Raw genomic sequence first — 72,089 nt, 5'->3', positions numbered from 1 at the left:
GTGCTGGAGCTCCTCCTTCAGCTTGGGATTAGATATGGTGGGAGATAGTTACAGTATGTAGTTTGTCTTTGTCAGTTTTAATTGTCTTCATGTGTTCCAGGTGTCCTAAATTTTCTAAGCTATGTGTCCAGTTTTCTTTCTAACTATCATCCTTGTTGAACTGAAATGACTTAAGGCCCACCATCAGATGCCCTCCACTTTTTTTTTTTTCAACCAGGAAATGGGTCTACTAGCATAGTAAAAATGATCTCAGGGTGGGATATCCCAAAGTAGTTTGGAAAATACTGCTATTTTTATAACAGATATGTAGTTTGTGAATATATAATGGGTTTATTATGGTTATTATAAGTAAAGTAATAAACACATTTAAAAAAAGAAATTTAAATAAAATTAAAAATTCAGTTACTTATCCAAAAGTCACATTTCAAGTGTGCCATAGCCACAAATGCCCACTGACTACCATATTGTACAGTGTAAGTAGACCATACAGTAGGCTCTCAAAAGTGTTTTGCATTGATATCGAGGACTCTATCTATGCTGTTGATTACATTTCTCATGACACACAGTCTCACAAACATGTGCACTAACTGCACTAACAGTTCACTAACTCCTCTTATCTAAAAGTAATTTTCTTCCTTTCAGTTCTCCCACATCCAACCTGAGAAATAATTATTTATTTTTCAAGTATCATCTATCAATGAAATATTTTGACTCTTTCTTCTGAAAAGAATCAATTATTTCATCCTCTTTGTTCCACTGTACATCTATGGATTTTCCTTCTAGGATAATTTTTCATACTTTATTGAATTTCATACTTTATTGGAGGCCTCTGGATGGCAGGAACTGGGGCTTATTTGTCTTTGTATTTTCCATATCTGGCACAATTCTGGCATACAGAAGTCACTCAGCAGATGATGGTTTAAGTGAAAGAAGCAAAAGGATCTCTCTATTTTTATTTTTCATTTTCTTATGACATCTATTACTTCTACCCCTTGAATTTTGAATCTCAATTTCTCTTCTTTTGCATGTAAACATGCTAAAGTCTTTTCTGTTTGTTAAAAAATGACATTTATGAAGCTTTCTCAGGTCATATTTAGAGGTTACATGATTGGATAGACCAATTTCCAGACATGTAGATATCTTGTTTGACAGTAATCATAAACACAACTCTTTATTTATAATTCCAAAACCTGACATGTTCTAAAAATCAAAAGATTCCTTAAAATTCATCTGGTACTACATGGTAATAAACCCTGATTTGGTATGCATAGACATGAGACTATTCGTAGTCTACTGACGTTAGTTAATGTGAATTTTCAAATGGTACTTGAGTATCTGTGCCATACTACTTTTTTTTTAAATTGGAAAACTTCTGAGTTCTGAAACACGTGTAGCCTCAAAGGCTTGGCATTGTCTGTGAACTTGTCCATCACTCTGGCTATTTATGTACAGCAAATACATTTTTTTACAGAAACATAAAAACAATTCATCAAAAACAGTTCACTTTTTATATATAAAAGGAATTCTAAGGCTAGTTATTGAAGTTGCAAAACCAGAACAAAATTCTGTTCGATACTTAATAAAATAAACTTTTCTCAAGATTTTGAGGGCATGCCTTATTTTTTAGTCGGATAATGACCAGATGGCTATAAGATTTAGTTTCATCATTTTAAAAAGAGAACACACTTTTATAGAGCCAAAAATAGTTATATAGCCAACAATTACAGAATCGTTCTGGAATTTTCTGTACTTACACTGTCTATATTCAAAGTTGCAGGATACTCTGTCTTTTTGATAGACATAATTCTACCAGACAGAATAAAATCATCTTGAAATGATATGGCAGATACTTGACTATTCAGTCACACACAGAGGTTCACACTCTAGAAGCAATCATGGAAACTTAAAACATGATTCATGCTCAAAGACTGTGAATCTTCCCCAAATTTTGACTGCATTTCCAGTAAATAACTCTGCATTTCTTCAGTAACCGTGGTTCCATTGACTACAGGGAAGTTTAGCAGTAGAAGTGAATGGAGTCTCCAGTGGACATTGGCCCAATCCACATGAACAATTTGAGTGTGAATGCACTCACTTCCTGGAACAAATCAGCAATGTTCTTACATTTTCCCCTGCAGTTTCAAGTTCAGTGTTGAATTACTCTATCATATCAGTAAAAAATACAAGCTGTGAACCTCTGGCAGGCGAACAAGTTAGAGATCTAAGACATGTCTGTTTTCAAAAAAGTACCTTATTTGGGGAAGCAGTTCAGCGAATCTCTATCAAGTTACAGTGACCAGGTCAGTTACTAAGCTATGGTCTGGCAGCGTTAGGCCCACATGGCCACTGGGAGCTTTGGGAAGCTGGGGTTGGTATTCTGTAAACTGCATTCTTGTAAACTGCATTTAACTCCTGCACTTGGCCTGTAGGAGGCACTAGAGAGAGACCAGGAGCCTGGGTGGAGCAGAAGGGACAGGCTCCTTCCCATATATCCCCCCCCCATATATTTTCTATTCCTGATTTTATGTTTTGCACCTGTCATTGTTATCCTAACAATGCTTCCTCACTCTAGAAGCAATGTATTTTTTTTTCCTAATAGCAACAGGTGTTTCAGTCTGCTATTTTTCTGACACTTCCCCAAACCAGCCTCACTGAACCTTGTCAGAGATACCATCACCAGCTGACAGGTTCCTCCTTCCCAAAGTCTAGGTTCTGGCTGCAGAGTCTCTTCTTTGACCTGATACCAGCTGGCCAGAGACCCAGCATCCCCAGGGACTCAGCAAGCCCACCCTCTCTGGTGCCTCTCAGTCTCCAAGTTTCTTTCTTTCTTTAATTTTAATTTAAATTAAAAAAAAATTTTTTTATAAACATATAATGCATTTTTATCCCCAGGGGCATAGGTCTGTGAATCACCAAGTTTACACACTTCACAGCACTCACCATAGCACATACCCTCCCCAATGTCCATAACCCCATCCCCCTCTCCCAACACCCCTCCCCCGAGCAACCCTCACTTTGTTTTGTGAGATTAAGAGTCACTTATGGTTTGTCTCCCTCCCGAACCCATCTTGTTTCATTTATTCTTCTCCTACCCCCTTAACCCCTCATGTTGCATCACACTTCCTCATATTAGGGAGATCATATGATAGTTGTCTTTCTCCCTCAATCTCCAAGTTTCTAACTTTTAACACAAATTTTAGCCCCATTTCTTCCCTCCCTAGCCTAGGGGTAGTAGCTGCTCCTGCTGTTACTATCTCCTTGATGCCTTCATATTCCCTCTTTGACTTTGGAGTTTTCGAATACCTGAACTAAACATTCTTTTTTTTTTTTTTTTAAGATTTTATTGATTTCTTTGACAGAGATCACAAGTAGGCAGAGAGGCAGGCAGAGAGAGAGAGAGAGAGAGAGGAGGAAGCAGGCTCAGTGCCGAGCAGAGAGCCCGATGTGGGACTCGATCTAGGACCCTGGAATCATGACCTGAGCTGAAGGCAGAGGCTTTAACCCACTGAGCCACCCAGGCGCCCTGAGCTAAACATTCTTTATGGTAAATCTCGCAGTTCAAATAACAAGTCTGACTTTTGTCTTCTGAGTGGATGTTGGCTCATAAAGCTGATAGCCACAGGATTGCATCAAAAGAAACTCAGACATAAGATTTCAATCCATCTTCTCCTAAATACTCTTTATTTGTTAAGACCTCAAACTGAAGGCACCTCCCTGATTACTTTTCCATCAAAGCGAGTAGTGAGTCTCATGTGCTGGCCCAGAATACTAATTCTTGTGGTGAAGTTCTTCTTGTAATTGTTAATTATCTGTTAAGTCATCTCAACCCTTCATTTGTAAATGCTTGGTGTAGCAAGTAAACTCATTTTTCTCATATTTAGGCTAAACTCAAATTTGTTACTGAAAAAACACTATTCCTTATTAGCTAATGTTATGCTGATATGATTAAGAACAATTTCCCCTAAAATCCCAGGTGATTCTCCTCCCCCACCCTACCATGAGGTCACATGCTGGGAACTCCTTATATAGGAAAATACCCAAAGCAAAAGTTTGCATTGTGATGTTTTTGTTTGTTGTTTTGTTTTACTGTTTCAAAATCAGATTGCACCCGGACCTTTGCTCTCAAATAGGTTAACTGGGAGCTTGCTTTAGCGTTTCCAGTTTTCCTGAGGCCTAAGTTCAAATTAATACCAATATCTGTTTCTGTATATCACAATTACACTTTTAAAGATTTTATTTATTTATTTGACAGACAGAGATCACAAGTAGGCAGAGAGGCAGGCAGAGAGAGAGGGAGAGGGGGAGAATCAGGCTCCTCGCTGAGCAGAGAGCCTGATGCTGGACTCTGGGATCATGACCTGAGCTGAAGGCAGTGGCTTAACCCGCTGAGCCACCTAGGCGCCCCACAATTATACTTTTAAATCAGTTCTTAGAATTGCTTAGTGAAGATTTAAGTGTGTGGAGAAGAACAGAGATAGCAAAGAAAACAACTCCAAAGTCTTTTGGCTTTGTGGAAGTCACGTTCTGTAAAGCTTTTTGTTTTTAATTTTTATCTATTTATTTAATTTATTTTATTTTTCTTATTTTTTATTCATTTTTACTTTAGTTTTACTTTATATAAGCTATTCCTAAATTCCCTGAATTGAGAAGTAAATCAAAACAAATCTCTTGGATAATTCTTACTTGTATCACATTGTATATGTAAACACTGTTTTCCACTTGGTAAGCACAAGTAAGACCGATCCTGCCCACACAGTTTACTGGTTTACAGGGATGCTACATAGGAGGAAAACAGAGAAGAGGCTGTTTTGCTTTTGTTTGAGATTCACAACAGCTGTTATATTCTTCTTGACTGCTTCCAAATTTAATAAGGCCCAATAAATCTCTAAGAAAACAGCCCTGAGACACTGCTATTGGTTTTATTTTGCTGTTGAGCTCATAGTACAAGTCTCTCTCTCTGCAGCACTCTTTCTGGCTCATTTAAGAGTGACTCATGCCAGTTATAACCCCCAAAATACGAGCCCGGAAAAGCACACAGGAAAAGCACATCTCTGGCAATGGATGTCCACTAACAGAAATCTTCACTTAAATCCCAATTCAGACTAGTAACTTGTGCAAGTCAGGTGTCTGAGATTGCTAGTCTGCCTGTCCTCAGAGCCTTAAATGCCCTTTCCAAACCATTGCTTCAAATTCCTGGCTATTCTCTTATAAACCATTTGCAGGAAAAATATCATCAGAAGCTCATGTAATTTCCTGGTCGGCAAAATGCACCCTAGCCTCCTTCTTTGGGATCACTGTCATGGAGATTACACACCCAGTGTAGGAAGCCGAAAGGAGCATACTACTGATGTGAGTAATATATTTTCAATTTTTAATGAAGTGTTACTTGTCTGCAACATTATCTGTTTTAGGTTCCAGGCTGTGTGCCAGTGATAAACTGCATAGCTCAACATCTTATCTATTTTTAAGAGACCAGTCTTTAAAGGTAAATTCCCTGTTTTCCTCAGTGAACCGATCCAGTGTTTGGCTACCATTATACGCTTTAAAAGTGTACGCGAGGGGCGCCTGGGTGGCTCAGTGGGTTAAGCCACTGCCTTCGGGTCAGGTCATGATCTCGGGGTCCTGGGATCGAGTCCCGCATTGGGCTCTCTGCTCCACAGGGAGCCTGCTTCCTCCTCTCTCTCTCTGCCTGCCTCTCTGCCTACTTGTGATCTCTCTCTGTCAAATGGAAAAATAAAAAAAAATCTTTAAAAAATAAAAAAAATAATAATAAAAAATAAAAAATAATATAAAAAAAATTAAAAAAAAGTGTACGCGATGTGATTTTCTTGATATGTGTGACGATGGGGGACTTAAATATATTTCTGTTCCATCTTTCATGCAAAAATTGAAGTGATATGCACAACTGATTGTACACAACTGAGGCCAGTCTTCTAATGAGCTAGAGGCTCGTGGGATTTCTGCCTCAGGTGGGCGACAATTAAACACGTTATAAAGGTAAGTCTGGCTGCTGGGTAAGCGGGTTGAAGGAAGGAGAGTCATCTTCTTTGCTGTAAGTTACTTGTGAGTAAGCACTAGCTACCTTCAGATAAGCCAGAGTAAGTCATCCAACTAAAGCTAGGCCTAAAAGAAACCCACATCCTCTGCTAGGGTGGTAGAGAATGAAGACCAGTGTCTTCACTGGCTTTTGGATGGAAGAATAAGGCTGAGGGGAAGGAGGAAGACTCTGAGCCAGTCTGTTCTTAAGAATCAGACTAATAAGGAACTTTCACAGGCGCCTGCAAATGTAACGAACAGGGACAGACCTCAGCAGATCTCTTTCCTGCGGAGGCACACAAGGTTGCTGCATCCAGTTTTGAAACGACTTGTTGAAAGGTGAGTGGGGTATTTCTTGAGTAGATATCGGAGATTTGCTGGAGAGCCCAGTGAAATTTATAAAACTCATGGGCTACTGGCCAGTTTGACTGACTAAATGATACTGTGAGAACTTTTCTCATTGATTCCTTTGGCAAGTCAGAAGTCCTGTTACAAAGCTAAAGGTTAGGAGGAGGCAGGCTGTACCATAATTTCTCTTTTTGTTGATTTTTATGCTGTGACTTTGGAAAATAAACAAGAGGGTTTAAGACGTGAGAATGTGGTAGATCTGCCCGCTCACGTAGGGTACCAAACAATAGAATTAGAAATAGATTTAGTTCTAAGTGAAGTAATTTTATAAACTGGAATTTGAGGGGATGGCATTAATAAAGAAAGAGAAGTAGGTAAATTTGTGAAACTTGCTGTGTGGTCGACATTGGTTATATCATGAATTAATAAAGGACTGAGTAGTGTTTCACAGAAGAATAAAAAAAAAAAGAATGAAAAAAGAGCTGCACCAAGAGGTTCAAATAGGTGTTATGTCAATATACAATAGAAGATACAAGATGTGCTTTATTTTTTTAATTTTAAGATTTTAATTATTTATTTGACAGAGAGAGACACAGCTAGAGAGGGAACAGAAGGAGGTAGAGTGGGAGAGAGAGAAGCAGGCTTCCCTCAGAAGAGGGAGCCTGATGCGGGGCTCAATTCCAGGACACTGAGATCATGACCCGAGCTGAAGGCAGATGGCAATGACTGAGCCACCCAGGCGCCCTTCAAAGTTTGCTTTAAGTTTGACAGGTAAATATTCTCATAAAGGGGGTACCACTGATTCTTGAAGTTGGGACAGATAACCTATAAGCATTTAAATAAGACTTTGCCTAAGAAGTAAATGAAATAAACAGGAAAAGGAGATGTAAAAAAAGAAAATACAAAATTTTCTAGAATAAATCTGAAGATAGAGCCCTCCTAGACATATTTGAATAATAATAAAAATAGAGAAAGCCATAAGGTTGAAAAAAATCCTATACATTTTAGGTGTAATGTGATTCTGTTCTAATGTAAAATCTCAACTGTATTATCAGTGGAAAGATGCCAACATTCAGACATGTGCTGAAGCCCCATTCTGCCTCAAACAAAATATCTGATAAATTATTGCCTTGCTTAGTTGGTGATTTGTTTTTTACTCAGAGATGAAAACAACCAGTACAGCTGATGTTCTAGATCAGTGGTGGGAGAGGATTTGCCTTTGCAAAATCCCCACCACCACCACCAATGTCCCCCACCAAACACTCCCTGTTGAGGGAGGGGAGCGGATTCAGATACATTTTTCACATCTGCCTTAGATCATTAAAGCATTGCTAACAGTTGTTAAAGAACATGTAGTTACAGAATTAAACCTAGTTTTAGGTGAAGTAGTACTAGATATTAGGAAAATAGATTTTGAAAAGTTAAGAAGAAGGGTGGATACTCAATGATTGTTGAGCAATTGTTTTGGTCTTGGCACTGGGCTAGACAAATGATTAAACAAAAACTGTCTACTATTAAGTCACAAGGATTACATTGCAACATATTACTATCAAGTTACAAAGTGGGGGTAGGGGATGAAAATTCAGAGATTAGATCACTTGCTCCAGCTCCTACAGGCAGCCAAAGCAGCGCTATAATCTGAACTCATCAGTCTAGCTCCAAAGCCCAGGCTTTATGGGTGTGACCTGTTGACCTGAAAACCTTGCAAGTCTAACCACCTTTTGAAAAGCCTCTACAATAAATAAATCCTTGTAGTGGTACAGGACTTCTCAGAGGAGTTCAGATTTAAAAGGTCCACCTGCAAAAGATGCAAGGTGGGCATTCGCAAGGGTGGAATAATCCAAAGATTTTCCAAATTAAGAGGACTTTATTGACCATGTTTTAAACATGAGAGAGAGAATGAAAGAGCAATTCATTACTGTTGAGGAAAGATAATATCAAATCACAAGGCAGCAACAGCCTTCTCCTCCTCTGCCTTCTGTATTCTTCCCATATTTCCAGGTATAAACAATAGGAATCTAGTATGCAAATATCCAAGAACTGTAAAAAGTTTGCATTCCATTACCCCCTCCTACTGCTCAATCTTTAATAGCATTTGTAATCTCTTCTGTCATCAGAGGTTTTTTCAATCTTAATTTACTTTTTCACGTTTCCATTGTGCTCAGTCAGACACCGTCTCTAATTAACTACCTAAGAAAAGTCACTGTGCACCCACAAAGAGATCCACAATTGGTTAGAACCCCAAAAAGCCCCCACTATTAAAATTAAAGTTTCATCCTGTGCCTCTGTGCATATATAAGCCTTTTATGTATGGAAAATGCTTGCATTTCGTCCTTTTACACACTGGCGGTAAATTATGAGTTTTATTCTCAGCACGAGGTCAGTTGAAATGTTCAGTGTATTATTTCTACTAATTACCTTGGCTGTTCCTTATTTCTGTCAGTCTTAGCATCCAGTAACCAGTGGTTGTTGACAAGTAAAAACTAGAAGTTCTCGTTAGCAGTGTTAGAATTGTAGCTGAGATCAGTACTGCTATGATCGAGGGAGAATGTCTCTTCTTGGTATAGCTCTTTCTACTTGTTTATTTGTTTAAATAATTTCCTATTTCCAATGTCTGGAATTAGAAAATGATGGAAAAGCTGTAAGATTACCCCTCAGCTTGAGCCTAAACCCATTCTTCAACTGTTATTGAGTGTGCCCGAATGCAGTGTCTTTCCCAAGCCAAGCCTTAGTGTGTTTCCCTGGATAACTCTATGGACTCCCAAGAGTCTTGTCTCACCTGCTACATTACAGAGCTGAATCCCTCCACTGGCCATCTGTACCCTTTCCAGTGGAGCTTTACTTCTCTAGGCATCTTTCTGGACCAAGCCTGCGCTGACTGGTGAGAATCGAGTGTTAAATTTTCAGGAATTTTGTGCACTGTTGATGTCCTGCGGGAGCTTGAAATGGACTATGGTTAGAATATTTACACCACTGAAATCAGTGAATGCTAGAAATCAGCAAACGTTACAAATCAGGGCTCCAAGAGCCTGTTGTTAAAACACTGACCAGCACTCAGGGCTAATTGGAAGGATCATTTGACAACCCAGAGAACAAATTTTCTTGTTCCTTATTTCTGAAAATAGCAAGTAGCTGCACTAATGCAGCTGAAAATCTTTTAGGAAAAAGTTTCCTTTCCCCCACTATTAATCTCTCTCTGTTCCCAACCCTCATTTCCAGTCTTTTTTTGTATTTGCATCAGGTCAGAAATGCTCCAAGTTGGATTTTGTGTGTGTGTGTGATATCTTACTAGATGGTCTTTGTGCTCTCTGTGTGGTTTCTATCACATGCCAAATGTGGAGCTTTGTATATAATAAGTCTTTAAAAACTTCACTGCTACACTAACATAAGAGCCAAACAGTCACCATTCAAATCTAGAGAGACCTCTGAAGTCAGGTTGACTCTTTTTCTCAAATCTGCGGAATCATTTTACGAAGGCAAATATATTAAGAGAAGTCTTGGTGTTAGAAGAGGAGTCTGAGCACCGTACATTCCGTGCTGGTTGGTAAGGTGCCGGCTGGGCAACACTTGTTCCTTGCATTTCCTTCCCTGTAGAGGGAGCTCCACTAGGGCAACTCTTCTGATTTTTCTTAACTCCCAGGCATACTACTGTCTAGGAGAATGCAGTGGCTTATTTTGTTCTTGAGTGTCAAAATGCCAGCTATTTCTTCCTCTGTGTACAATCCAGTTGCCAAGGAATAAGTCATTTTGGTTTCTCTTCCCTGCTCTATATTTTACATGATGTGCACTCCAATTCCGTTGTCTGAGAATGATAGGAACATCTACTTTTAGAGTTCTATATTAGGAAGCCCTTGGTTCTTACAAACCTAGACCATGTTCTTTAACTCAATCTTAATAATAAAGATAACATTCTGGCTTCTATTTTTAGACTCCTTTGTCTTCATTAATGGTTCAGAACTAAGGAAACGAGGAGTGTGATTTGTTGGGTCCCTTCAAAAACAAAACTGATGTGATTTTGGAAAAGTCACTTAAGTTTTGTTTCTCAATTAGTTAAAAAAAAAAAAAGAGGAAAGTTAATGATGTGGTAGGGTTCCCTGATTCGGCAAACATTGAATACCTGTTACATTTAGTAAATGCCTGATGCGTGTCAAGCATTACCTAAGGTACTAGGAATATCCTGTCCCAGGCAATATAAGGGCAGTTATAGACATGCAAAAAATCTACTTGCAGAGTTCATAATCTAGGAATGAGCTATAATATACTCTAAGTGCCATAGGAAGAGCATGAAGAGAGAGGGCCTAACTCAAATTTGAATTCAAGAAGAGGAAAGAGATGTTTTTTCTTAAGTAAACTCCCAGCAACAAATGTTTTACCAAATTGATTTTTCTTTTAATTCCTATTCAGTTTATGGGAAATATGTTAATGAACTAGAAAGGGAGGAAAATTAGCTGGAGAACCTATGTACTGATTATTGAAAAAAAAATCGAGTTGACCATAGTAACATTTTCCAAACTATTAGTTTGGAAGGCCTGCCATTTAGCAGAATATCTCAGTCTTACAAGTAGCTGAAACAACAGAAATGTGTTTCTCATGATTTTGTAGGCTGGAAGTTCAAGATCAAGGTACTGGCAGGTGGGTTTCTTCTGAAGTCTCTCTCCTTGTTTGTAGATGGTCATCATCTCCCTGTATCTTCACATGGTCTCCCCTCTGGATGATTGTGTCCTAATCTTCTCTTATCTTCTTATAAGGATGCCAGTCATACTGAATTAGAACTTTCCCTAATGACCTTATTTACTTGTTTTATTCTTCAGAGACCCTATCTCCAAGAGTCACATTCTGGGTTCTTGGGGGTAAGGACTTCAATGTAAGAATACCAGGGGGAGACAGTTTAGTCTGTAACAGCAACCTTGCATGAAAACTTCTCTAGCAGTAGCAAGAAACTTAGTCATAATCTTGAGAATCAAACATTCTCTAGCACCCTTTTCCAGATGCTAGTGATTTGCCCAATTGTCCTTAGTAAGTACATCTTTTTCCTCACCTAAAATTCTGTCTTTTCTGTATGACCTACTGGTTATACTGGCCTCTTTCAGATGATTATTATGTGTGGAACTGTATAATTAAGAAATGGTTAAAATTTGCTGACTTATTAAAATTCTCCTGTTACTTTTTATTGGAAGAATTATGTCTAAGAGACCTTAGTATAGCACGTATTTCTTTATCTCTTGTTTAATTTTTCTTTTTCTTTTTTTTTTTTCCATTCTAATACTTAGAACTACCTTGGGGACAAAATGAGGGAATTGGAGATCAGTCAAGAAGAGTTGAATTCATGCAGCTGTTTGCATCCAGCTGAGTTCTCTGTTTATGTATTTTTCAGGAAATTATAGAAACTGTTAAAAGAGAGTGCTGCAAAAATGGAAAGTTTTTAGCAGATAATTTGCTTTGGGTATGAGACCTTGTTGGAAAGCTCTCTTGAATCTGATATTACCCTAACTTGAGCACAGAGCTTAAAGCATGTTAGAAATCCACTGATGAGAAATCTGCCATATCCTTTGCCATCTGTGCTATGCCCACAGATGAGATTGGAATTTTACCATCAGCCCTTGCAATATGTATTGAGTATAGAACAAATTCCTACCCCTCCCCCACACCTTGTGCTTTGTCATTCTGACTCTTTAACACATTTTATTTTTCTGTCTTTATTTTTGTTGTTGTTGTTGTTAATTCTGCGGGGGGGGGGGACCCAACAACAACAACAAAAAAACCAGCATGACTTCTGATTTTAATCACACATTTCTTCTGGAATCTCATGTGGATTAAGGATGCCAGGGACAGACATTTGAAGTTTATGTTTCTCTTCCTGAGCCTGTCGAAGGGCTGTTTCTCTTTCTTCCAAAAACAGATCAGAAGTATCTTCACCTGCAAACTCCTTTATTTGTACTAGGAAATCCCTAAGATGTTCCTTGAAAGCAGGAATATCCTGATTTAAGCTGAAAAGCCTCTTGTAGATGAGGGAATGCAGATTTAAGGAGATTTGCCACATATTCCTGAATGAACATCTGGTTGTTAACTGGATTTCCAGGATTTAATGGTGTACTTATTTTTCCTTCTTCAACCAAATTAAACATATATGCAAGTATTGACGCATGCATTGTCAAACCAGCAGTATGTGAGGTGTCTGTCACAACAGAAAAGATATGCTGAAGAATATCACAAAAATAAGTCTGATAGAAACTCTGAGCTGCAGCTTCTTCTTGTGCAACATTTTGTAAGAGTGTAAAAAGTATCTGTAAGCCTGTATCTGCAACGTTCCTCATAGTATGCTTAAAAGCCCAAATAATGGAATCCAAAACAAGTTTAAATTGTGCAGGTGGTATAGCCAGGAATGCTGGGAAACAATGAGAATTGACAGCCTGAAGTAGTAAGAAAAAGTTCGTTCTGTGTTCAGGATATTCTTAAAAGTCCTTATTTATCATATTCAATGTGCATTCAAAAACAGCATCAAATATTTGAGGTATTTCAGCTGTTATATGTCCTCCTAACTTGTTGACAATAATAGCCATAGTACTAAGCACTTCTGGTTCTCTAGCAGCTGGGACATTTCTCTGATAATCAATGAGAACTGCCTCCAATAGAGGAGGAACAAAATTTTCAGCTACCATCTGTGGATCATTGGATTGGCTCACCCAACCAGATATTAACTTTAAAGTTTCCCTTTTTACTGTTCGCATACTTCTAATCAGCGGTTGCTTTGTAACCATCTCACCATTAGCTTGGATAGCTGCTGAAATATTTTCACTGAGGCACTTGTATACATTAAGCATATCTAAATAAATTCTCCCAAGCTGAATTACAAAGGGATGTCCGACAGCTTTGCAGGCTCTAACATTTGTTTTCAATATGCTACCGAGCTGCTTAACTGTTTCAGGATCTTTAAGTATATCCACATTTTTGGTTGCCTGCTGGATTATGCTATCCCAAACCTGATTAGGGAGTAGCATATATTTTTCTATCAAATGTTCTTGTACTGTTTGGTCTGTTTGTGCACCAATCATGTACCCGACAGCTTCATAAAATGTACGGACCTGTTGAGGCTGAAGATCACAAATTATAGTGTTGATATTGTTCAAAATTTCATCAATAAATGGCATTACTTCTCCAACCTGAACCTGAACAAAATGCCTGCGGCATTTCTGAGCTATTTTAATGAAAGTATCACAAGCCATGTCTTGGACTCCGTCATGGGTCTCGTGCATGAATTCAAACAACTTGTTAACTACAGTCTTCAAAAACTTCCAGTGAGCTCTTAAAAACCTTGGATATTGACCTACTATGTACATGATATTTGATGCAATAATAGCTTTATTATCTGTGCCTCTTTTCTGTTCACATAATCCTAATAGATCCTTTATAACAGCAACAAGAGAGCGTTTTTCATCCTCTTCATGCATTGCTCCACTAATGGAGCCTATTGCCCAACACAATGTATTCAAATTTTTCCATGACCACTCTGTACCATTCACTTGATTGTGAAGTTTCTCAGTCATTATTCTTTCTGTATCTACATAATCCAGATGAGTAAGATAAATTAATGTTTCTCTCATATTCTTATACAAATTAATGGAATCTGTATCCTTCATGAATTCTCTTACAACTTCTCCCTGATCATTTTCTACAACCAATACTTCCTCTGGTTTAGCCATACGACTAACCATCAATAAACGGACCTTGGATAACACGGGCAAATACAGCTGTCTCCTGGGAGGAACATCAAAATGTTGACTTCCAGATAGCAATGGAGAAGCAGATGTAGAGAATGGGCTCTCTCTATAGAGTTCAGCTGCCAAATGATTCCAGTACTCAAGACAAATCTTAAAGATTTCAGTTTCCTCCACTTCTGATACCAACAACATGTAATGAAGGGCCTCCATGAGTGTTTCCCTGAGATTTAACCTTTTCTCTATAAGTTGACCATGTTCCTTAAGAAAGGTGCAGAGAAACAAACTGAGATTTTGAATAAAGTTCTGTTCATCATCTTTTCCATTTGAGTATGCAAGTTGAATATTGGTATTTAAAGGAAGCATCTGTTTTAGCTGCATCATTGTCAGTGTAAATAGCGTTACAAATTGTTCCTCATACTGGCTTACACTTACACCAGCAATCTCAGTGAGGCACTTCAGAGAGACATTTCGAAACATTGGAACATTCAGGAACTTATAAATTAATGTGCTGATTAACTTGGTCTCAAAAATATATCCCAGTGGAATCCAATTAAGAAATCTGAGCAATGTTTCCAAAGTTGCATGTACAAGTGGAGCATTCTGGGAATTTTCCATCACAAACTGACACAGCTGAAAAATTTGTGAGAATTCATTGCACATGCTGTCTTTTAAATGCTTAGCTTTCACTTGAGTTATCTGTCCACTAGAGAAATCAAATACTTCTTCACTCAAGAGTTTGAGAATCACCATATTATTCTGACAGAGACTTTCACTGGTTCTACTTGCTCCAACAATGTCACTGATAAAAGTTGGCCAGTGTTTTGGCCATTCTTGTTTTAGTATCTGAACAAGAATCATATTTAATTTCCCAATATACACCTTTTCCTTCTCTACACAAGTTGGGTCAGATGACGTCTTGATAATGAGGCCAACAACATATTTTTTAATTCCATCACACTGGTTCCTTGGAAGAATCTTCCACCTTGTTTTTATCACATTTTCCAAAATTTGTAGTCCATAATATTTCGTGTTCATATTCTGTGAAAATTCCAAAATTGTGTCGACTCTTGTCCACGCATCAGGATGCTCCTTTAAATGTGTCAGTACTTCTTGAGCCATTCTTTGCTGGGCTCCTTCTCCATGGTATAAGCAATTCACCACATTGTCTAGAAGGTTGATATCCAGTTTTTGGCTGAAATCGAGCAGCTGACGAGCTGCATGGTCTGCTAACATTGTCATAATTGCTGGCATAGATTACCAGAGATTGAACCAACTGCTTCTTCTTTCCTTGTCGGGGGATTAGGGCGAGGGAAGGTGGGGAGGGGGGAGAGGGGAGGAAATCAAGGTGGGTTTCACAGTTTTCCCACCTTAAAAAAAAAAAGGAAATTAAAAAAACGAAGATAAGGGCAAAAAAAGCTCAACAATATTTACTATTTCAGGGATACCCCCCACGACACACACCCACCCGCCCCCCCAAAAAAGGAAGGGGAATTAATCCGTGGAATAAATGCTCCCGCCTGGCTGGGGAGTGAGGGAAGGGGGAGGGGAAAGGGGTCAAGTCCCAAAGATTCAGCCCCAGGGGGACCCTCCAGCCACAGGCGGCAGCAGAAGCGGCAGGAGTAGGGGGTATAGAGTCCACAAGGCCGGGGGACGCTCTGCTGCCAGTTGCAGTCCGACTCCCCCCTACCAAAATACAGCTCCCTCTCTCACGCGGCTCCGGCGCTGGGCCCCCCCACCCAGGCTCGCCTAAACTTTCCCCTCTTCTCCTGCTCCTCAGCGACTGGTGGTTCCCCCCTCCCCCTCTGGGTGGTTGCACGGACTGCAGCAGCAAAGACTGGAACAGGCACCGCCGCCGGGGCTGTAGCTACTGTTGCTCTTGCTGATGCTGTAGCTCCCGCTGCTCCTGCCGCGGCCGCTCTGTCTTTATTCTAAAATGTATTTTATCTTTGTTATTCTTTCTCTCAATTTTATTTTCTTATTTTGTATTTCAATAGATTTCCACTTAAAGTTCTGGAGAGTTTTAAGGAAAATAGTTGTGACAGAAACCTAAGGAAAGAGATTTCCAAATTAAATACCCTCTGTTTCACGGGCAAATGAGACCAAACCAGCAATTCATTTGGAGACCCATATAGTAAGTTGTTCATACTTGACCAGGTGAAAATCTCTAATAGAGAATATCTTAGACTTAATAAAAAAATGAAGATTTTGTTTTTCCTTTAATCTTGATATTATTAAAGGGTCGAGTTCTTTGAATTTGGAGAACAACCAATCATTGTATGTCAGTTTCATGAGGCCCAGTTTTTTAAAAGAATTTAAATGTTACAACCACATCAATTGATTTTATTTTTATTTTATTTTTATTATGTTCAGTTAGCCAGCATATAGTACATCATTAGTTTTTTGATGTAGTGTTCAACGATTCATTAGCTGTGTTTAACATCCAGTGCTCATCACAACACATGTCCTCCTTAATACCTATAACCCTCAGTTTGTTTCCTGGAATCCAGAGTCTCTCATGGTTTGTCTCCCTTGCTGATTTCTTCATTCAGTATCCCATTCAGTTTTCCCTCCTTCCCCTGTGGTCCTCTGTGCTATTCCTTATAATCCACCTATGAGTGAAACCATGTGATAACTGTCCTTATCTGCTTGAGTTATTTTACTTAGCATAATTCCCTCCAGTTCCATCCATGTCAGTGCAAATGGTGGGTATTCATCCTTTCTGATGGCTGAGTAATACTCTATTGTATATTTGATTTTTTTAAAAAAAAGATTCTACTTACATACTTGTCAGAGAGAGAGAGAGTGAGAGAGAGAGAGCACAAGAGCAGGAGGAGTAAACAGGGGAAACAGGATGATTCTATACTTGTTACTCCCCTTTCTCTAGAAAAACATCTTTTAAATCCTATCCATAATACTGACAATAAAAATAATAGTAATATGTTGATATCTGGCATTTATTGTGAATTTATTGCCTGTACTATAACCTCATTTAAACTTGACATTGGAAATGTACTATTACTATACTAATTTAACAAAAAACTCAAACTAAAGACCTGGGAATTATTGGCAATACCAAATACTCTATGAGCAGTCTCTTACCATTTTTCACCCTTCTAATAGCCAATAGACATATCTAACATGGATTATCTGTTCATTTGAAAAGGAAATTTTTGATTTAATACAAAAACAAATTACTGTCTCAAAACTCTACTTCTCTGAAACTTTTTTTTCCAATAAATATTTAAGGAAAGGTATTTTATACCATTTTATAAAAATGTAAATTGACTTAGAAGAAATTAATATATTTCTCAAATGCAGGTAATAAGGGAAATGGGAATTAGGTATTCTCGAAGAAGAGAGAAATTGTGTGAGAATATTAAAATTTTAATAATGTTCTGCTCCTTGCCACAGATGTAGTACTTATGTTTGAATCTTGGACTAAGCCTGGGGAGTTTTATTTCAAATTGGCAGAGATTTTCTTTTAGCTTGAGCTTTCTTATTTTCTAGACTTCACCTGTTTCGTTTATCTGATTCTGTTTTTATTCTTTGTCTTTTCTTTGATTCTTGCTTTCTCTTTCATTTTCTTAGCTCTTTTCTCAGAAGATTTCCTTTCAGAATATAGGCATATTTCTAAGAAAATGTCTTAGGGAATGGGCTCCCCAGAGCTCAGGGCTCAAGAAATGAAAGGGTTCAATATAAATAAAACAAGGAATTGGCTCCAGACCTGGTTGAAAATCCTGAAAGAGATACTAGATTGTTGGCTTGCTATTTTCTAATTTCTTCATACCAATTAACACTTCATTTGTGTGCAAGTATCGGCAGTCTATGGGAATGTGAGGGTAATTAAGATTTTAAGACAACTGAGTGTTAGCATTTACTGTTGGGTTTGAATAGCCCAACTCCAGAAACTTTCCTTAAAATACCTCAGGCCCCCAAATATAGCAGTCTGTCCACGTTATCGAGACATATCATGGAGAAACCTAGACCAGCACATTCGTCTTATACAGAAGTGACAGTACATGTCAAGATATTATTGAAGTTCTCCCTGAGAGGAAAAGTTTTAAATAAAATAACACCTAAAACTTTCATGTTATTTGGATGTTTTCCAATAACTACATAACTAATAGGTAACTTCTAATGGATTATTTATTGTGATTTCAGACCTGCAACAAACTTGAAAAATAAAGTGATCAGCCTATTTACACTCATAGTGCTGTGACCACAAAGAGATGCTTCTAACTGTAAAGTTTTCTCAAAGTAGCACAGTTTCAATATTAATGGGAAAGGTGAATTAGCTAAGGTAAAGCCTCTGATTTTGGACCGCTGATGTTCATGGCTGAATATGATTTCTTGAGTTATGGCAACTGCTGCCACCTAAGGAGAGGCCCACAAGGTGGGGATGGTTTCTTTCTCAGACTTCTGACAAATTTTTCCTCACTAATTCAAAATGGCCTCTAACATAGACAAGCGTTTACATTGGTGCCCCTTTATTATAGGCATTAGGAAAGTTCCAGAACTTGATATATAGGCAAGATTTAACGGAAAATATTTTCTGTTTTTGAAGGTATTGTAGTTGTTGATTACTGAGGACCATCTCCTTGAGAATCTTTGGACTTTGTGATCTAGGGTCAACTTTATTTCTCTTTGTTGTGGCTTACGTTCTTCTTTTTGAAACAGAAATAAAATCTCTGTGTGTCTGATTTAACTGATGTATTATTTTATTTTATTTTTTTAATATTTTATTGGCTAGAGCACAAACCTGCAGAGGGAGAGGGAGAAGCAGACTCCCTGCTGAGCGGGGAGCCCGATGTGATGCTCCATCCCAGGACCCTGGGATTGTGATCTGAGCCAAAGGCAGATGTTTAACCAACAGAGCCACCCAGGCACCCTGGGTAACTGTATTTATGCTTACCACATGAGTCTTGGCCAGGCAGTGGTCTTCTATCCACAGATGTATTTGTGTTTTTTTGGCGGTTTTCCAGTCTCCTTCAGTGGTTTCTTCAGACCTAAAACATTGTGGCTTTAAAGGCTCTACTACTTACTTTCTTTTTCCACTTCAGAACCTGAGATTTTTACTTGTTTGTCCTCTATGTTCTATTCACAAGCTTATGGTATTTGTGACCTCTTATGGAAAGATGTTTTTACTGCATTCTACTCTTTCAGGAATGGTTGTAGTGTCTCAAATCTGCCTAAACAATCTGGATTTAAATATTTAGTGAAAAATATTTTGTAAGCAATCTTTCAGTAGCTATAACCAAAGCTGCTTGAATTTAAGGAAGTAGATACTATCTCAAAAATGGTAAAATATGTTTATATTTGTATCTGTGTCTATACATACAAATGTCAATAAGTATATGTAATAAATATATGCTTATTCATATTTTCTTTAAGCCTGAAAAATTCCAAGATAAAGTTATAAGTCTTTCTGGGCATTAGTATTACCTGGTTGATCTTCTTTGCTTACTTCCATAAATTTTTAGGACCTCTACTTGTCTGGATGCCTCTACTGAGATTGTTTCTCTACTATGGTGAATGTTCTAAGAAGATGTTACTCCACAGAAATGGTTATAGATACCATTGTTTATCAGTGACAAGATTTATCCAAGTACTTGGCCCTAAATCATTGTTCTGGAGAATATTATGGTCACTCCCTCCCTCTCTGCATCCCTGTTGCCACCTAGAATCTTTCTGATCTAACTATTCCCACATCTTTATCCTTGGATTGTTTATAGCACAAAGACAATTGTGTGGTTTTTAATTTGCCAAATACTTATTCAGCCTAAATAAGTAGTCTGGAATGTTGAATAGCCTATTTAAATGCTTCTGCAAATTTGTCTTATTTTTCCTACCTATAGTCAAACATAGATTATGGGAATAACAAATCAGCTTAGTTTGGGGGAATTCTCTTTACTGGATTATCAAGAGTATTGGATAAAATGATGCAAGCACTGACACATGCGTAAGTGTTTACAGAAAAATATTGTGTGGTTTTTAAAATATTTGATAAAATATGTTGAAATATAATACACTGGAACAACAGAATGGATTGGAATTTTTTTAAATTGTTACTTAAGATCATTTTGGAATGATAGCTTATTGTGTAAAAGTCTTGTGATTCAAAAATATAATAACAATGACAGAGTATAATTTGAGATATATTAATGACTGAGAATCTTTGCCTTTTGCAAAATGTTAGGTAGGAATAGAAATGTTAAATGGGGTTTGACCGAGTAAGTTAGACTATGAAAAGGAAAGTGATATATACAAACTCAGAAGTGCTATAATTTAAAAAGAATTGGAATAGGCATCTCATAAAATACTTTGCCAGTTCACTCCTTAACGAAGCATAAAAACAATCAAATTCATCATCTTATTCTAAATATTTTGAGTTCCTCAAGCAAAATGGACACTTCAGTGGCTACTGATGTTATAACATTTTTTTCCTTAAATGGGGGGGGGGGGTGTTACCCATTAATTAAACAAGTCATTTTTGAATATTTTATTGAGCACCTATCATGCTGATGAGAGCTCGTCTAAGGCTGAGGTTTTTACAGACTAGAAACCTAGATAGTAATAGAGCTTGAAGGAATCTTGGGAGATTGCACTTAAGTAAAACATTTTTAATAAATGAGAAAATAAAACTAATGTCTGAACATAGATGTGAAAGAGCTTACAAGCTACATCGGTTAAAAAAAAGAAGAAGAAGAAGAAAAAAAGACATGTTCTTATGAAGAATTATATAAAAAAGTTAAGCTAGTCTACCACAGTGGTGAAAATAGAAACTTTTTTTTTTCTTAAGACCACACACATATATGCAGGGGCTAGGGGTAGAGGGAGAGGAAGAGTCCAAACCAGTCTCCATACCCAGCATGGATATTATGGGGCTCCATCTCACAACTCTGGGATCATGATCTGAGCCAAAATCAAGAGTCCCATGTAAAACCAACTGAGCCACCCAATTGCCCCAAAAGTAGGGACTTGTGAATTGAACTCATCTACTTACTAGCTGTGTGACCTTTGGTGGTATACTTAACTGCCTCAGGGCTTCAGTTTCATTATCTGTAAAGACCATATCTTGCAGAATTGGTTTGAGAATTAGATATGATCATGTTTTTAGAATGATATATCTTGCCTGTGGTGGGTGCTTAACAAATGGTGTTGTCATTACTACTGAGCTAATGCTATCTTGGAATGCCATACTAGTATGATAGATACTAGCCGCCATAGGCAATAGGAGTCCAGGGAGGCAGTGTCCAAGAGAACTCAATCTTTTCCCCTTGTTCTCTCTTCCCTTTTGTTTCTTCCTTCTCACCCCTTTCTTAAATAAAATGACACCATATAATTACTAAAAACACACTTTCGGGGCACCTAGGTGGCTCAGTTGATTGAGTGTCTGCCTTCAGCACAGGTCATGATCCCCAGGCCCTGGCATCGAGCCCTGCACTGGGCTTCCTGCTCAGGGAAGGGCGGGGGACCTGCTTCTCCCTCTCCCTCTGCTGCTCCCCTTGCTTGTGCTCTCGTCAAATAAAATCTTAAAACAGACAAATCCACACTTTCCTTTCATCTTCTATCCCATTAGTGTCCTCTGTATTGCCACCATAAACACATATCCACTAAATGTTTACTAGGATAGAGGCACAAACTCTCAGGGTATGGCAACAATTTCTTTATAGATGATAATGGTTTAGCCATATTGGCTTAGTCTTTTTGAACAATAGCATGATGATTCAGATCTTCAATTACAAGTGGCTGTCACTTCTCCCTTTCAGATAAGCTTGAATTTCTCTGATGTTAGTGTTTTTTACAAAAAATCGTTTTGAACTAAGTAGTTGCAAAATTAATTTCACAGCAAGCCTTATTTTCTGAGGACCAGGGAAAGCCATTGCACTATAGAGATGGAAATAAGATCAGTGCTCAGAAACTCTATCCCTGCCGCAGGGCCACAAGGTAATGTTGTGCTCATTTCGGATAGTGACGTGGAAATTCTTTTAACACCATTCTTCTCATTGTATTTCATTTTTCTATCTATAGGACCAATCCCTTGCCACTCGTTTTGCTGGAGGTTTTGATTGCCTTGCTATATTATTTTTCAATCTTTTTACATATTTATTGTTCCCTAAACCTAGATGTTAATTTTCTTTCATATTTGATTTAATTTATTCTGTGAGTTTGTGTTCAATTTATGGATTTTGAGATAAATCTCTCTCATTGGTTCTTTACATTATAGACTGCATAAAATTTGATTTATAAAAGTTTACTTTGTTTTTGATATAAAAGCAAATATCACATTTGATTTGGCCTCAGTCTCATGGGGTTATTAAGAAGGGGAAATGTTTTTGATACTAGTAAAATTAGCCCTTTTGATTTTCAGTTGAAGCAAAGAAGAGGGAAATGGACATTTGCCTGAGTTTGATATTTGAGCTCTGATCTTTGATTATTTTAAATGTTTATGTAAATCTGAGTCCTGTCTAAGCAATCTAACATTAGCAGGATTTTAACAAATCAGCAGTCACAGCAGGCTGCTGTGACTTGTTTTTAAAATTAAAGCCACTTCTATACTTTCTAAGAATTGTATTTTATAAAGGTAAGAATAGTTGTAATCAAACAATTTCACTTTGGAGTCTGTAAGATTTTCATAAATGAATTAGGTCCTATTCTTGCACTGGTTCAGGGCACCCATCTTTTGCCTGTGAGGACCTTCCAAAATAAATGTTGTAAGATATACATAGGTATTAGTTAGCTTCAGACCTAATGCCAGCAATTAGTCTTTAAGATATCTGTGGATATATTTTATTATAATTATTCAGTATCATAATTGTGTTTATTTTTCACCTGGATTTTTGCACTGCTTAGCAAAATTCATTTTATCAGTTTCCAAACTTTTTTTGTTAACAATTTCTGTGTTGTCCAGAGAGGCCCCCACGCCCCAGTGTTTTATCTGGTTTATTTCTTGAGGTCTCAATTATGCAGAGACTTGCTGCCTTCTTTCTAGACAATTTTTAAAAATGTGACTTGCATTATTTTCAAAAGATCTCTGTTTAGAGCAATGGAGGAATAAGTGGTAAGTGGTAAGCCTTCTACTGAAACAACTAAAAAAGATGAAACACAAAGAAAAAAAACACCCAATATAAAATAATCTGATTGGAGCTATAATTGTTAAAGAAATTGAGTTCACAGGTGTAAAACTCTAGAGCAACTCCAGTTTATCTGAGTTTGGCAACATTGTTTGCAAACCCAGCCAGAAGCTATGCTTCTGACTTGTCCAGTCTCCTCAGGATTCTCTGGGATGGGGCAGTTGGGGGCAGAGTGCCAGGGCTTAGCTTTTTATTTCATGAGTTAGTGGATTAGATCATTAAATCCTGAATTGATCGTTCAGTAAAAATACCCAAAACTGGACAAAACAGTGAAAAACAAACAAAAAACAACCAAAACCTTACAGGTGATGATCTCTAATGAACATAGCTCAAAAATACTCAATAAGATAACAGCAAATCAAAGCCAGCAATTAAAAAATTATATGCCACAACCAAATGCAAAGCTAGTTCAATATTTAAAAAAAAAAAAAATCAGTCCTTGTGATCCATCACATCAATAGCCTAGAGTCAGGCGCCTGGGTGGCTCAGTGGGTTAGGCCACTGCCTTCGGCTCGGGTCATGGTCTCAGGGTCCTGGGATCGAGTCCTACGTCAGGCTCTCTGCTCGGTGGGGAGCCTGCTTCCCTCTCTCTCTCTCTGCCCGCCTCTCTGCCTACTTGTGATCTCTGTCAAATAAACAAATAAAATCTAAAAAAAAAAAATAGGCTAGAGTCATATGATTGTATCAATACAAGAAAAACTTTTGATAAAATTCCTCACTTATTGATGATTGAATCTCTCCACAAACCTAGGAATAGAAAAAAAAAACTAAATTTGATGAAATCATCTTTAAAACACCTGCAGCTAACATACCTAATGGTGAAAAACTGAATGATACACCCCTAAAATCTGGAACAAGGCAAGATTTCTACCCTTACTACTCTGATTCAACATAGTATTGGATATTCTAGCCAGCACAATAAAGCAAGAAAAGGAATTTAGACCCACAAATTGGAAAGTTAGAAACAATGCTATCTCTATGAGCAGATGACATGTCTATGTAGAAAATTGTGAGAAACTTAGTCCTCCAAAACTCCTAGAACTATGTGAGTTCAACAAATGCTAGGATACAAGATCAATTAAAAAAAAATAAACTGCATTTCTATATATTAGCAATAAGCATGTGAAAATGGAAATTAAAATACCACTTACAATTAAATGGTGAAATATTTGATATAAATATGATAAACCAGGTATGGGAATTATATGCCCAAAACTATAAAATGTTTATGGAAAAAAAATTTTTAAAGAACTAAATAAATGGAGACACATACAGTGGTTGTAGATTGGAAGAATGAACATAGTAAATATGTCAGTTCTCCCCAAGTTAGTTGATCTACAAGTTTCATGCAACTTTTATTAAATTTCTAGTGGATTTTTGTAGATACTGGCAAGCTTATTCTAAAATTTATTTGGAAAGGCAACAGGTGTTATAATAGCTAAACAATTTTGGAAACGTGGTAGAAATTACTATATCTACTAAAGGAAACAGTAATCAAAACAGGAAGTTCTGAAAGTCTATTTTATATCATGGTAACTCTAGTTAATACTGTGTTGTATACATACTATATTGAAATTTGCTAAGTAGATCTTAAAGGTATGTGTGTGCAGGTATGTGTGTATTGTGAGAACGTACGTGAGGTGACAGATATGTGATAATTTGCTTGTGGCAATCATTTTGCAAAGTATATGAAATGACTGTTATATACTTAAAATATATGCAATTTATCAAAAATAAAAATTAAGAAATGTAAACCTTAAAAGACTATAGAACTTGTTGAGCGGAAGACCAACCAATCAAAGGAATAGAATAGAGAACCCAGAAATAAACCCACAAAAGTATAGGACAATAAATTGAACTTCATCAAAGACCAATTTTTGTCCTCTAAAATGCCTTAAGATAAAAAGACAAAACACAAACTTAGAGGAAATATCTGGCAAAGAAATCATGGCTACAATACATAAAAAGGGGGCACCTGGGTGGCTCAGTTGGTTAAGCATCTGCCTTTGGCTCAGGTCATGATCCCAGGGTCCTGGGATCAAGACACACATCAGGCTCCTTGCTGAGCAGGGAACCTGCTTCTCCCTCTGCTTGCTCTGCCTGCTGCTGCTCCCCCTGCTTGTGCTCTCCCTCTGACAAATACAATACATAAAATAATGACAAAACCATAAACAACAAAACTGGAAAATGGGAAACACCAGGAAAGTACAGGTTATCAAAGACCAATGGATAACAAGCACATGAAAATATATTCAGGATCATTAGTCTTTAAGAAATGCAAATGAAAACCACAATGAGATATCACTATGTGGCTATTGAGACAGCTAAAATTAAGATGATCCAAATGCTGGGATGCAAGAAACTGGATCTTTCGTATCTTGCTAGTGGTAATGTAAAATGGGATAGTCTCTCTGGAAAATATCTTAGTAATTTCTTTAAAAACTGAATATACTCTTCTCATAGAACCTAGTAATCATAACCTTGGACATTTATCCCAGAGAGATGAAAAATTACATCCAGATGAAAACCTGTACTTGAATGTTTATAGTAACTGTATTTGTAATGATCTCAAAATGGAAACATCCTTATTGTCCTTCAATGGGTGAAGGGTTAAAAGAACATTACTCAGCACTGAAAATGAACACAATATTGAAACATATACCAAATTGGGTGGACAACAAGGGTATTATGCTTTGGGGAAAGAGCCAGTATCAAAAAGTTACCTACTACAAAGTAATAAACATCAAATTGTAAAGGAATGAAGGAAGTGTGGTAGGTTAATATGACTTTGAGAATCTGACCAATAAGAAGAAAAATACCAATTTGAATGATTTCTTGAATTTGCCATCTTTCTATTTACACCATTGTTATAACTAATAAGAGAATCAATATATTGTACACATGGATACAATTATTTTTAAAATGTGTCTTTTTTTCTTTAAGCCTGAAATATATGACTGAACTAACATCCTTCATAGTGAAAATGGTTTTGTGAATCACAAATTCTATGCCATATTGAAGAAACCCATCTGCAATTTTGTTTACAATATTCTCTCTTATTTAGAAGATTCAGTAAAATGGGAGAAATTTTATTTATCATTCTAGGCTCAGGAAGAAAGGGAAAAGAAAAAAATAAAGATTTGTTAAAAACCTGGGAGTAGTTTCTTCTATTATTCTCTATCACAGCACCCATTTATTTTCTTATAATATCATTCCTATTCTGCAATTTTTATTTTACATCTGTTTGCTTACTTATATTCTGTTTGCCTGCTGGTCCATCAGAATGCAAATTCCATGAACACTCAACTACTATTACTGGGGCCTATGCCCTTACATTATCCTTGTGTAGATGCGGGAAAATAATTTTCCTTTTACCCTCCTAGGTTATTGGCTGGGACCCTCCTGTAATAAAAAGACAATTTTGTTTTTGTTTTTGTTTTTTCCCTTGTTCGTCTAAAAATGTATGTCCTGTATACAGGGGAGAGACCCAGGAAAACTGAGTAACTCCCCAAAATGGCCCAATCTAGCACCTTAAATACTATCTTCAGCTACAGACAAAGATGTTGGTGGAGGGTGAGAACGCCAGTTATGAGAGGTTACTGGGAAAAGCACACTAAATAAGGGTAATGTTATGTAGATTTAAGTCTTTGATTTCTCCACTGAGGAGTTTCTAGAGACAGAACCCTCCCCATCTTGAAAAAGAGATGCCCTTACAAGGGGAAATTTCCCTTATAAACCCAAAGATCTCTTACAAAAGGGTAACATCTACTTGATTTTCAAAGCTTCTCCTGTGTCTGCTGTTTCTTAAATAAAATAAAATAATCCTTATGCCCAAAAGATCGATTTTTGGGGTGAAAAATTCTGTTCCCCTTCACCTGCTCCACATCAGACTCTATGTATCAGTACATATTTATGTATGCAGAAATGAATGCATAAAATATTTGATACTATGTTTTAAAAATCTAGCTTAAGTGAAAAAAATTTACTGACATTTATAAGGGAAGAAGTTATTTAGGTAATACTGAGTATCTGTATGTACCAGGCATTACTCTAATTGTTTATAATACTTATCATTGGGGGAAAATTGCAATCCACCTGAATTTGTTGGCCCTTATGGAGCTTACATTCCACTCTAGTGAGCTTACATTCCATATCCATGGAATTGATTAAGGGTTCTGGAAATGGATCATCATATGTAATAATACTCTGCTGGGACTAGAAGAGGAATAAAACAAATGGTTTGCTCTCTGATTAAAGGAGATATGCCAGTGTCCTTGATCTTTCTTCTCTTATCTACAGGAGGAAAATTTGGAAGGATAACTAAGAGGAAGCGATAGCCTAACCTCTCTTTTCCAAGTTTTTGTTTTGAACTATTAGCTGATGTAAGTTTGGCACACTTGGAAACCTTTACAATGGAAATGTGGAAATGAATTTTAGGCACTAAAGTAACAGAACTACTTGATATTCAGAGTGATAGTAGATGTAGAGAGCTGAACTGCAAAGTGACATAGGCTAGACCAGGAGGAAAAGGCAGTAAATCCAGTATGGTACTGTTTCAAAGCTATTAATTTTTGAAAGGAACCATGCCCCCGCCCCAGCATTATATCTGCTAAGTATATCTTAAGATTGTCTTTCCTCTTAATACAGTAGGTCAAGTATTAATAACTTTAATAACCTAACATTTAGGGAAAAAACTAGTAAGAATATTTTGTTCTAAGACTTGATATCTAAAAAAAAAAAAAAAAAAAAAAAAATGGCTGTAATAGCATCGTCACTCTAACAGCCATAACAATCCTCCAAATTGCAGGCGTCTTGCGGCGTAGTCTGTAGCAAAGGCATAATTCACAAGTAGTATCACTTATTGACCATTTACTCATCAGAAATTAATAGCAAACCTTTGAAGCCACTTAGATCTCCATGATACCATCAAGAAACATCGTCTTCGAAAAACTTTCCTCCGTATACTTTTTTCAGAGGGGGACACTGGAGTCACTTGAAATCTAAGTTCCCAGAGGTGCTTGGGAAAACAGTAGCCTCGCTCAGAGAGACAAGAAAATCAAATGGAAATTTCTAAACAAAAATGCTTTGCTGTTTTTTAAGATCTCATATAATTATTTCTACAATAAACACAGATTATTAAAAGATACATAGGTGATCTGGTTTGTCTTGAGATGGTGTAAATCGGGGTGCCTGGGTGGTTCAGTGGGTTAAAGCCTCTGCCTTCAGCTCAGGACATGATCCCAGGGTCCTAGGATCGAGCCCTGCATCAGGCTCTCTGCTCAGCAGGAGACTGCTTCCTCCTCTCTCTGTGCCTGCCTCTCTGCTTGCTTGTGATCTCTGTCTGTCAAAAATTAAAAAAAAAAAAAAAAAAGATGGTGTAAATCTTTTGCCTTTCAAAGAAAGATGTATGGAGCCCTTTCCACAACTAGGGTTGTATAGGGAAGTCAATGAGCAAGACATTCTTGAGGGGAACATCAGGAAAAATATTATGCTGAACACTCATTGTTAGGGCAACACATTAGGGTCATTTTTAAAATAGAAATAGGTCAAAGGAATATGGTCATGATTTTGTTTCTGAGACGTTCCCTGCTCTGGGATCTGTGGTGAATTGCGAGATTAACCTCGGGAGGTATCCCAGAGCAGCAGCAGCTTCAATTAGGCATTTGCACGTAGGTGTGTGAGGGTGTTTGTTCTTGGGTGTGCGTGTGTGTGTATGCATCTGTGTACCTTCACCAAGGCTGAGGAAAGTTTCTATTTGTCACATTGCCTCTCCCTTCTCGAAACAAACGTCGTTCTCCCAACCTGACTCTCTACTTGATAGATCAGACTCGTAATGCTTACTGTGTGAATTGTCCCATCCAAAAGAGGCCTTATAAATCCAAACTCTGTTTATATTTTTACACCCAGATTCCTCAATCGGCACTCCATTGTATTTATGGTGTCTAAATTGCTCCACCAGATGAAATTTTATTCAGGGGTCATTGATGTTGGCTTCACAAGGTCACTTTAAAAAGTTTATTTCCCAGATCCTATTGCCATGAAGGGGGTTTCCTAGGCAATAGCCAATGTGCTTTGGCACGTGGCTTTCTGGCCCTGTAGAACACAGGGCTGTTTGCCTCCCAGCTTGCTGTTCTGAAGTAAACATTCCTTGTTAGAAGATGGGATGCTGCTTCAACCTTGAAGGCGGAGGGAAGGAAGAAATAGCATTTTCTCAATATAAGCCTCTGTGATAACACCAAAATGTGAAACTTTATGAATGCTGTTTGAGAGATTCTATTTTTTGATAACTCAGAAATTGCATTTTTGGCAGGGTGGCTTCAAAAAGAGAACACTAGGGCTTTGATTTGGTCCTCTGTTTTTATCTGCAACTTTAATCTATATACGGGGAAGGTTTTCTTTGACAAGTGTGTGTGTCTTCTTTATGGCTGAGTAGTTAATTTGTGTGTGTGTGTGTGTGTGTGTGTATCTTTATCCATTCATCTCTTGATGAATGTTTAGGCTGCTTCCATAGAGTTTGGCTATTATAAATAATGCTGCAATAAACATGGGGTGCATGTAATACTTTGAGTTAGTATTTTTTTATTCTTGAGGTAAATACGCAGTAGTGCAATTCCTGGATCAAAGGGTAGAACTATTTTGATTTTTTAGAAGTTTCCATGCTATTTTCCATGCATCAATTTGCATCCCTACCAATAGTACATGAGGGTTTTTTTTTTCTCCACATCTTTGCCAATATTTGTATTTTCTTGTGTTATTGATTTTAGCCATTCTGACAGGTGTGAAGTAATATATCATTGTGGTTTTGATTTGCATTTCTCTGCTGATAAGTGGTATTGAACATCTTTTCATGTGTCTGTTGGCCATCTGGGTATCTTTGGAGAAGTGGCTCTTCATGTCATCTGCCCATTTTTAATTGGATTATATGTTATCTGGGTGATGATTTATTTAAGTTCTTTATATATTTTGGATACTAACCCTTTATCAGATATGTCATTTTCAAATATCTTCCCCCATTCAGCAGGTTGCCTTTTCATTTTGTTGATTGTTTCCTTCACTGTGCAGAAGATTTTTATTTTGACATGGTACCAATAGGTTATTTTTTGTTTTATTTCCCTTGCCTCAGGTGATATAGCTAGAAAAATGTTGCTATGTCCAATGTCAAAAAGATTACTGCTTGTGTTCTCTTCTAGGATTTTTATGGCTTCAGGTCTCACATTCAGGTCTTTAATCCATTTTGAGCTTATTTTTGTGGATGGTGAAGAAAGTGGTCAATTTCATTCTTTTTCGTCAAGATTTGACTTTGACTTGATCCCTAATGAGTCCAACCTGTAATATGTCAAGTCACCCCTTTTCCTGCATAGTATTTACCACTCTGTATAATTACATGTTATTTGTGAAGCGTTCCTGTAATTCACACCTAACTGTTTGTGGGAAATACTTTCAATCATATATTCTGAAGCTAAAGCTCTGAAGCTTGCATTTCTTGAGATTTCCCTTATAGTTTTGTCAATTTTTCTGACTTGGTACATTGGAACAAGAACAGGCCTCTTACTTCTATAAATGCTTTTCTCTTTAGTCAACCTTATTTTTACTATAAAGTTTTAAGATTATCAGGTGGAATTTTTGTCAACATGAGTATGTGTGTATACTTCAAAATGTACCTATCTTGGTGGAAGGGAAGATGGTAACTTTAAAGCAGGGATTGGCCAACTACACTCTGCTGAATTTACGTCAATAAAGTTTTATTGGAACACAGCCACACTCATTTAGGTGTTGTCCATGTCTCCTTGGGTGCCAAACAGCAGAACTGAGTAATCGTGATACACCATGTGTCCTATAAAGTCTTAAATATTTACTGACTGATTTCATACAGAGAATCTTTGTCTACCCTGGTTCAAACTCTACCCTGGTTTTGGTACATTGGAACAAGAACAGGCCTCTTACTTCTATAAATGCTTTTCTCAGTACCTAAAAGGTACTGGTTATTTAATAATATTGATTAAAGATGCTGTTATTGTGGTGGCAAATTTTGGCTCTGCTTTTCCCTGGGGCAACATAAGAAAGTAGTCTTTTAGTTATGAAACAAATATTTTATGTGTAGAAATTATGTGTGTGTGTGTGTGTTTAGGGTAGACAACATGAGTTAACTACATGTATTGTGAGATGAGTACCACAATCAAGTTAATTAACATATTAACTTGTTAATTTGTAAATTTCACCTCACATATTTAGAACTTTTGTGTATGTGTGGTGAGATCACAGAAGATGTATTCTCTTAGCAAACTTCAATTCTACATGGCATTATTAAAAAAAAAACGATATGAGATCACAAGTGTTGGTGAGGATGTGGAAGACAGAGAGCCCTTGTGCACTGTTGTCGGAAGGTAAACTGATACACATGGAGAACAATATGAAGGTTCCTCAAAAAACTGAAACTAGAAGTATTATATGACTCTGGGTATATATATCCTCCCAAACTAAAATCAGCATTTCCTCACTCCCTTGTTCACCTTAGCATTATTCACAGTTGCCAAGATGAGGAAAACAATCTAAGTGGTTATTGAGGGGTGAATGGATAAAAAAATGTGAGACACATTGAGATATGAGTTAGGCATCTGGAGAGAAGGAAATCCTGCCATTTTCAACAACATGGCTGAACCAGGAGGGAGGACATTAAATGCAGTGAACTAAGTCAGAGAAAGCAGTTTTCTTATGAAACATTCTTTTCACATCAACCTCACAGTTCCATTCATGACTAGAATTTTTCTATGGCTCCTCTGACAAAAATGTTAAAAATTCAGTGTCTTAAAAATGCTTTAAGGGGGGGCGCCTGGGTGGCTCAGTGGGTTACAGCCTCTACCTTCAGCTCAGGTCATGATCCCAGGGTCCTGGGATCAAGCCCCACATCAGACTCTCTGCTCAGGAGGGAGCCTGCTTCCTCCTCTCTCTTTCTCTGCCTGCCTCTCTGCCTACTTGTGATCTCTGTCAAATAAATAAATAAAATCTTTAAAAAAAATGCTTTAAAAGTATTTGTAAACATTACCAACCAAATGTTTCCATCTCAGTCCCTTAGTGGAACGTGTGAGATTTTCCAGTCACATCTTACACTTCGATGTGCTTAGATACTACCGAGAAGGCTCATTTGTGTTCTCTCTCCTCACATGGTGTTTTCTAGGAGCTGCTGCGGTTGTTTCCCACACAGAGGAGCTCTCTCATGGAGTGACTTCCTGGGTCTTCAGGCAGCCATGGAGGATAAACCGTCTGTCTGGGGCTCTTTGAAACAGCGGAGCAGGCCTTTGTTAATCAACCTGAGCAAGAGGAGGGTGAAAAAGAACCCGAACAAGCCCATAGACCTACGGGCAAGGCGTTCCCTGGACCGCCGCCTCAGCCTCTCTGTCTGACCTCTTGGAGGCTGAGGCCTTGGCCCCAGAGGGCAGGCCTTAACTCTGGGCCCCAGTCATCGTACACCTCAGTGCCCAGCAGCCTGTCCACAGCGGGGATCTTGCCCAAGAGCAGCAGTAGCTCCTTGAAACAGTCTGAGGAGGAATTGGACTGGAGCCAGGAAGAAGCCGACTACCTCCATGTGGTGGAAACGGACTCCGAGGAGGCCTATGCCTCTCCCACCGAGGACAGGAGGCCTTCTAGCAATGGCATCCTGGATCTGCTGCAGAAGACGCCGGCTGGAGACGAGGCCCTGGAAGAGCCAGAGGTGAGACCAGGGCTGGGCACTTTCCTGCTCCTTCTTCTGTTTTTCTCCTTTCTATGTGTACTCCTTGCCCTTGGAAGATTTGGTTTGGAGTTATTTTTGTGGTTCGCTTGGATGGAGAGAATGTCATTTATAAGAATTTAAATTCAGGTAATATTGATTGCACCCACTGTTCCCATTTGTTTTAGGGTTGACCTCTATGTATTTTAAAACTATTACAAATAACCTCTCTGGGATACTTTAAGGCATTAAAAGCCCTATTGGATGAGTTTTCCTTTTCCCATGTTCCTGGCAAAGAAATTAAGAGCATAACTTTTCTTCGAACTTTTTGCTTTAAGTGTGTGTGTGTGTGTGTGCGTGTGTGTGTGTCTCCACCACTGCTCAGTGTTATGGTAGACAAAAATGCATGTTAATATTCCTTTAAAAAAAAGATGAACCATGAAAGACTGTGGACTCTGAAAAACAATCTGAGTGTTTTGGAGGGGCGGGAGGTTGGGTGAGCCTGGTGGTGGGTATTACGAAGGGCACGTATTGTATGGAGCACTGGGTGTGGTGCGTAAACAATGAATTCTGGAACACTGAAAAGAAAATTAAAAAATTAAAAATAAAAATTAAAAAACATTAAATAAAATAGATGAAAAGTGTTCCCCAAATGTGGAAGAGGGAGTTTGAAGACGTGGAGTCAAAGTACAATTTTTGGATGTCCTCTTGCTGGCTTTGAAGGTAAATGAAGGACACATGAACCATCGAGTACAGGTGGCTCTAAGGCTAGGATAGAAAAGAAAACATAGTCTCCTCAGACTTCCAGAATGAACTCTTCTGTGCAGACAGTGATTTTAGCTCATGAAGACCTATTTCAGATTTCTGACTTCAAAAACTATCAGAGAATAAACTGATTTGTTTAAGAAAAAAAGATTTTATTTATTTATTTGAAAGAGAGAGGATGAGCAGAGAGAGGGGGAGAAGCAGACTCGCCTGCTGGGCAGGGAACCTGACATGGGACCTGATCCCAGGACCCTGGGATCCCAACCCGAGCTGAAGGCAGTCGCTTAACTGACTGAGCCACCCAGGGACCCCTGCATATTCATCTTCCTAAGAAATGTATGAATGTGTGTCTCCGTTTGACTGTCAGAGGGTTTGAACTTGCTCCAGTCTCACTTGTATGTGTGTGCATTTGTGTGTGCTTGTGAACACGTGTGCATGTTTGCCTGTGGACAGCTTCACTTGCATTCTCTAAAAAAAAACCTGAAGGATGCAAATTCTTATGGTTTCATTGATTTTTTAATGCTTTAGTATTTTGATGAGATAAATAGCCAAATACAATTATGAGAAAATCTTGTATATCTAGAACACGTTTAATATAAATTCAGTCCCAGATTAGTAAATCATGGTGACTGGTTTAATGTGTTTTTTTTTTTTTTTTTTTTTTTTTTTTTAAATTCCCCATCAATGACACTAAAGTATGTTGCAGCTTTGAGGGAAGACGTGAATTTTTTTTTTTTTTTTTTGTGGAGACTCTATGTTTCTGTTATAATTGCATACAAACCTGGATCTTCAACTGGGATTTTTGTTATTCAACCAAATTTTTTTATTTAACCAAAGACTGTTATATATTGGGGTGTCATATATTTATATTTAATTTTGTCATATATTTGGGTGTCATTATGGAATGGATCTGGGATATCTGGAGTACATTGTGACCAGATTCCTTTGGAAATTTGATGATAAGTCACGATTAACCATTCAATGACTTAACTATTTTTTCTTACCACTTACTTTTATGAAATTCTTTTCATAACCATGTTACAGTTTTTACCATTGTTTATAAATTTGAAATATGTTTTTCCAGTAATCAAAATATAAATCAGTAGGATTATTAAACATAATTCATAATTCATAGTTTGGTGTGAAGGGGGTAAATATATCCAATGTAGAATTGGATACTGAAGTTTATCTTCTTGTTACATTATTAACTGATCAGAAGAAAATGTGTGGGTTTTTTGGCTTTGATAGGCTAACACTCTCGGATTAGAATTCTTTTAAGATTACTTTTTTTTTTAAGATTTTATTTATTTACTTGACAAAGATCACAAGTAGGCAGAGAGGCAGGCAGAGAGAGAGAGTGGGAAGCAGGCTCCCTGCTGAGCAGAGAGCCCGATGTGGGGCTCGATCCCAGGACCCTGAGATCATGACCTGAGCTGAAGGCAGAGGCTTAACCTACTGAGCCACCCAGGCGCCCATGATTACTTTTTTAAAAAAGACTTTATTTTTATTTATGGGCAAGAGATAGAGAAAGCAGGAGCATGGAGGGAGGAGGGGGGGAGAGGGACAAGCAGACTCCCCTGAGTGGGGAGCCTGACGTGGGGATCAATCCTAGGACCCTGAGATCAGGACCTGAGCAGAAACCAAGAAACAGACACTTAACTGAGTCACCCAGGTGGCCCCAGAATTTCTTTTTTTAGGTTAATGCCGTGAAGTTGTTTTGCTGACTATAAATATTCGAGTACCTACTCTAACTCAGGCACCATAAAGGTCATGACTAGAAATAGAGATGGTTATGAAAGTAACCCTGCCTTTAAGTTATGAGGTATTAAGAGACAGCTTTGTGTAGCTCTAAAGGAATCTTAAGAGGCAAGAAGATATTGGAACTGTCTGTGCCAAACATCTAAGCCTTGCCTCTTGGCAGCCTGGTGGTTGGAGGATATCAGTGCATGGGGATGGACACACATTGTGACAGGACGTGAGGGCTTGCCCAAGCTGGCATAGATTTGATCGGTGAGGAAATATGGTGGACACAACCTGAAGTGTGAGTGGGGTAGTTAGGAGGTGGTGAGAGTTTTGCTGCTCCTGACATAGGTGTTTGAGGAACTTTCTGGTGTGATGTGTGCTAGGAAGGGTGGTCTGTGTTGAGGGGCTGTTTATGGATGGTAAATGGATGGTTGGTAGTGGTTACTTTCTCTTCTCTGGGCTAAATGCAAAGCTCTTGGAATAATTTATTTTAAATAATTTTCCTTTTTAACTCACCCATGAAAAGAAAGCAAATTCTTTTTTTTTTTAAGATTTTATTTATTTATTTGACAGAGAGAAATTACAAGTACACTCAGAGGCAGGCAGAGAGAGAGAGAGAAGGAAGCAGACTCCCTGCTGAGCAGAGAGCCCAATGCGGGACTCGATCCCAGGATCCTGAGATCATGACCTGAGCCGAAGGCAGCGGCTTAACCCACTGAGCCACCCAGGCGCCCCAGCAAATTCTTTTTTTAATATTTTATTTTGAAGTCATCTGTGCCCTGAATCTGAGGTTCGAACTCACAACCCTGAGATTAAGAGTTATGTGCTTCATCAGCTGAGCCAGGCAGGTGTCTTTAAACCTCTTTTTTGAATACAAATCTTCTGCTTCTATTTTCCTGTCCTAGGACGTGCAAAGTAGAAACTGAGAAAATCCTCCCATGGTCACTTGAGTGCTACGTATCTGCTTTGCTTGCAGAGGATGGCGGGACTGGGCTATAGCTAATCAGGCCTATGGGATCACATGTGGTCAAGTGCATTGCTCTGTTTATCCCCCTTTTGAGCTCCCTTCCACCATATTGAGTGGGCTTCTCCCACGACCCGAGGATCTAGACTTTATTGCATGGTATAGAAGTTACCACTCCCTTGCTTATCTTCCCCACTAAGCTGTGTAATTTGGTCTGTGGGTAGGTCTAAAGGAGTCATGTCTAATTTGTCTTTGTTTTCTTGGGGCCTTGCTGTGTGCCTGACACAGAGCATGTGCTCAATCACTATTTACATATGAGGAAATCAACGATAGTAATGAATCCATTCAGGTTCATACAGTTTTTACCAGTGTCTTTGTTGTAAGTTCTCTTCAGTTTATAATTTCATTAAAGTCAGAATTTCTCTGTTTATTTGTTTAGGATTTTTTAGAAAGAAACATACTGGAAATGAAATTTCTATCTATATGATTTCACTGAAAACAGAGAGATTTAGACAGGTATAGACTTTTCAGCCCAAGTATGATACTAGCCTTAAATCTGAATGTGTTCTTCTGTCTTTTTTTCAATGAAGATGGAAGTTCTGGTGAATCCATGTCATGTGAGTTTGGGGGTTGGTGAATCTGTCTCTAGGATACAGGTCATCTCTTTTCTTCCTCATGAATAGTGGACAGGTTACTATCACTCTCATGGAATGGGAGAAGCAATGAGGAGGGAAGAAAGGATTGGCGTGTACTGGGCTGTAGCTAGTCAGGCCTATGGGATCACATGTGGTCAAGTGCATTGCTCTGCCTATCCCCCTTTTATCTCCTTCCACCATATTGGGGTACCACAAAGACAATAAGATGTTTGCTGAGTATTCGTGGTGTGGCTGATATTATTTGTAGCTTTCCAGAGCGGGGAGGGGTAAACCAAGGAGCATCTGTGGTTCAAGTACCCATTGATGTTTGTCTCCCATGTTTTATGTCTAAGGGCAACTTCAAGGCTGAACCTGCAGCAGTGGGATAACACCCCAGATAATGATGTTGGCTGAGTGTCTTCCAGTTTTTTCCCCACTCCTGTCAGGGTCAGCAATGAAGTGAGGCGTGGGCTTACATTTAGGGGAAATGGAATGAGAAAGCAAAGAAAAAAATTAAGAGGGAAGAGGAAAAAGGGATGTGAGAATGTAGAGGCCACATGGAAGTCTGAAATAGTCAAGTATGGAACAGTCTCACTGTGGTGCTCAACCATCCCTAAGACCAAAGTGGAAGAAAGTCATTTTAGAATAAAGGATGCATTTGCTGGAAGAGGATTCTCCAGAATTTTCTCTTGGGTCCCAGATTCATACCACACTGGATAGTCCACAGAAACCTGATCACAACTGGTTCTGGCAGAATTCTGTCTCTCTGAAGTGCTCTCACAGATACAAACATTTGTTTCTTGGCAACATCACCATTATGCACCAGGTGGCACCCGTGAAATGACATGAAATGATGTTAGACTGTTCCCCTTTCCTTGCTTCTCATGGTCTCTGTAATCTTCAGAGACCCATCTCACATCTGTCTTCTCCTCTCCCATAAATTCTCTCAATCCTTCAAAGCCCAGCTGAAAATTTCTTTTCCCTGTTTGGGTTTCCTGACTATATAATCTGTATCTTCCCCCTACCTTTGTTTACACAGCATGTCACTTTTGCTATCATGGAACACTAACATTATTCTGCTTTCTCTAGAAATCTGTAGAGGGAGAAAGGGTTTGGAGCAAATAGAGGGAGTAGGGAAGGGAAGGCAAATGGGTAGTCGGCAAAGGTGTCACTGAGTAAGATCCTGAGAAGATCATTAGCTTCCAAGACCTGTATTAACTGTCCACTGGCCATCTGGCTCAGAGTACCACCTCATGATAACCCAATACCCATGAGACTGAGCTAGAAATTACAAATGGTGACTCATATGCAATGAGAATGAAATACTATGTAGACTCTCCTATTTATTTTGATATAAACAGCTCACTGTGTCATTATTGTCAAGTTATTTGGGAAGTCAAATCATAATGAGCATCAACTTCATTAAAGTGGAGTGAGCAATAATTATATCAGGGCCTAGAAATACTTTGGAGAGCCTGTTGGGTGTATTGGCTCTCTGAAGTCAGCCTGCATTACAAGTCACATAGAATCAGGAGACTGTTTTGTGGACTCAAATCCCTGAGAAGAGAATGGATAGGTTCTGCACTGAATGGTGTAGATAGCCATCCATCTCCCAATAGCGATTGAATTCTGAAAATTCCGAATGAGGACTTGACATACTCACATTTTGTTGGCTTGGGCCAATGACATGATGCCCACATGCCAACCTGCCTAGGCCATGAGGCCAAGGTTCTTAGAGTCCTGTGGGCTGGGCTCTCTCTTCCCTCCATAGGGTTCAGGACTAAGTCCAAACTTTCATCCAGGTCTTCTTGCATGACCTTGTCCTCTTTTGGATTGACACACTATTTGATTAGCTGTGTAATTATCACTTTCAGTCAGGATGAGAACCTCACATGGTTGCCCGGCAACCAGATTGTCTCCTTTACATGACTTTGTATGTCTGGCTTCTGATGGATGAAAGGTGGTCTTACAGTTTATCCTGCTTGATGTCATCACCAAAACTTGGGGATAGGAGGTGGTAAAGGGCACCTTTTTTTATTGCCAAACCCCTCCACCAATTTGTATTTTCATTGGTTGTTTAGAAGTTGGCATCTCTCTCTCTCTCTCTTTTTTTTAAAGATTTTTAAAAAATTTATTTGACATGCAGAGATCACAAGTAGGCAAAGAGGCAGGCAGAGAGAGAGGAGGAAGTAGGCTTGGCTGAGCAGAGAGCCTGATGCGGGACTCGATCCCAGGACCCTAGGATCATGACCTGAGCCAAAGGCAGAAGCTTTAACCCACAGAGCCACCCAGGCGCCCCTTGAAGTTGGCATCTCGTATTAGACTGGGATCTCCTGAGGAACAGACACCTTTTTTTCTTTCCATTCCAGCTTTCTGCACATCTCATTTATGTGGAAAAAAAAAAAAATATATATATATATATATACATACACACACATTTAAAAATATTTAATTATTTAAATGGTGGGAAGAAGGAGAGGGAGAGCAAGAATCTCAAGCCAATTCTGCATGTTGAGCGTGGAGCCCTGCGTGGGGTTCAGTGTCAAGACTCTGAGATCATGACCTGAGCTAAAACCAAGAGCTGGACACTCAACGAACTGAGCCACCCACAGGCCCTTACATGAAATATATTGACTCATGTTTCTCCACAGCTGATTTTCAAGCCACAGGCCATGCTAGGTACTGTGGGGCTGCATGAATTTCTGCTGGGTTGGGGAAGGTGGTGATACATGGAGGCCTGGGGGAAGGAGGGCGGGCTCTAAAGGAATTCCTAAGTGTCAGGTTAAATACAGTTAAGGAGACCCAGGGGTAGAGTAGCTTCTTTTTTCTTCCCTTTTTCCCCCCTTGCCTTTGTTCTTCTCACTTCCTTCCCTGGTACTCATTTTATAAGATACTCTCTTCTGCTTTATAAAGTCAGGTATTTAGAAAATACAGAAAGTTGCCACTGGTTCCCCTCCTTGGTGTTGATGGTGGAGTTGAGCATAGGCCCAGATTTCACAAAGACAATGACAAAGATCTGAGGTGGTCCGGGCCCCTGATTCGTGCTGGATCACTGGGCAAGGTGAATGGGGAGGAGTCATGTAGCAGGTGGTCAGGAAAGGGCCTGAAGAGGGAGGGCATATCCGCTCCAACTCAGGCAGGGAATAAGCCAAGTTGCTGAGTTTCATGCAAAATTTTAAGGCCAAAAAAAAAAAAAAAAGGCTCTTAGCTCAGAAATAGAAATAGGTTGAGGGCACAAGCACCTGACATGGTTTGCATATTATGTTTGTATTTATTAGTTATTATAGTGGTTTCTACCATTACATTTCCCAGAATAAAATGGGGGCCCGGAAGGTTTAATGACTTACCTAACATCATCAAGCTGGTGTTAGAGCCAGGAGCTAAATCCGGGACTGTCTGAATCCAAGTGCAAAACTCTATGTACATCAGGAGTTTGGAAATGAGATGACTCAGAGCCTCTGATCTAAAAAAGTTGGTAGTCAAAGGGAGATTTTTCTTTTTTAAGATTTATTTATTTTAGAGAGAGCTCACACAAGCAGGGGGAAGGGAAGATGGAGAGAGAGAAAGAGAAGCTCCAGGAGACTCCATGCTGAGTGCGGAACCCCCAATGCGGGGTTTGATCCCAGCACCCTGAGATCATGTCCTGAGCCAAAATCAAGAGCCGGGTGGGTGCTCAGTCGACTGAGCCACCCAGGTGCCCCTCGAATGAAGGTAGTTATTTTTGTGTGTCCACTGTGCCCTCTTAAAGGCGAGGATAATTATAGTGGTTGAATGGCCTTATTGTCGTACTCAGCGACTAATAATCCTGAATGAAAGGATTATTGCCTCCTACCACCACATTGTCCATGTAGTCGCCCACTGGGGACTTCCTGACATTTCATTTGGCAGTTGAGGTTTTAAATAACTAGCTTTGTTGCTAGCTTATACAGATGAGTTGAGTGGTTTAGAGAAGTACCTTACCTTATTGGCGGTTTCCAGAAACACTACCAGGCAACCTCAGAGCTTCAGTTTCATGACCACAGAGAAGCACAGTGACAAAGCAATACAGAGGAACTAGCTTACAGCTGGTACAACTGAACAGGTACATTAATTTCTCTACCTTTCAGTTATGTGTTCTGTACTGTTAGTGATTTATCTCCAGAATCATTCCTCAGCATCACCGTGTCCACGAGATGGGCACGTCAGCCGTGTTCCAGGATCTTCTGTGGGGTTGGCCTCTTTCTTCTTCTTTCTTCCCTCCTTTCTCCTCTGTTGAGTGCCTACTACTTGCAGATGCTGCTGTAGACACCAGGAACACAACCGTCAACCGAACAAACATCCACTATCTCGTGGAGATCTCATCCTGGTCCCAATGGGGGCAGGCTACAGATATGTTCAGAGAGGGCCAGGTGTAATAGAGAAAAACAAAACAGAGAAGGTGATTGGGAGTGCTTGAACAGAGAAGTCCCAAAAGACCTCTTCTGAGCTGGTCGCATTTACCCAAAGACCTAGAGGAGGCAAGGAATTCAGGTGTGTCAGTGCCTGGAGAAAGAGCTTCTCTAGAGGAGAGAAGAGTAAGTGTACAGGCTCCAGGAAGGCAGAGGAGTGCCTGGTGTGATTCAGGAATAGCAGGGCAGCAGTGTGAGGGGACAGTGGTTGGGGATGTGAGTTACTTTGGAGGCTGTGTGCATCATGTGGGCTTTCCTTTTCTGTTGGGCAAGCTTGCGAGATCATAGGGCTACCTGGGGGTACCAAAGAATGGGCTAAGAAGGATCCCTTTGGGCTCAATAATGGTGTTGCTCACAGGAAGGGGTAAGTAGTATACAGGTGGTGCTTATAACACCTGCTCTAGACCCTGGGAATAGCAGTAAGTAGAAGCTTTGCCTTGGAGGAGAGCCATGGAGGAAGCATGCACAGGTCAATGAGCTGTGCTTATGAGGATTGGGGGCACTGTCCTGAGACTTCATTACCAGCCCTCTAGCTCTGTTGTGATGAAAGTATCAGAGGGAAAGGGATGGTTGGAATGAAGGAAGGGTCTTGGTTGGCTGACCACCTTCATTGAGCTTTTTCCTCCAGTCTTCCTAAACACATCCCCCACCTTAATAACAATCATACTAGTAAGACAGCAATAGTAACAGAAAGGCCACACCAGTATCGCTTTCTGAGAGGTTACATATAAGGACCTGTGCTTGGTACAATATAAGAGTATTATCTCATGGGACCACATCTGTTTGGTTCCCTCTACATACAAGCAGCCTAGTAAAGTGTCTGGCCCAGAGACAGCCTTTCAATGAATTAATTTTTCTCCAAATAATCTGTAAAGTAAGTATCTTTTTTGGCCCTTTTGGAGATGTTCTCATGTCTTGAATTTTAAGTAAATTGTGCAAGAACCCAAAGATAGGAAGTAGAACAAGTAGGATTCGAAATCAGCTCTTTCTGACTCCCAAGTCTCGTCTCCCCCGCACAGAGCTGGGCATTCTAATTTTGGATTCTCCTGGATCTGGGCACCGTGAAAAGAGTGGAGGACCCAGAACACTCCAGTAAAAGCCCAACTCTTTAATCTCCCTTCAGCAACCAATTATCCTGTTCACGTCGGCTTCCTTATTCCTACATCGATGATACTGATGACAGCCTGTGGGCCCCTTAACAGGAGCATGTGTGTATTTGTAAATTACAAAGTGCTAAGAAAGTGTAATGGGGACCATTATTTTTTTAAGCTACCTGCTGGTAACAAGCGTGAAAACAGTGCATGCAAGGTGAGTGGACAGATATTACTGAGCGTGAAAATAAAGGTTGATTATACCAGGGGTTGGCAAACTTTTTCCACAAAGGGCCAGATAATAAATATGTCTAGCTTTGTGGCCCACAAGCCTTTGTTGCAACATCCCAGCCCCGATACGGTATCGTGAGATTAGCCATAGATAAACATGTCAATGAATAGATAGGACTGTGTTCCAAAGTTTAAACCTAATCTGTAGAAGCAGGTGGTGGGTTGGATGTTGCCGACCAGTGCTTTAAACTGACATGTGATTGAATAGAGCATATTTGTATGAACACATGCGCACACACACACACACACACACACATGCATGCATGTGTGACTTCTAGTTTGCATCTCAGTATCCCGGGGTAATCACTTATAGAGAACAATCTTGGGAGTGTGTGGGGGGGAACTAACTAGGTAGCTGACAATTGTACAGTAAATAGCCCCTTGAAAAGTTGTGTACAAATTTAATAGGCACGAACTCAGCCATTTGGTAGACCTGGATTTTTCTCAACTGACGTCTTAATTTTGTCCTCACATCGCCACGTGTGTTGTTTTGATTCTGTCACTGTATCCAGGCTCTGCGTTGGGGTCTGTCTAGCCATCCCATCTCCTTCGTGCATTTTGCTACTTCCTTTGTCTGGTAGGTGTTTGTGTGTATGAACGCTGCCATCCAGAGTGTCCCGATTCTCGGGAACCTAGATGCGGGTATGGTGGTTAAGTAAATCTGTATCCATGTACTGTTCGCTATAGTGACGTACTCTTGAGTGTTGTTCAGACACTGTAGAAGTGCTCTTCTCAGCCAGCGTTTTACTCACTTAGCTTTTCGGGATGTGGGTTTATGTCTCCTTGTATTGAGGTTTAAATGCCCAGCAATTGTTTACATGATTTATAATTTGGCTTCCTGTGTGTGCTTCATGGTGAGAGCATTCGATGAGCCCCATGGGAGGGGGTATTTGTACAAGATCACGCTTTGCACACACAAAAGGAAGATGTTTACTCTCATCTGTGTTTTGCTCTTAAGATCCTTGGTGAGTGAGTAGGGGAGATTTTCTTTTTTATATCATTGGCCCATCCATGCTCATTTCTTCCCATATCCTGCTGAATTTTAATAAACCTGCATTCGTGCAGATAGAGGACTCTCAACTAAAGAGAATGCAAAAGATACTACCTTCTCACCAATTTCTATTTAGGTAGAAAGGAAATACCAATGCAAAGTCTGTGTCTTTAAAAACCAAACCAAACCAAAAGCACAAAAACACTCACCCAAAAAGCAGCAATGAGAGTTGTGTGAGAGCTGGCTAACCTTATACTAGTTTTTATGCTAAAATATTGGTGCTATATTTTTTTAGTCATATTAAACTTTTTTCTTTTTTCTTTTTCTTTTTTTCTTTTTTTTGAGAGAGAGAGAGAATGCATAAGTGGTGAGGTGGGATGGAACAGAGGGAGAAGAAGAGAAAGAATCATAAAAAGACTCCATGCCCTGTTCAGAGCCTGATGTGAGGCTCAGTTTCACAACCCTGAGATCATGACCTGAGCTGAAATCAACAGCTGGACACTTAACCTACTGAACCCCCAAAGTGCCCCTGTCATAGTAAACTATTTAGTGTTCATGGTATTCAAAATTATTTATCATTCCCTGAGTCCTTGGAAATCATTTGGTTGAAATGTTTGAAACCCGCACTTGTTGGATAAATTACGACTCATGTATTCAATGGAATACTATTCAGCAATGAAAAAGGTTTAATTTAAACAATTTATGCAGAGGACCATGTGGATGGGTTTCAAAGGCATTGTGTTGAGTGAAATATGTCAGATGTCAGGTTTGCATACGGTATGAATCCATGTGCAGGATATTCTGGAAACGGTGAAACTACTTAGGGAAGACAGGCTGGACCCCAGTGGGCTTGAATGAATGAGTGCTATCAGGGAACAGAACTGTTCTGTCCTGATTGTTGTCATGGTCCCACAAGTCTATATGTGGCTTAAAAATTGTAATGCTGTACACAACAATTTTTGTGTGTTAACTTTTCAAAAGTCAAATGAAAAACAGAGTGCTTGATTATGCTTGTTGAGAACATCAACAATATATCCTCGTGATTATGGGATACCAGGGATTCCTATGAGGAAAGTCATCACTGTGCTCTTTTTAAAGAAGAACTCATTGATGCAGTTACTAGGTTTACAAACAAGTGAAATCATTTAACTTCTACTCAGTGGATAATACCTTCGTCTCTATGCAGAATGGAAGGGAATAGTCAAGGTTATGTGTCCCCCAGTGGCCGTAACTTGGTCCTCAGTGTCTATGTAGCATTTCTGCTCTTCTTTATGTGATTACTTTCCTTCGTTGGTGTGTATATATGGTGTGTGACAGTTACGGTGGCTGTGGGAACCATAACTTTAAGTTCTGTGACTTTTCTGTGAGTAAAACCAGCCATAATATTGAATTAATGTCATTCTTCACATTTAATTTCCATGTTGTTGTAAGTGGAAGACTTGTCACATATTTGAGTAAGAGCTCTGTGCTCATGTTTGATAGCGTGTAAGTGACGGTGGTTGTGTGGACTCATTTTGTCCCTTAATTAATGTTATCATTAAGCACAGAGAGGCCAGTTTGGGGCAGAGCATGTTGAGTGTGACCTCTGAGGGGTGATGCTTTAAAGCCCCTATCCGTCCACCATTCTCCTTGGTGATAGAAGATTCTGGGCCACCACAATCTTTGGATCTTTGGCTAGTAACTGTGCACTCTGAATGGAAACTTTGAGCCCAACAGTGGTAGGTTTGTGATAGGTTTGTGGGACTGCAAAATGGGAGACATTACCAGTGGGTCTTCAGGCTGCAGAGGATCAGACAGGAGATGTTTTTTGTTGGTTCTGCCCGTGAAGATGTGTCTGGTCTCTCTTTGCTTCGTAAATCAGGCAGAAGAGTTGCTAAGCTTCCAGGAAATAATAGTGTGCAGTGTAAAAGGCATGAGGGCAAACATTGAAATTGGGGGAGTAGAGTGAGATTCTGATTGTCTTCCTAACGCGGTCTTCAGATAGTCCTGTCCACACACCCTAGGATGTGTTTTTACATAGAGCAACAAGGGAAGTATGAAGAGCCAGAGAGGAGAGTGACTAGTGAAGGCCCCGCTGGTGCCTCCCTTTCGGTCTGCTAACAGGTCTCCCACATACAGGGTTGGGGATCCTTTCCTGTCTGGGCAGCGGTGGTCCTTCCAGGGCCAGGGGCCTCTAGTGGCTGTGGTGCTGGGGGCCTAGAGGAAAGGTCGAAGTGTCTGAAATCACCCTTGTGATCGTGATGAATGAATGAGAAGATGAATTATATACACAGTCAAGCGACATGAGGGCTGGGATGGGTGGAGAAAGAGGCCTGTGTGAGAACCACAGATGAAGGAGCCATGGGGCCTCCATTCTAAGTGGGGAGGATGTGTGATGCTTCAGGCCATCCTGGGATCAGGGCCCATTGCTGCCTGGTTGTAGCATTTCATGATGTCACTGCCTGCAGAGGGGGTGAACTAGAGGACCCCAGCTTGTCTGTAACCCCTCACATCCCTCCATCTCCTGGGGGCTGCTGCTTGGGAACCCAGATTCTGTCACTGCCTGAAGCTCTACTTGAGAGAGACACACACATACACAAGCCGTGTGTGTGTGTGTGTGTGTGTGTGTGTGTGTGTGTGTGTGTGTGTGTGTGTTCATGTCTTGGAAGGTAGCCTACCCTCCAGGCAGGATCTCTGACTTGTGTTTGGCTGTCCCTGATGAGCATTGTGGATGGGAAGGCCCAGTGAGTGACCACAGTGCTCCTGGTCCTCAGAGTGTCTACCCTCAGCGGTTCATGGTCATCAAAGCTGTCTTTGCAGGTTGACTGCCTGCCTCAGTTTTCCTGAAACTTTGGAGTTACCCAGCCTTGTTTGGAGGGAGAAATCCCATGTTTCTCACACAAGAAATCAGCCCTGGCTAAGGCACCAGCCCAGCAGGAACATATCCAAAATGCGGGAAGACCGTTAACTCATGTCCCTTACACTCTGCCTTTCTGTGCAGACAGCTGTCCTTATCTCCAGCCCAGAATACCTCAAGGGGTCCGATAGCTCTCCTGGACCCTGAATCTGCATCTAAAACCTGCACAGTGGATATGTTTACTGTATCCCACACTAACTACCGACCGTTTCCTTGCCCTGTGGGATCATTTCATAGGTATCTTCAGTTAGGAAAGCCACACCCATCCCATTCTGAGCTTTCATTCAGAATTCCATTTTTTACTTTTTTGCTTGGGGATTGTACAGACTCTGGAAGATAAGGTGGGAGGAAGGTCTTCTAGATCACATTTTGAAATGGTCCCTCCTGAGCGATGATCCCAGGTCTCCGCCATGTGATCTGCCCACTTCTCTTTGGTGGCAGAGGACCAGGGAGGCCCGCGGTGGGAGGGACCTGGTGGGAGGGCTCAGGTGCTCCCACTTCATGCTGCCTGCCCACTAGAGCCTGGTTGAATGAAAGATGGCAGAGCAGCCTGGTGGTAGAGCAGAGTCAGCCTTGTCTGTCCTCCGATCGAGGACTAAGTTGGCAGAGGCTGTAGCCAGACGGGCTCTACTGAATCCAACTGTTATCGCCAACCCTGGCCACGTCTGTGGGAAGGCAGCCTGCGCACTTGAAATTGACCATGCAAATGGCAGATTCAAAGCGAATGACCTGATAAAGGCTATCTGTCCTTGTAGGCTGATACCATTTTGCCTTTTGAAAGCGGGATTTTTTTTCTTTTTTTACAGAAGCTATGCGAAAGTGGCGATCTGAATGCTTCTCTGACATCCCAACAATTTGAAGAACAATCTGTGAGTGACGTTCCTTAAAAACAAACACTGGAGTAAACATGATTTCTTAGCAAATGTGTGGATCTGTATTTCTTTGCCTGTTTTTGAAGCACGCCGAAGCAGATCCACCTACAAAGGCAGGCCTTGTACATTATGGCTGGGAAAGATTAATTTGGGGTCTATTAATCTGTCATATTGGGACCGATTTTTCTAAAAATACAGAGCAGCTAGGCAGTTGAGTGGGATGGTAAAGGAGACAAAGCCATTCGGAAGTGCTTCGAAACCTGGATGGGGGAAACTTTCAAAAGAAGGCTGTCAAGGGAGACCCAGCCACAAAATTGATTAATTGAATGTTCAATAAGTGAACAATAAATTACTTTATCTGTCCTCTCTCTTTGGAAAGACAAAAATTTGAGCTAGAGTGCAAAGTTCTAGTTCAACACTTTAGTTGGATACATTGAGTAAATATTCAGAAATGGACTTGAGTCGACCTTGTGGCCGGTAGGAGTTGATGAATTCCTGGACAGGGAAGTGAGCCCTGTTGAGGGGAAGCAAGACTGAGGGTAAGTGGAGGAGACACCACAGGGGAGGCAGGGAATGGAGGACAATTAGCAAAAGGGAGAGCGCTCAAAATGTGTCACATGTGGACACGGGAGGGGTATGTACCCGACGGATGTGTGGGCTCCGGGTTGACGGTGGAGTGGTCGTGAACAGAAATGTGGAGAAGGTGTGCCAGGGTGGAAAGGTTTGGTGGGAAGGGAGAGAAAATGAGGAAGCTGCTTTGCATCTGAGTCTGGACCCATGTCTATGGGACACACGTGGAATCCGCATGTGCTACTCCCTCCCTCTGGGCTGCCCCTTGAGTTCCAGAAGAAAGAATCCTACCAGAAATCACTGAGCTTTAAGGGTATGTCAGATACTGGCTTACCACGTGTGTGATTATGTTGGGACAGAGTTAAGATTGCAAAGATATGATCAGGAGTTCTGGTAAAAAATCCCACTGGGGAGAAACATGAAGGATGTGCTAATAAATCATTGTAGCCAGGCCATCAAGCATGGGGTGTGGGAGATGCAGCTTGACGATTTGCCTCTGTAGTGAGTTTTGCTTCAGCTCTGAAATTCTCTCCCTCGATCGCCAAACAGCAGACTTAACCTACTTCTCTGTCTGTGTAGATGTTTGGGGAAGCCAGTGATGGCTTGAGTAACCTGCCCAGTCCTTTTGCCTACCTCCTCACCATCCACCTGAAGGAAGGCCGGAACCTGGTCATCCGGGACAGTTGTGGTAAGCCTGGCACACCTGCGTCTGTACTCTTATATCTACGTGATTAGGCAACAGAGTGGAGCTCAAATCTACACCTCTTAGGTGTCAAGGCCTTTGCAGCAAAGTATTTAAATCCGCTGAATCTTACTGTCTTTTACTGTTATTAAATTAATAACAATAATGATAATAGTAATAATCACATAAAGTTGTTTTAAATGAGATGAGACGACGGTAATAGCTTTATGCCTGGCATATAGCAACTGCTCAAGAAAATGTTCCTTTGATTCTACTTTAATTATGCATAAGAAAAGATGTGATTGCATCCATAGCATGAAGCCAAAACTGAGATCACTTTTTATTTCAGGGCAAAGTGAGAGGGCAACTGTGTTCTAGAAGCTGGCTGGCCTCCCCATCCCCCAATGCAACTGCTGTGCTCTGGTTGTCAGGCAACTGTTTACCTTAGAGGTAGAGCGCCCCCCAAGGTTCTGAGCCTTCAGTTGAGACCCAGAGAACACTGGCCTTTGGAGGCAGAGCTAGGGAGCTCTCCACAGCCGTGGATGGCCTCCTGCCTGCCATAGATCCATTTCCACTTGGTCCTAGACCACCTGTGCGGTCCTGCACTGGTGATTTCTGAAAGCTGGAGACACGTATCAGGTCTCCGTGGATTTCCCTGGGAGATCCTGGTATAAACTGTGAAACTGGTTTTGCCAGTGAAGAAACAACACATTTTGAGAAGGGTGAAGGTGTCAGGCGAAAGGTGTTTCGCCCACGCTGAAGTCTGTGGAAAAGGCAGTGAGAATATGGAACCGCTGACACAAGCTGATGATGCCCGAGGTCTGCCCGAGGCGGAGGCCAGTCTTCGCACCTTAAAATCCTCGTGCTTATCAGCAATAAATACAAACCACTGTAGGCTGTCTCTTCAGAATATTGTTGACTTTCTGAAAAAGTTACTGAAGGGCCAGCCTCCTAAATCATCTCAAGAGACTGGTCACAGACCCATATTCAAAGCCTCAGAAGAGAATGAAGACCTTGGGGAGAAAACACTGGGTGATGTGAATAAAAACCCTTCTGATCTCCAGAGTCCAGAACGGCTTGCCCAAGAAACTGCGAGATGGAAGCAGAGACTCCAAGAAATGGAGCAGGAGAAAGAAAGGCTAGAACAGACAAACGCAGGATTCCAACAGGCCCTGAATGAGAAAGTCAGCCAGTTAGTACCCGTGGGTGAAAACCTGCTGAAGACCTTCCCCGGGCCCACACACCTTGGAGATCATTTGGGTCATGTCAACTGTGAGGTCGAGGAAAAGAGGGAAACAGAAAATGACGATGGCCCCATCCACGGGTCAGAGTGTGATCTGAAGGGTGTCACTGATGATGCTGATTCCAATGTGTCCCTTCAAAGTGCTGAAGTGAAAAAGCAGGAACTAGACAGACAATTGCTGGAAAGAAAGCAAATGAATGAGGAGCTTATGGGACAAATAACAGATCTTCAAGCCAAGGAAACCTCTTATGCAGCGTGAAAATTTACGGCTTGAAGAGGAGATTCAGCAGCTGAAACAGAAGCTTCAAACTCTGCCTCAATTATATCAAGATTGCATCAGCCCCATTGAGAGAAAATGGTCTGAGGCAGAAGAGCAGTGCGCAGACATTAAGTGAAATCTTTCCTGCACACATAGAAACATCAAGGCCATGTCTCAGACTCGAGACATCTACAAGGAGATCGCTGAAGACACCAGGAGACAATTGGAGGAAAATGCCATACACTATCAAAAGGGGATCCTCTTCCATGCAAAGAGAGCTCAGGAAAGCTGGATGGCAGCTGTGCTGACCGAGAGAAGCCTCAAGGAGCTAAACAAAGAAAGTGATCACAACAGGCAAATGTTCCAGCTTTTCCCAAGTGGCCCTTTTACTCCTGCTCCTCCACCAGCTGCCCACAGAGGCCCAGAAGTGTCAGAGAACCCCTGGATCATCAGTACCCCCTGGAAGGAGAAGAGCCAGGACTTGAGGGCCCAGGCAACTGGGCCACACCACCAGAGCCCCCTGAGGATTTGACTGAGCTCACCGCAGGCTGGTCCTGAACTCCCACAACCACAGCATAACATCTGCATGTGTTTTCTGTCTATAAGTTATTTGGACTTATCTCTTTTTAGTTTAGGTATTATTTAGATAGATAGTTAGTTAAATAGTTATTTAATTGATAGTACAATTGCTTTTATTCAAGTAGATTTAGCGTTATAGTTTTCAGATAGTATTTTTGCATTAAAGTGTCATTTCCTGTAATTTTTACAGATGTATTATTTTCACCAGACCCTTTAAAACTAGAAAATATTAAGTTAAAGATTTAAATTAAAGATCTCCAGTTACTTTAATAAATATCAAAATTTGGCATGGATACAAACATTTAAAATAATCAACATTTTTCTCTTTTTAAGAACATTTTTCTATGGCATGAACATTTTTGTGTGCTGTTTTCATACACATAAGCTTGTATTAGACATCTGCACAAGTAAATTAATATGTATCTGAATAAATTTTGATTTGAAAAACAGGAAAAGAAAACGCTAAACAACAATTCCCTATTCCAACTTCATAAAATTTTGATTAGACTAATCTTAAATTCATAAAGTATCTTAGCAGAGCTTTAAGTACAATTTTTTCTCCTTTTGTTAACTTTTTAAAATTTTTTTCCTTTTGTTTAAGATATTGTTTGCTAAATGTTTAGACATTTCTAAGTTTTATGTAGCGAAAATGAATGTTTTTCAGAGATGGCAAGCAAACAGACCTCCCCCATGCATTTTATAAGGCACTTTTAGTCAGTTTGGCGGTAACAGAGAGTAATAGAACAGTAAATAAAGCTGCCAATTTTTAAAACAATTTTAAAGAGAGAAAGAAATGATGTTCACACAATTTGTATAATATGCAAAATATACCTAGCTCGTATATACACAAAAGGAGAATTGCCCAATGTATCAGATAGATGCTCAGTTCCTTGGAGCTGTGGAAGCAGAAAGCAAGGCAAAAAGCAGAGGGAGACTCCCAGATGCTAACAACAGGGGGAGCTGTTCCCACTCTTGGGCCTGCCTGGAGGGAGGAGGGGGAAAGTGGTGCCATCAGGGCCCTAGGGAAGGCAGATTTAGTTCCAGGCCACTGCAATAATGCAAATGTCACCATAAAGCCCATAATTCAATAATTAATATTTTTTCTGGAAATCATTTTTTTTCACGTTTCCCAGTGCATATAAAAGGTGTTTATCCCACGACACTGCAGTCTTGTGAGTGTGCAATAGCATTATCTCTAAACAAATAAAAATTAAGCCTTGTTTAAAAAATATGTTTTGTTAAGATTTTATTTATTTATTTGAGAGAGAGAGTGAGAGTGAGAGAGAGCATGAGAGGGGAGAAGAACAGAGGGAGAGGCGGACTGCTCGTGGATCGGGGAGCCCCATGCGGGACTCGATCCCAGGACTCTGGGATCATGACCCGAGCTGAAGGCCATTGCCTTGCCAACAGAGTCCCCCAGGCACCCAAATTAAAAAATATTTTCTTGCTGAAAACTGCTAACCGTCATCTGTGCATTTAGCAAGCTGTAATCTTTTAGCTGGGAGGAGGGTCTCGTTTCAGTGTTGATGCAAGTTGATCAGGGTGGTGGTTGATAGAAAACTGTGGCAATTTCTTCAAAGACGACGACTACCAAGGTTGCCGCATCAGCCTACCCTTCCTGTTACGAAGATGTCTGGTAGCGGGCAAGGCTGTGGAGGGACGTGAACAAATTGGAGCGCAGATGGGTGGGAATGTGAAACAGTGCACCTGCTGTGGAACATGGTGCGAAGTTTCCTCCAAAAATTTAAAAATACTCTATGATCCAGTAATCCCACTTCTGTATTGCGGAAAACTGAAATCAGGATCTGAAAGGGGTTTCTGCATTTCTAGGTTCATAGGGCACTATTCCCAGGAGCCCATGGATGGATGGATGGGCTGAGAGAATGTGGTGTGAATGAGTAAAGAAAATGTAATATTATTCTTTAAAAAGAAGGAAATTCTGTCACACGTTACAATATGCATGAAACTTAAGGATATTGCCTAACGCAAAATAAGCCAGTCACATACACACACAGACACACACACACCATATTTTCTGAGTCCCCTTATATAAGATCTCTAAAGTGGTTGAAAAAATAATATAAAATAGGGGCACCTGGGTGGCTCAGTAGGTTGAAGCCTCTACTTCGGCTCAGGTCATGATCCCAGGGTCCTGGGATCGAGCCCCGCACTGGGCTTTCTGCTCGGCGGGGAGCCGGCTTCCTCCTCTCTGCCTACTTGTGATCTCTGTCTGTCAAATAAATGAATAAAATCTTAAAATAATAATAAAAATAAAATAAAAAGTAAAGCAGTCTAATTCCTACAAACAGAAAGTGGAACCATGGCTCCCAGGGCTGAGGGGTGGAAGGAACGGGGTTGTTCTTCCCTGAGCATAGAGTTTCAAATTTGCAAGATTAAAATTTCTAGCAATCTCTTGCACAATTATGTGAATTTAGTTAGTAATATAAAACAGCAAACTTAAAAAGAGTGAAAATGGTACATTCCATATCATGCGTTTTTTAACTCAATTGGGGAAAAAAAAAGATATGAATATGAGCGTTAGGATTTGAGTGGTGGGGAATTAGGGTTGAGCTAAGTCACAGACCAATGACTTCACCTCTCTACATTTCAGTTAATAAGTTAATCTAATTCATTTATTACCAAGTTGATTAAATAATTTTTAAAGGTTCTGTTCAGTTCTAAAATCTAACTGCAGTGTAATTATAAAGAGAATATCTTAGCCCTCCACTCTAAGACAAAGTCCTTTATGGTACAAAATGCTGACCTTCTTATCTTCTGAAAATTCCCTCTGATACACCTCGACAGTTAGATCAGAGGGATGGTCAGCTCACATTGGATGCTCAGAGATCAGCATCTCCCTAAAGTAATGCATGCTGAGAACATGATAACGTAGAAAAGGGCAAGGTTTACCCCACCCAAGCCAAAGGAGTACCTGATTCTTAAATATTCATATAATGTTCATTATATTTTTGATGACTATTCTTTACTGGATGTGTGTGCGAAAGGTGAGAACAAAAGTCATTAGAAGAAAGGTAATTATCTCAGAAATGACCCTGCTGTCAGGGGAAGATGGACTGAATGCAGGGAGCGATAGGGGAATGGAAAGGAAGGGCCAGAGGTAAGACAGGTTGCACACGGGACTTGGTGGGGGTCAGACGTAGCAAAGGATCAGAGGTGCTTCTCAGGCTTCGCTGTGGAGGGATCGGGAGAATGGTGATGCACGCAATGTTTGTAGAAAGGATGGTGTGCGTGTCGAAACACACAGGAGGGAGATTGGGTCCAGGGGTGAAGAGGCATCATGGTGAGACCTGGTACTTTCGCAGAGTGTTTTAATCGAGAGAAGAGCCGTGAGCCTCAGGCCGATCCTTGGGGCACAGCTGCAGTTGGTCAAAATCCTCCCTCTTGGAACGGGTGCTTTACGTGTTCCACTGTATAATGAATAAGAAAGTTTATGGGAAAAGGAAGAGGCCCAGACAAGGGTGTAAACAAGGAGGAGGAAGTAGCCAAGACAGAGAAATGAAGCCCAAGGGGCCGAGGGCGAGACAGAGAGAATCCTCAGCCGTAAGTCAGAGGAAAGGGCTGGGGCGGGGAGGTGCTGGTTAGCGGGATCTTTGCTGCAGAAAGTTATGGGAAGGAGGACATCCAACGTGAGAAGATTCCCGGAAAGGCAGGAAGGGGAAGATTTCTAGGCGCAGGTGAGAGAATTCGGTTTGGAAACTGAGGAGGGAAAGGTGAAAGATGAGTGCCAAAAGAGGGGTGATTTGCTGGAATTTATTGCTAAAGAACTTTGCTAACTCAAGTAAAAAGGAATGTTATCTGCAAGGCTTTGGGGCAAACTCCCAAAATTCAGAAGAAGACCAGGTAACCAGACTCAGCAACACGGCTGAACGGGGCGTGAAAAAGACAGGAAAACTCAAAACACGGCATGAGCTCAGGTGAGGCCCCGCCGCTGGTCCGGCTGCCGCTGGATATGCAGTCAGATGTGATCTGGCTTCAGCTATGGTCCTCGCAAAGCCGTGAAGCCCCCACCTGTTCTCCCAAGATTCAAATGCCTGGTGGCAGGTGTCGTCTTAGCAAACCCTCCAACATCTGTCCACTATCCACCTCCAGGACTTCTCTCACACTCTTTTTTTTTTTTTTTAAGATTTTATTTATTTAATTGACAGAGACAGCGAGAGAAGGATCTCAAGCAGGGGGAGTGGGAGAGGGAGACTCAGGCTTCCCGCTGAGCAGGGAGCCCAGAGCAGGGCTCGATCAGGGGATCATGGGATCATGTTGGGCTCCTGACCCGAGCCAAAGGCAGATGCTTAAGGACTGAGCCACCCAGGCGCCCCCACCACCATGACTTCTAAGAGGACCTGACGATCCTGCAATGCGAGTCATACTTGATGTCCCCACAGGATACCCAGGGCAGACCTTATTTCAAAAAATGAATCTCTTACAAAAAATAAAAATAAAAATAAGGCTCTTTCAAAAACAAAACATAAGTCTGACAATCAAGAGCAGCCAAATAGGAGACCCTAATCTACCCCTCCGCAGCTCTCCATTTCCCACACCTGCATTTCAAAACCAAAACCAAACAATGCATATGATGCAAGAGGCTCTGCCTCACAGGAAAACAGGCAGCCTTGGCACCACTGAAAACACCCTATTTCCCAAACCAGCCCATTAAAATCTCTCCAGGCTATCCAAGCTCCGCCCCAAGACCCCTGACTGACATCTGTTTCTTTGGTTTTCATTCTCCAGCAAGCTTGTTCTGATATTTTGTAAGCCACAGAGTCAGGACAAAGTCAGAGGACACTAATGCATATGTACACTTGGTGGAAAGAGATCGAAAAGCAGGAAGTTGAAACACTGACACGATACAATACGGAAGGAAGCTCTGGGTCATGGCTCTAGTGCTCTCTGCGGTAGGTCTCTGCTGTGGGTCATGCTGAGGGCTTCCCTAGACCACAGCCTGCTCTGCTTTGCCTTCAGCCAGCCCTTGGGCGCCTGGGGGCCCTGCATCACTGGGGTGACACTCATGTCCCACAGGAAGATTTCAGCTCTGGGTCCTCTTGTGGCCTTCCAGAACTGCCTTTCACTAATTTTCTGTTTCTTTTTAAAGCATAACTTTAGTTTGGGGCATCTGGGTGGCTCAGTTGTTAAGCGTCTGCCTTCAGCTCAGGTCATGATCCCAGAGTCCTGGGATGGAGCCCCACATCAGGTTCCCTGCTCAGCGGGAAGCCTGCTTCTCCCTCTCCCACTCCCCCTGCTTGTTTTCCCTCTCTTGCTGTGTCTCTCTCTGTCAAATAAATAAAATCTTTAAAAAACTGTTTTTTAAAAAACCCATACTTTGTTTTTTTATTGGGCAAGAGCAAATATGACTTGATAGTAAATCAATCCTACCCTATAATTACAAAATTATGCTCTTTACCACATTGTAAGATTTCAATTCTCAGCCAGCCTATTTCTGATGTCTTCATGGGAACTCATGTGATATAATAATAAAATGGCTGTATCCCCACCAGATTATTCAAATCCCCACTTAAATCCTACACAAGGGGTGCCTGGGTGGCTCAGTGGGTTACAGCCTCTGGCTTTGGTTTAGATCATGATCGGAGGGTCCTGGGATCGAGCCCTGCATCGGGCTGTCTACTTGGTGGGAAGCCTGCTTCCTCCTTTCTCTCTCTGCCTACTTGTGAACTCTGTCTATCAAATAAATAAATATTAAAAATCTTAAAAAAAAATCCTACGCCAGTCGCCCCAACTTTTCTCTTATCAAAATAAAGACTTTAAGACACAAGCTGGTTTAAGAAAAAATGGAAACTCCACAGCCTTAAACCAAACAATCTGAGGTTTTTGAAGAGGTGGGGGTTGGGGCATTGTGGGAACCAGGTGGTGGGTATTAGAGAGGGCAGGGATTGAATGGAGCACTGGGTGTGGTGCTAAAACAATGAATACTGTTATGCTGAAAAGAAATAAAAAAAAAAAAGCTAAGGATGTCAAGTGTCTATTTAATTAAAGTGAAAGTAAAGAGAGAGATTTAAATGGAGTCAAAAGTGGGAAAATTCTTTTGAAACTACAGAGATAAGACAGTCCAGACAAGGAGGGAGAGAGCTAGATGGGGTGAGGGGTAGAGCGGGAGAAGTGAAAGAAATCCCCCATGACAGGGGAGGAAAGGCCCAAGGGGCAAAGTAGAGAGAGGGTTTGTAGGGGAGGTTAACCTGGCCCAGACCACATAGCCTTTGCCAACCACACTGAGCGGCAGTGCTTTCCTGAGGGCTGGGGGTCTTTGCAGCAGGTGCAATATTTAGGCTTTAAAAACTATTTTAAAAAGATTCTGGCTCTGACTACAGGACGGATAATGTCTGTTGATGGAATGCAGCAGCAGTGAGAAGTAGATGTTGGGGGTAAGGGTGAGGGAATAAAACTGGATTCAGGGAAGCAGACCCGTAAGGAGGCAGTTACGATGGTCCACGTGAGAGGCAATGGGGTGTATGTTCCATGGGGTAATGTTCCATTAGATTCCAGTGGAATCTCTATCCAGGTCACAGCCAGGAATCACTGCGGCAGCAGGAAAAGGCAGGAAAAGAAAAAATGGGGGAAAGCAGTGAAGTTTAAATTGGGAGGAAACCAAACTGACCCACGGTGGACACAGAAGAGCAACAAAGTGGGAACCAGAAACACCTCTTCGATGTTAAAATTATACTTAATGTCATGGATAGCGTTCACCATTTCCTAGCCACCAAATATCCAGGTATGCAAAGTCCAAGGACTGTCTCTATTTTCTTTCTGGAGGACCCCCTCGTAGATCTGCATTCAATGGCCCTGTGTTTCCCCTGGTACTGATGCCACTCCTGGCCAAAGGGAAGGACGAGTAGCTGACCCTATGCTCAACACTGCCCTGACATCTGTGCAAGTGGGTTCCTGTCTTGGATCCTGCTTCATAGTCATCTGCACAGTGGGGAACATACCCTGGGACCAGTCGATACACCCCACAGGACCCCGCACCTCCCATTCTGGTCCATGTTCTGGATCTAAGTACCCAGGATCCAAAAATGACCGGCCTAAACATCTCTACCTGCTTCCAAGTCCCATGGTGGCCTCTTCTCCATCCTGAGGGCAGACTAGACAGGGGGTATGTCCTCCCCTGGGTGGGTAATAGCTAGCTGTTTGTGGCAGTGTGGACCAGGTATGCTTGTGTATGACAGAGCGACCGTATGTGTGCATCTGTGGCCCCTTAGACTGTAGGCCAGAGCCAAGAAAGGAAAGAGAACTTGTCGGGCTTCGGGCTACCCTCTTCCTTTTTTTTTTTTTTTTTTAAGATTTTATTTATTTATTTGACTGAGAGAGATCACAAGTAGGCAGAGAGGCAGGCAGAGAGAGAAGGGGAAGCAGGCTCCCTGCCAAGCAAAGAGCCCGATAGGGGCTTGATCCAAGGACCCTGGGATCATGACCCGAGCTGAAGGCAGAGGCTTAGCCCACTGAGCCACCCAGGTGCCCCGGGCTACCCTTTTCTAGGATGCTATAGTCCAGAGCAGGCCATCTACAGAGTCTGAGAATTCTAAATGCAGACCTTCCTCCCAGGTTATTATGAAGGCATATTTTTAAGAGTGTAGAATGTACTTTATTTAAAATATAATTTGAGGGGCTGACCCTATGCTCAACACTGCCCTGACATCTGTTTAAATTGGGAGCTCTGCGGAGGGCCTGCTTCCTCCTCTCTCTCTCTCTGCCTGCCTCTCTGCCTACTTGTGATCTCTGTCAAATAAATAAATAAATTCTTAAAAAAATTAAAAAAAAATAAATAAAATATAATTTGATTTATAGTTTCAAAATAATTTTACGTATGTTATATGGTCCTCTATGTAAAATCTTGCTTTAGACCCCTCCAAAAGTTAGGCCTTAGACCAGTCTGGTCAATCAATGCAGAACATCATATTCATTGCAGTGATAAGCTAGGGTTTAGGGAATGTGTCCTGGGCTGACATAGTGAGGAACAGTGAGGGTTTGCTGAACTCATATGAAAGAGATCCTTCTTCCCCCTGTTACATGGCTTGAAGCTGAGAGGACCAGGATGGAAGAGCAGCAGCAGCCTTCTTGTCACCATGTGGAGTAGAAGACTGAGTTTGAGGAGTAGGCTTGGGGATAGAAGTAGACAAAAACCAAAGTCTGGACTGTTGAACTCTTGACTAATTATCAGTTAAAGTCAGATCTACTCCTGGTCTTTTCAGTAAGGTAATACAGTCAGTTTCACCATAAAATATATCAGTTTGGCCTGGGTGTTCCTTCCCTCTGTCAATCAATAGGTAGAGGCAAATAAAGAATTTAATAATAGATTATTTTTAATCCATCAATTTCTTTAGCCCATCAATTTCATCTCCTCCACCCACCCATCATCCCTACCTCCACAACAATTTTCTAATTTACCCAAATCTTTTTTTTTTAAGATTTTATTTATTTATTTGACAGAGGGAGAGCACAAGTAGGCAGACTGGCAGGCAGAGGGAGAGGGAGAAGCAGGCTCTCCACCAAGAAGGAAGCCCAATGTGAGGCTCCATCCCAGGACACTGGAATCATGACCTGAGCCGAAGACCACTGACTGAGCTACACAGGCACCCTAACCTACCCAGATTTTGAAGGCCATTCCTCGGAGACCAGATAGCTTAATTTAGGGTGAAGTCAAGTAAATCCAGTTGTGAATCCTGACTTGGTGGCATGCAAGCCAGATGGATGTTCTTCTTTGGAACTTTTATTCCTTAAGGAGTGGCCATGTCCTATCGAGAGAGTTGGAACATTATTCTGGGGCCGGGGGTGGGGGGTGGTGCTATGGCAGCATCGAGAGTCCTGCAATGATGATGTTGAGCTCTAGTGACAGCGTTGCTGGTGAAGATATCCTAGAAGGACAGTTCTGTGTAACAAGATGCCTATACATCCTGTCGTCTGGTCTCTCCTCATCCTAGCTGAGTTTCAAAGCCGGGTTGCCCAGGTTCTCATCAGTTCTGGAAGTTACCAAGTCTCCTTAGGCAGAGCTGGGCTCCACTGTGTGCCACCAAGCATCCTTCTACCCAGTGGTCTACAGTGTGGGATCCAGTAGTGTCTTGAAGGCAGTATAACCTAAGTGAATAGAACAGCAGCGGCAGTCTGAGTTTGTCTATCTGGCTGAGGTGTTGCTGAAGAGAATTAGATTTGTTTTCTTTTAAGAATTAGGATTCTGATTTATATAATTGATGTAATTATCGCATGTGGTCATGTGGAAGAAAGTGCCTACTGAGGGTCAGTTTTGGAACCATGGTGACTCTACCATTAGAAGCTTATTGGGCATGGAATCTTCCAGAAAGATAGGATGAGACAGCTCCCTCTCATACTCCAGACAGCTTAAAAGAAGGAAAGATGGGTTTCCATAATTTCATGCAGGTTAATGTTTGGTTTTTTTTCCTTTTGAGACATCCTCTTTGATTCATGTATTATTTTGAAGTGTGTTTTTAGTTTCTAAGTATTTGAAGATTTTCCTGTTATCTTTCCATTAGTGATTTCGGGTTTAATTCTGTTGTGGTCAGACAACACGCTCTGTATCATTGCAGTTCCAAACTTGTTGAGGTTTGTTTTATGGCCCAGGATTTGGTCTGTCTTGATACGTGTCTCAAATACGAGTATTCTGCCATTCGTGGTGGTGGGGGGGGGCAATTCTATAAATGTCAGTTAAATCCCATTGGTTGAGGGTACCTTGTATTCCCTATACTAGCTGATTTTCTGTTTAGTCGTATCATTATGTGTTGACAGGGGTGTTGAGGTCTACAATTGTATTTGTCGACTTTTCTGTTTCTCCTTTAAATAGAGAAGACGCAGGTTGGTTGGTATTATAGAGGGCACAGATTGCATGGAGCACTGGGTGTGGTGCAAAAATAATGAATACTGTTATGCTGAAAATAAATAAATTTAATTAAAAAATAAATAAATAAATAGAGAAGACACCCAGGATTTTTTTTTTAAGATTTTATTTATTTATTTGACAGACAGAGATCACAAGCAGGCAGAGAGGCAGGCAGAGAGAGGAGGAAGCAGGTTTCATGCTGAGCAGAGAGTCTGATGTGGAGCTTGATCCCAGGACCCTGGAATCAGGACCTGAGCTGAAGGCAGAGGCTTTAACCCACTGAGCCACTCAGGTGCCCCTGCCCAGGATTTTTAATTGTATTTGGTAAGAGGAACAGAAAGAAATATTGAGATGAGTCCATATTGAAAAATATTGGGAAGAGTCCATCTTATCCAAAGTGGAAATCTCCTTTCCCATGGCTCTTTTAATTGAAAAATTACTTCTGGTTTGGAGAGAATAGTGGCCTAATTTGGACCATAATGTCATATGTCACTGCCTGATTCTCGAATGGGTACCTTTGGTGTTTTGGAAAAAAAAAAAAAAAGATCAGAAATACACATATTGAATCTTTGATTTAACTTCCCATCAACTATGTAGCAGGGTTATTTTTCTCTAAGGAGAATGAGCTACTCACATCTTCCAAGGGTCACTGGACACTGGCTATAGGTACCATTAATTATTGGGATCTCAGTGTACCATTGCTTTGCACTAGTCACAATAGTCTTACAAGGGTCAAGGAACAAATGGAGTTTTGATTCACAAATGCTTCTCATAGTTCCAGCAGATCACGAGTCATTTTTTTTTTAATCAATTTTCTGGTTGGGGAGCATGTAGTTGTTGCATATACCATCTATCCTGTACAAACATGCCTTTCAGATTTGATACAAGGGCTATTAAGGTAAGAAGAGCCAAGTTGAAACCTATGGACCTCCCTCTAGTGATCAAACTAATAATGCGGAGGTATTACAATTTCTATGGAGAAATATTTAAAGTTAATGTTACCCCCCACCAAAAAAAATTCTGGGAAAATATGAGGATGGTGGTTTTCTTTTTAATTGTTTAATTTAAATTCTTTTAGCCAACATATAGCACACCATTAGTTTCAGATGTCGAGTTCAATCATCTATCAGCTGCTTATCACATTGGGAGATGAGCCTTAGGGCGGGCACTTGGTATGAGGGGGGCGGTATCTATTTTATTTTTACTTAACTCTCAGATTTGGCCAGGTCAACTGATCTTGGATTGGTCTTGGAGAATGAACGTGGGTTATTGGGGCACCTGGGTGGCTCAGTGTGTTAAGCCTCTGCCTTTGGCTCAGGTCATGGTCTCAGTGTCCTGGGATCGAGCCACACATCAGGCTCTCTGTTCCACGGGGAGCCAGCTTCTCCCTCTCGCTCTCTCTCTGCCTACTTGTGATCCCTCTCTCTGTGTCAAATAAATAAATAAATAATAATCTTGAGAAAAAGAAAAAGAAAAGAAAGTGCATTATTGAGGTTTAGCAGGTGGTAACTCCAATCACATTTATTATTTGGATGTGATCTCTTTGGAGGAGCAAGGCAATGAAAGTTCTCCTGTTGATCCACTGGGATGGCTACAATCATCTCACTGCAGAATTACTCCAGCTGTTTGGCTCCATGTCACAACTTAGTCTACAGAAGCACGGCTGTCTTAGTCACTCATAACATATTACACAGGCCAAACATCCTGGTGACATGACCTGCTAGAATGAAGACAAGAAAGGTCTTTGGCCTTAGTCAAGCTTATGTCTGTTCATGGAAGGAGACATGAGTTCTGTGAAAACCCTATTACCTCATAGTCTGAGAGATGCTCGGGTATTTGTTTTCCCCAAAGTAAAAAAGGACTTTCCTTTGTTTACTGCACCTCATACTGTGTATTGTTAAGAATATGTGCTGGGGCGCCTGTGTGGCTCAGTGGGTTAAAGCCTCTGCCTTCGGCTCAGGTCAGATTCCGGGGTCCTGGGATCAAGCCCTGCATTGGGCTCTCTGCTCAGTGGGAAGCCTGCTTCCTCCTCTCTCTCTGCCTGCCTCTCTGCCTACTTGGGATCTCTGTCTGTCAAATAAATAAATGAAATCTTAAAAAAAAAAGGATATATGCTGCATTTGGATGGATATTTAAAGCTAATAACTGAGTATTCAGAAATACTCCTCTAGTGGGTTGAAATATATGTCCATGTCCTAAACCCCAGGACCTGTAACTGTTATTCTTTTTGAAAAAAGAGTCTTTACAGATATAATTAAGTCAAGGATCTTGAGATGAAAATCACCCCAGATTTAGCCCATCCTTATAAAAACATGTACCCTAAGTCCAGTGAATAAATACCCTTGTAAGAAAAGGGAAAGATACAAGGAGACACAGGGGGAAGCCAATCGAAGACAGGGGCAGAGTTTGGAGTAATTCGTCTGCAAGGCAAGGAATGCCAAAGATTGCCACAGGCACCAGGATCTAGGAGAGACTCAGGGGGCAGATTCTCGTCAGAGCTTCCAGCAGAAACCAACCCTGCCAACTCTTTGATTAATTTTTAGCCTCCAAAACAGAATAAATTCCTGCTGTTTGAAGTCACCGAGTTTGTGGTAATTTTTACAAGAGCCCTAGAAAATTAAAACAATGTCCCCATTGGAAAAGGATCCAGAACAATTTTCCCTAGATGGTCCAGGTTACGGTCCAAGCAGATCCCATCAATGGCCCTTAAAGTTTTGGAGGTAGGTCAAGATATTGTAGGAGACAACGACAAACCCCAGGAGGAAAGTCTCAGACCACTGAGGTTTTCATCAAGTTCCTGCTTAGCAGGAATTTATTCTCTTTGACAGAAAGAGCTTTTGGATTGATATGGGGCCTTGATAAGAACTCTTGGTTATGGAAAGCCAGGGGAGCCGAGGCCCTGAGTCACTCATTAGGACCTGTGGATCTATTCCATTCAGCAAAACTTCACCACGTGCAAGCGGTGTGTAAGATGAGGTCTGAGCTGGCCCTACAAGGCACAGGTAAATGGTATCAGCCTAGGACTCATGTTTTTCTTTGCCTAATTCTGCTGTACCCTATTAGGCTGAATTCTCAATTAGTCAGTGTAAAGGCTGAGAAATAAAGGGACTCTTTGGACTGCAAAACCCAAATGTTCTCACTGGAGACTGTGACAGGGACATTCATGTAAGTCCTAATTCAACCCAGCCTGAGGTGGCAGGGGAAAGCACGCATTCTTCCGAGACACTGCGGAAAAGGGGCCCCAGACAAGACACTGTTCTAGTTTGTCAACCAGATTGTAGTAAGGGTGTCAGTCCAGTGGTGAAAGAAATGCAGCCAAGAGTCTGGAAAAATGTAGAACATCAGAAAGTAGGAAGGAAGGATGTGACGAGAGAGAGAGAGAGAGACACCTTCAGAAAGAAGATGGGCTGGGTGAAGAAGGTGGCAGGACCTGGAGGGAGAGAGCATACAGAGACCCTATCTATAGCGGAGGTAGCTCATTCCAGCTGGTTTCCCTGAGGAAGGAATGTCTGGAATTGGGCAGGGGGAGGGGCATGGTAGAAATGAGAGGAATATCCTGACCCAATAAAAATCTGGGTAATGCTGAAGTTCTAAAGCTGTTAATACAGACTCCAGAAGTCTATGGTGACCTTCCAGAATATGACCCAGAATCTTACAGGTGAGTTGACGAAACAGAGTAATTCAGTGTTTACTGTGATGGATAATGCTGGTACTCCCACCAGATCTCCTTCGGTCTCTTTTATTATTAGGGTCCCAGGACTTTGAGAAGATTTTGCTCCCAATAACCAGCTCCTGAAGCTTCCCCACTGACCACCGAAGGATTGGTCTGGCAGAGTCTGGGAACTTCCTCTCTTCTAAGCCAGTGACTGATGGATTTGGGAGTTTGAAATCTCCATGCCTGTTGCCTTTGGTCAGGACAGGGCTGAGGTGCAAACTACATTCCAGTGATCCAGAGATCCCCATCGTGGGATAAATCTGAGTCAATTATCTGTAAAACTTTACCTGAAGTTTACCTAATATGGCTTCCTTCTTGTTCTTGTCCTGATTTTCTGATTTGCTCAGAAATTTGCTTTTGGGATTCCTTCATTCATAAGTCACGTGTACAGCACTCCCTGTCTTAGAGTCTGAGGTGGAGGCAGTGGACCTGGGACAATTACGAATCTCATCAGTAAATGGTCCCTTAAATTTGGAAGTCAAGCTTGATGTCTTTTAAACAAATAAAGCCTTTGCTGAAAGAAAAACAACACAGATCCTTTAATGAGGGACACCCTCATGCAAGCAGCTAACATCTGGCCTTTTAATATAGTAAGTCGGGGGACTTGGAAGACAGTCCTTACTGCCTGTCCCAACACAGCAGACACAGTACAACTGATCTGCCATTAGGCTTTTCAAGTATGTTTTCCCACTGGGAATTTCAAAATTCATACACTCATGACATGTGAAAAATATTTAAAATGCCAAGGAAAGCAGATGGTAATTCACACGTTGTTTTCTTTACTAATAATTCAGTTGGTCTCTTTGAACAGGTTGTTGTATGAGTACTAGGACGGCCACGACACAGTTCCACAGGCTGGGGGGCTAAGCAGCAGAGATTTATCTTCTCACAGTTCAGGAGGCTGGACTCCAAGATGAAGGTACAGGGAGGTTTGGCTTCTTCTAGGGTTTTGCTCTTTGGCTTACAAATGGCCACCTCCCTTCTCTGTGAGTGTATGTCCCTGATGTCTCTTTGTGTGTCCGAATTTCCTTTTCTTATTGGGACATTGGTCAGATTGGATTAGTCTCACCCTAATTGCCTCAGTGTAGCTTAATCACTCTGTAAAAGGCCCTATCTTCAAATACATTCACCTTCTGAGTTAACCCGGGGTTTGGACGTCAAATAAATTTTGGAGGAACACAGTTTACCCCATAACAATTGGATAGGGTGTAAGAACGTCAGGTATGAAATATTTCTTTGAGTGAAAGATGATTTAATCAGAGGAAAACACTGCTTATTAGTTGTACAGAAAAAGCCAGACTTTTAAAAAAAATTTTTATTTCTTTTCAGCTTAACAGTATTCATTGTTTTTTGAACCACACCCAGTGCTCCATTCAATCCCTGCCCTCTCTAACACCCACCACCTGGTTCTCACAACCCCCCACCCACCTGCCCCTTCAAAACCCTCAGATTGTTTGGTTTAAGGCTGTGGAGTTTCCATTTTTTCTTAAACCAGCTTGTGTCTTAAAGTCTTTATTTTAATAAGAGAAAAGTTGGGGCGACTGGCGTAGGATTTTTTTTTAAGATTTTTAATATTTATTTATTTGATAGACAGAGTTCACAAGTAGGCAGAGAGAGAAAGGAGGAAGCAGGCTTCCCACCAAGTAGACAGCCCGATGCAGGGCTCGATCCCAGGACCCTCCGATCATGATCTAAACCAAAGCCAGAGGCTGTAACCCACTGAGCCACCCAGGCACCCCTTGTGTAGGATTTAAGTGGGGATTTGAATAATCTGGTGGGGATACAGCCATTTTATTATTATATCACATGAGTTCCCATGAAGACATCAGAAATAGGCTGGCTGAGAATTGAAATCTTACAATGTGGTAAAGAGCATAATTTTGTAATTATAGGGTAGGATTGATTTACTATCAAGTCATATTTGCTCTTGCCCAATAAAAAAACAAAGTATGGGTTTTTTAAAAAACAGTTTTTTAAAGATTTTATTTATTTGACAGAGAGAGACACAGCAAGAGAGGGAAAACAAGCAGGGGGAGTGGGAGAGGGAGAAGCAGGCTTCCCGCTGAGCAGGGAACCTGATGTGGGGCTCCATCCCAGGACTCTGGGATCATGACCTGAGCTGAAGGCAGACGCTTAACAACTGAGCCACCCAGATGCCCCAAACTAAAGTTATGCTTTAAAAAGAAACAGAAAATTAGTGAAAGGCAGTTCTGGAAGGCCACAAGAGGACCCAGAGCTGAAATCTTCCTGTGGGACATGAGTGTCACCCCAGTGATGCAGGGCCCCCAGGCGCCCAAGGGCTGGCTGAAGGCAAAGCAGAGCAGGCTGTGGTCTAGGGAAGCCCTCAGCATGACCCACAGCAGAGACCTACCGCAGAGAGCACTAGAGCCATGACCCAGAGCTTCCTTCCGTATTGTATCGTGTCAGTGTTTCAACTTCCTGCTTTTCGATCTCTTTCCACCAAGTGTACATATGCATTAGTGTCCTCTGACTTTGTCCTGACTCTGTGGCTTACAAAATATCAGAACAAGCTTGCTGGAGAATGAAAACCAAAGAAACAGATGTCAGTCAGGGGTCTTGGGGCGGAGCTTGGATAGCCTGGAGAGATTTTAATGGGCTGGTTTGGGAAATAGGGTGTTTTCAGTGGTGCCAAGGCTGCCTGTTTTCCTGTGAGGCAGAGCCTCTTGCATCATATGCATTGTTTGGTTTTGGTTTTGAAATGCAGGTGTGGGAAATGGAGAGCTGCGGAGGGGTAGATTAGGGTCTCCTATTTGGCTGCTCTTGATTGTCAGACTTATGTTTTGTTTTTGAAAGAGCCTTATTTTTATTTTTATTTTTTGTAAGAGATTCATTTTTTGAAATAAGGTCTGCCCTGGGTATCCTGTGGGGACATCAAGTATGACTCGCATTGCAGGATCGTCAGGTCCTCTTAGAAGTCATGGTGGTGGGGGCGCCTGGGTGGCTCAGTCCTTAAGCATCTGCCTTTGGCTCGGGTCAGGAGCCCAACATGATCCCATGATCCCCTGATCGAGCCCTGCTCTGGGCTCCCTGCTCAGCGGGAAGCCTGAGTCTCCCTCTCCCACTCCCCCTGCTTGAGATCCTTCTCTCGCTGTCTCTGTCAATTAAATAAATAAAATCTTAAAAAAAAAAAAAAAGAGTGTGAGAGAAGTCCTGGAGGTGGATAGTGGACAGATGTTGGAGGGTTTGCTAAGACGACACCTGCCACCAGGCATTTGAATCTTGGGAGAACAGGTGGGGGCTTCACGGCTTTGCGAGGACCATAGCTGAAGCCAGATCACATCTGACTGCATATCCAGCGGCAGCCGGACCAGCGGCGGGGCCTCACCTGAGCTCATGCCGTGTTTTGAGCTTTCCTGTCTTTTTCACGCCCCGTTCAGCCGTGTTGCTGAGTCTGGTTACCTGGTCTTCTTCTGAATTTTGGGAGTTTGCCCCAAAGCCTTGCAGATAACATTCCTTTTTACTTGAGTTAGCAAAGTTCTTTAGCAATAAATTCCAGCAAATCACCCCTCTTTTGGCACTCATCTTTCACCTTTCCCTCCTCAGTTTCCAAACCGAATTCTCTCACCTGCGCCTAGAAATCTTCCCCTTCCTGCCTTTCCGGGAATCTTCTCACGTTGGATGTCCTCCTTCCCATAACTTTCTGCAGCAAAGATCCCGCTAACCAGCACCTCCCCGCCCCAGCCCTTTCCTCTGACTTACGGCTGAGGATTCTCTCTGTCTCGCCCTCGGCCCCTTGGGCTTCATTTCTCTGTCTTGGCTACTTCCTCCTCCTTGTTTACACCCTTGTCTGGGCCTCTTCCTTTTCCCATAAACTTTCTTATTCATTATACAGTGGAACACGTAAAGCACCCGTTCCAAGAGGGAGGATTTTGACCAACTGCAGCTGTGCCCCAAGGATCGGCCTGAGGCTCACGGCTCTTCTCTCGATTAAAACACTCTGCGAAAGTACCAGGTCTCACCATGATGCCTCTTCACCCCTGGACCCAATCTCCCTCCTGTGTGTTTCGACACGCACACCATCCTTTCTACAAACATTGCGTGCATCACCATTCTCCCGATCCCTCCACAGCGAAGCCTGAGAAGCACCTCTGATCCTTTGCTACGTCTGACCCCCACCAAGTCCCGTGTGCAACCTGTCTTACCTCTGGCCCTTCCTTTCCATTCCCCTATCGCTCCCTGCATTCAGTCCATCTTCCCCTGACAGCAGGGTCATTTCTGAGATAATTACCTTTCTTCTAATGACTTTTGTTCTCACCTTTCGCACACACATCCAGTAAAGAATAGTCATCAAAAATATAATGAACATTATATGAATATTTAAGAATCAGGTACTCCTTTGGCTTGGGTGGGGTAAACCTTGCCCTTTTCTACGTTATCATGTTCTCAGCATGCATTACTTTAGGGAGATGCTGATCTCTGAGCATCCAATGTGAGCTGACCATCCCTCTGATCTAACTGTCGAGGTGTATCAGAGGGAATTTTCAGAAGATAAGAAGGTCAGCATTTTGTACCATAAAGGACTTTGTCTTAGAGTGGAGGGCTAAGATATTCTCTTTATAATTACACTGCAGTTAGATTTTAGAACTGAACAGAACCTTTAAAAATTATTTAATCAACTTGGTAATAAATGAATTAGATTAACTTATTAACTGAAATGTAGAGAGGTGAAGTCATTGGTCTGTGACTTAGCTCAACCCTAATTCCCCACCACTCAAATCCTAACGCTCATATTCATATCTTTTTTTTTCCCCAATTGAGTTAAAAAACGCATGATATGGAATGTACCATTTTCACTCTTTTTAAGTTTGCTGTTTTATATTACTAACTAAATTCACATAATTGTGCAAGAGATTGCTAGAAATTTTAATCTTGCAAATTTGAAACTCTATGCTCAGGGAAGAACAACCCCGTTCCTTCCACCCCTCAGCCCTGGGAGCCATGGTTCCACTTTCTGTTTGTAGGAATTAGACTGCTTTACTTTTTATTTTATTTTTATTATTATTTTAAGATTTTATTCATTTATTTGACAGACAGAGATCACAAGTAGGCAGAGAGGAGGAAGCCGGCTCCCCGCCGAGCAGAAAGCCCAGTGCGGGGCTCGATCCCAGGACCCTGGGATCATGACCTGAGCCGAAGTAGAGGCTTCAACCTACTGAGCCACCCAGGTGCCCCTATTTTATATTATTTTTTCAACCACTTTAGAGATCTTATATAAGGGGACTCAGAAAATATGGTGTGTGTGTGTCTGTGTGTGTATGTGACTGGCTTATTTTGCGTTAGGCAATATCCTTAAGTTTCATGCATATTGTAACGTGTGACAGAATTTCCTTCTTTTTAAAGAATAATATTACATTTTCTTTACTCATTCACACCACATTCTCTCAGCCCATCCATCCATCCATGGGCTCCTGGGAATAGTGCCCTATGAACCTAGAAATGCAGAAACCCCTTTCAGATCCTGATTTCAGTTTTCCGCAATACAGAAGTGGGATTACTGGATCATAGAGTATTTTTAAATTTTTGGAGGAAACTTCGCACCATGTTCCACAGCAGGTGCACTGTTTCACATTCCCACCCATCTGCGCTCCAATTTGTTCACGTCCCTCCACAGCCTTGCCCGCTACCAGACATCTTCGTAACAGGAAGGGTAGGCTGATGCGGCAACCTTGGTAGTCGTCGTCTTTGAAGAAATTGCCACAGTTTTCTATCAACCACCACCCTGATCAACTTGCATCAACACTGAAACGAGACCCTCCTCCCAGCTAAAAGATTACAGCTTGCTAAATGCACAGATGACGGTTAGCAGTTTTCAGCAAGAAAATATTTTTTAATTTGGGTGCCTGGGGGACTCTGTTGGCAAGGCAATGGCCTTCAGCTCGGGTCATGATCCCAGAGTCCTGGGATCGAGTCCCGCATGGGGCTCCCCGATCCACGAGCAGTCCGCCTCTCCCTCTGTTCTTCTCCCCTCTCATGCTCTCTCTCACTCTCACTCTCTCTCTCAAATAAATAAATAAAATCTTAACAAAACATATTTTTTAAACAAGGCTTAATTTTTATTTGTTTAGAGATAATGCTATTGCACACTCACAAGACTGCAGTGTCGTGGGATAAACACCTTTTATATGCACTGGGAAACGTGAAAAAAAATGATTTCCAGAAAAAATATTAATTATTGAATTATGGGCTTTATGGTGACATTTGCATTATTGCGGTGGCCTGGAACTAAATCTGCCTTCCCTAGGGCCCTGATGGCACCACTTTCCCCCTCCTCCCTCCAGGCAGGCCCAAGAGTGGGAACAGCTCCCCCTGTTGTTAGCATCTGGGAGTCTCCCTCTGCTTTTTGCCTTGCTTTCTGCTTCCACAGCTCCAAGGAACTGAGCATCTATCTGATACATTGGGCAATTCTCCTTTTGTGTATATACGAGCTAGGTATATTTTGCATATTATACAAATTGTGTGAACATCATTTCTTTCTCTCTTTAAAATTGTTTTAAAAATTGGCAGCTTTATTTACTGTTCTATTACTCTCTGTTACCGCCAAACTGACTAAAAGTGCCTTATAAAATGCATGGGGGAGGTCTGTTTGCTTGCCATCTCTGAAAAACATTCATTTTCGCTACATAAAACTTAGAAATGTCTAAACATTTAGCAAACAATATCTTAAACAAAAGGAAAAAAATTTTAAAAAGTTAACAAAAGGAGAAAAAATTGTACTTAAAGCTCTGCTAAGATACTTTATGAATTTAAGATTAGTCTAATCAAAATTTTATGAAGTTGGAATAGGGAATTGTTGTTTAGCGTTTTCTTTTCCTGTTTTTCAAATCAAAATTTATTCAGATACATATTAATTTACTTGTGCAGATGTCTAATACAAGCTTATGTGTATGAAAACAGCACACAAAAATGTTCATGCCATAGAAAAATGTTCTTAAAAAGAGAAAAATGTTGATTATTTTAAATGTTTGTATCCATGCCAAATTTTGATATTTATTAAAGTAACTGGAGATCTTTAATTTAAATCTTTAACTTAATATTTTCTAGTTTTAAAGGGTCTGGTGAAAATAATACATCTGTAAAAATTACAGGAAATGACACTTTAATGCAAAAATACTATCTGAAAACTATAACGCTAAATCTACTTGAATAAAAGCAATTGTACTATCAATTAAATAACTATTTAACTAACTATCTATCTAAATAATACCTAAACTAAAAAGAGATAAGTCCAAATAACTTATAGACAGAAAACACATGCAGATGTTATGCTGTGGTTGTGGGAGTTCAGGACCAGCCTGCGGTGAGCTCAGTCAAATCCTCAGGGGGCTCTGGTGGTGTGGCCCAGTTGCCTGGGCCCTCAAGTCCTGGCTCTTCTCCTTCCAGGGGGTACTGATGATCCAGGGGTTCTCTGACACTTCTGGGCCTCTGTGGGCAGCTGGTGGAGGAGCAGGAGTAAAAGGGCCACTTGGGAAAAGCTGGAACATTTGCCTGTTGTGATCACTTTCTTTGTTTAGCTCCTTGAGGCTTCTCTCGGTCAGCACAGCTGCCAT

At 40.9% G+C, this 72,089-nt stretch overlaps 1 protein-coding gene and 1 pseudogene across 2 annotated transcripts; one reads left to right on the top strand and one right to left on the bottom strand.

Annotated features, from left to right (window-relative positions):
* Positions 1 to 12,146: 12,146 nt before the first annotated feature.
* On the bottom strand, positions 12,147 to 16,013 carry LOC309867511 (exportin-1 pseudogene; annotated as a pseudogene). The gene has a single exon. The product of its transcript is annotated as an exportin-1 pseudogene (transcript).
* Positions 16,014 to 30,867: 14,854 nt separating this feature from the next.
* On the top strand, positions 30,868 to 48,978 carry LOC309866676 (multiple C2 and transmembrane domain-containing protein 2-like; the record flags this gene model as incomplete). Its single annotated transcript, XM_082734458.1, has 4 exons — positions 30,868 to 30,871; positions 32,521 to 32,945; positions 47,552 to 47,614; positions 48,767 to 48,978. 4 exons carry the CDS (start codon positions 30,868 to 30,870, stop codon positions 48,920 to 48,922), a joined length of 648 nt encoding a protein of 215 aa, XP_082590584.1. The 3' UTR covers positions 48,923 to 48,978.
* Between the last annotated feature and the right edge of the window lie 23,111 nt (positions 48,979 to 72,089).

The sequence above is a fragment of the Mustela nivalis genome, assembly GCF_964662115.1.
Source record: "Mustela nivalis genome assembly, chromosome: 6".
Lineage (NCBI taxonomy): Eukaryota > Metazoa > Chordata > Mammalia > Carnivora > Mustelidae > Mustela > Mustela nivalis.
This window is presented reverse-complemented; position numbering and strand designations above follow the sequence as displayed.